Raw genomic sequence first — 72,089 nt, forward strand, 5'->3', positions numbered from 1 at the left:
TTTTAAGCAGCCCAGCCTAGTTTGAATGCACATTCCCCCAGTGCATAGCTTTCTCCACCCCTGCACGTTTTCTCTTCCAGTTAATCATGCAATTACTGAATCTCTCCTTCATTAAGTAATGTGTAACAGCAGCATCTTCCCCTCCTTTTGGAGTGTCCTTTTATTTTACCAAAAACATTTTTTTTTCCAGGAAGATTTCTCTGAGCTGAAATTAGCTCAAGCAACTTGTAACACATGGTGTGTTATACATGGTTGTACGCTTGTGTTTAAAAAATCTGCGTAGTTGTTTCTACAAATTTATGGGCGTAACAGGTGTCCAGGCATGCATGTGTTTTTCAGAGCTATTGCTGTTGTAAGAGTGGATGTAAGTCATCTTCTTTCAGGATAACAGCATGGCTAACATAGCTATTCATTTCAATTTATGTTTACCGAAATGAAGTAGGAATTTGGCAACTAGACTTGGAGCGACCAATGGTAGTATGCTCGTGGGCCTCTGAAATATATGAAGGAGAAACATTTCTTATCCAATCGTTGACATTCTGTGTTGTGAAGGTTTTTACTTTAGCCCCGGTCTTAATTGCCCTTCAGTATCAAAATTAATTGTGTTTTCCGCTAAAAGGCCAGTGCAGCTTAAGGTTATTCCAGGGTCCCAGAAGCCAATGCATCTTCAGTAAATGGCTTGATTGCCGTCTGCAGAGAGGAGTGCTGGGAAAGATGTGCTTGACCGAGGCTATACATTACCGTCCAATTAGTGTGAGGATCACTACATGAGTCTTTAGCTTTATATAGTAACTGCCAGAATCTCTAATGGAGACTACAGAGAGAGTGGAGGGGAATTTAGAGTTCACTTTTTCTGCCAGGCAGATGTGGAATGACTTAGGATATGTACAAGGGGCCCCCAGGACAACTTTTCTCAATTTTTCCATCTCCCAGACTCTGCTTTCCTCCCATAACCTACTATAATAATGAGAAACAGAAGCACGAAAGCCAGAACCCTCAAGCTACATGTTGGCATGGACAGTGCAAAGTATGACTGTGGTTTCTAACAAGGACCTCTGGAGTCAGAGATTTTGGTTGGAATTTTGGGACATCTGACTCTGGATTGCTAAGATTTGCTCACATCAGTGATTCAGGGAAGGTAACGGCATCCACTTCACAGGACCGTTAGAAAAGGATTAAATGGGATCTCAATTTCAAGAACCATAACTGGTGTGTACCAAGCAATTAGTACTGGTTTGCTTTTATCACGTTATTGAATATTAAAGGAAAATAAAACTTTAAATGGCTTTGAAACTCAGGATATCCAAACAACTTTAAATGGCTATCAAACTCAGGATATCCAAATTAAGTCATCATAATTGTTCACTTTGTTGTTTTATCAAGCCAGCTTCCCCGTCATTTTCTTCACTCCTCTTCTTTTTATGTGGTTATTGGCACTTTCTAGCACCACTTGAGATCAACTTTTTCTTCATGGTAAATGTTTGTAAGAGTTCTCTGACCTCCATCATAGGCAGAGCGGTCTCATCCAACCCATCTTCTGTATTACTTATCAGTGTTGCCTACAACTAACGATTCCTCTCTCTTCCTTTTCCTAAAGTCTTACTTTCTAAGTTTGAAGTCCCCATTTCCATTCCAGACCCTCATACTGAAAGACTTAGTGAATTTCCTTTCTTGATCACTGTCCCTTTGAAAACAGGCCCTTCCCTTCTCTCAATCCTCTCAAGTCAAAGTCACAGTAAAATAGTTGAATGAGCTTTCCCCTAAAGAATAACTCAATATCACATCCTCTTCACTCTTTCACTACAGCACAGACACACACTTGTAGGCCTGGGTAGAGGAGAATTTTCAATGGCCACCTCAATTCTGCTTAAAGATATTATTACTGAATATCATGCTGACCAACCAAGAGGGAGTTGTGTTCATTACCGATATATTTATGCCAAATTTATTATTATTGCAAGTATATACTTTAATTCATGATTATATAAACAGATTAAATGTAAGTGTGAGTGTTGTTGCCATTATAATAACTACATCGATCATTTTGGAGAAACAAGATGAAAGAGAATCACAAAAAACAGTTTTGGAGACTTAAGTATAGATGTTGAAGCTATTAGGGAATAGGCATAAAAACCATGAAAAGACCATGGATCAATTTGCTTAGGAAGGGCTGTACGTTGCTGGACCATTTTATAGAACCTAGAACTGAAAACCATAGATGATATGTTATAAATGTGCTTTCTATTCTTATGCATTGGGTAATTCCTACGGTTTCATACAAAATGACATATTTTAAAATATGTGTCTTTTTATGATTCCTTGTTTTAAATAACTTAAAAAAAATCTAACCAGCAAACACTCATCCCAGTTAAGTCAGAGAAGAGGCTTCTACTATGGTTTAGAAGCTGGGGGGTCATTCAAGAGCATGGCCTGGGGCCCACAAGAGGATATATATATATATATATCCTGTCCTCTTTCTTCTGCTTTGCCCACTGAGCCAAGAGGCCACATCAGGGAAGAAAGTTTTGAGTCATTATCCGGAATAGAAACTCAAGAAATGAAAGCAAAAGGAGTCAGGAGTGAAACACTGAGTGGGGCCAGGAGAAACAAACTAATTTTCAGTGGGGAAATAACACTATTAACTATACATATGTGCATTTATAAACTCACACATAAAAAATTTTAAAGCTAACATTTATCAGGAGTGTGCTATATGCTAAGTGCTCTTGTACTGCCTTGTTATAATATTCTTTTCGTGAATGAAAAAAGAGTCTGCTTTCAATCCATAATTCCCTGAAAGTCCATATCACAAATGACTGGCAGTACTCTTATGTTAATTATGTTAACTAAGAAAGACAGTTTCATACATTGTAAAAGAAAATAAAACATAAGGAAGCATCAAGCTGATCTTTAGTTCTCAGTGAAATCATTTAAAATATTATAGAGGTCCTTTTCTCAAACTTCAGAGAATCACTTTCTCCTGTCCTCAAGCCCCAACTCATAAGGCAAAGAAAGGCCATTTCCTATACAATCTTAATGATTTTTAGTTTTAGTTCTTTGCTTGAATGGCAAAATGGAGAACAATGATATAACACATTTCAAATTTCTTGCTCATTCTCTAATGCAACTTGAATTTATAAAAACATACTTATAATGCTAAAAAGAAAATTAAGAATAATACACACCCCCTACAATGAAAAATTACAAATACAAATAACTTAGTCCATATGGATTGGTGGATATGTCTATAAATTGTCTGGTATATAGGGCAGAGGGTGTTCTCTAATGTTAAATATCATTAATGCCAGAATGGTGTGAGCTTTGTTTTACTGTCCTGGAAGACTTACGAGTAGCTTTCATATTATTTACATAGAAAATATTTTGCCAGTTCCAAGTGCCCAAATTGTAAATGAGTTTCTGCAACAACGCATTCAGACACTGAACATTTTCTGCACTAACAGAAAACTATAAATGCTGTCTTAGTTTCCCAGTTACAAATACCGTACAATGGATTGGCTTAGCCACAGGAATTCAGTGTCTCATAGATTCCGAAGCTGAAAGACGTGCTTTTCCCAAGGTTTGTAGAACTGAGGCAGTCTGGCAATCCTTGGGGCTCCTCAGCTTTCCCATCACACGGTGATGTGTTCTCCTTTCTTTTCCGAGATCTGTTAGCTTCCAGCTTCTTCTCCACAGGACTCTTCAAAACGCCCCTGTAACAGGATTAAGGTCCAATATTATTCAGTTATTTAACTAGAAATAATACCTTAAAAACTCCCTATTTACAGGGGGTGCAAGGGTAATTCAGTGGTAGATTTCTCTCCTGTGATGTAGGAGACCTGGGTTCAATTCCCAACCCATGCACTTCCCTAACAAACAAACAAGCAAAACGAACAAACGAAAAGCCAAACAAAAAACAAAAATTCAACAAATGGTGCTTCAATAAGGGGATACTCACATGGAAAAAGAAAGAAATGTGACCCCCACCATACAGCATACAAAGAAAAATTAAAAAAAAAACTTTCTATTTACAATGGGTTGATATTCACAGGAATGGACTAAGATTAAGAATTCCCCCCACCCCGGGGTACTTTACTTAACCTACCACAGGTAACCTGGAAACAGCAGGAGAACAAGCAGTGCCAACATCTCTTTATTTACATCATCCCTTCCTTTCTGCCTGCTTCCAAAGTGGCCCAAGTTTGAATATTGGCAGAAATCTTTCCAAGTTCAAGTTGCCCAAAATTAAAAAAAAAATCCTTTCAAGCCATTTCATTTAAAAGATTTCCAGACATTATGTGGGCACATGAGAGAACTCAGTAGAAAAAAAAGAAAAAAAATGACCCAAGCTTTCTTATATTTATAATTGAAATGTTTAACCAGACGAATGTCCAAAGATGAAAGCACAATAATATACATATATATATATATCGCAATTAAAAAAAATAGCAAAGCTTATTTCAATGCACAAATCTAGGGGATGATAAAACTAATGATTGTGCAGGGATACAATGGAATACTCTGCAGCTGATGAAGACAATGGCAGGACATAGTTATGCTTGTTGCTTTCAATTACAACATTCTCATGTCATATTATAATCTGGGGGTGTGTGTTTGTCTAGAAAGCCATACGCAAAATATTCACAGAGGTTACTTCCAAGTATAGAGATATTTGTTCCTCTCAAAATAAGATCTTTTCCTTTAGAGATGTTTTCTAATTATTGTCTACGCTGAACATATACTGATTTCCTAATTGCCAAAAGAGATATGCTTTATCTCTAGTTGTCCATGGGTTTTGTTTCTCTTAGGTTATGCTTTATCCCCAGTTGTCTGTAGGTTTTCTTTCTCTTGGGAGACACAGAAACATAAGTCTGGGAAAAGATTCACCAAAACAGTGAAGCCTGACTCAGTTGCATAATTGAGCTCTTCAGTGCCTAGCAAAAGCCATTCTTCTCTTACCACATTAACTAGCAGCAAATCAAACTCTCTATAGATGATAATGGGTTGAATAAATTAAATTGCAACAACTATAACATAAAGATGGCTTTCTAATGGATTTTATTTTTTTCCAGATCATTTCTGCCTTTTCCTCTGAATTTCTTGAACCTCAAGTGCCTGGCCTAAGTTCAGCATCCCTCCTTCCTGGGAGACTGCAACCTGATCTCGTCTGCCCAAGGAACTGCAGGCCACCTGACGCAGTGCTGAGCTGCCCAGAAACTCCAGGAATGCAAATGGGACTCTGATCCAGACAGGTGCAACCCCTTGTCCTGGGGCTCTGGGCCTTCTCACTTGCCTCCAGAATAGTGTGTGAAAAGTCTCCTTGCCCTCTGCTCCAGCTCAGTATGCCATCTGCCCTCAGCCCAGACTTGGTGGCCCCAACCAAATTTAGATGCGTGGATCCATGAACGTTAAGGGATGGTGCCAAAAGGGCGCACGGCTCCCATCGCCCCCAGCTCTGCTTTGTTACCTCTGACAACTGCTCCAGGCTGGGAGGAGACCTGTGTCGTTTCCACTCAGCTCCAGCCCAGCAACTAAGCACATTCGTACCAGGGACATCAATCTCGGATGCCAAAGTCTGGCCATTTGCATTGCAAATAGCCAACCATGGTGACATTTCACCACTGGGAGCAGAATCTGCGGCATCCTCCTTGGTTAGAGCTAACGGGGAAGAAATCCACTTTGTAGTCAAATTGAGTGCCCAGGAAAGGCGAGGAGGAGGCGGGTAGAAATTGGATAGCTCTGATTTTGCACGATATAAAGAAGAGTGATTTTTTAAATATTGGAGCCGTGGTCATTTTCTAATTGGTGAACTAACTAACTGTTTCCTCTAGTCTTGGGATCGAACCTTATGCATTCTTAAACCCATAGTTCATGGCTGATCTACGTATGGCCTTTTCCTGACCCATGTATTCAATAAATCTTTTTTCTTCCAGTTTTTATATGCTATTCAAATCTTTTACTTCTTTGGTTCTCTATTTGACAGGAACTCCTGTACAAACTGGGGCTAAAAATAGACAACTTTTCTATGAGATGAGTTGTTGCATAGAAGGAGCTTTGTATATAATGCATTGTCACTGTTATGGTGTTATATTTTCAGAATAATGATTTTCCTTAGAAGCAGTTTCGTAGTGAAGAACCTGGTTTGGTCATCAGAAAGAACTGGGTACTGTGCTAGCTCCATCACTCTCTCACTTTATGACTTGAACAATTTACTCAATTTGTATAACAGCTATATATGGGCGAATGAACATAATAGTCTTACCTTCATGTATTGTCATAGAGATTAAAATTAATAATGATTTTGGACATTAGGGGCCTAACCCAGTGACTCGTAAATAGAAAGTACTGATTAAGAATTGGAGACGTTTATCATTTATCATTTACCCCTTATTTGCTATGGTGGTAATGGATTTGGAATAAGACAGACAGACCTGGTTTGGATTCCAGACTTGCCACTAACTCGTTGTGTATCTCTGAATAGTTTGGTGGGTTTAACAACAGAAATTTATTGTCTCACTTTTTTCAAAGGCTAGGAGTCCAAAATCAAGGTGTGGGCAAGACTGTTTTATCCTCAACATCCTGCAGTGTTCTGGTGCTGGCTTGCTGCAATTTTGGGGCTTCCCTGGCTTGCATCTCTTCCTTGCCCAGCATGCTGATCTTCCTCTCCTTGCATGAGCTTTTCTGGTTTCTGCTGACTCTGCCTTCTGGGTTCTTTGGTTGCTTCCACTTTTCTTCTCTAAAGAAGGGCCTCCAGTGATACAGATTAAGGCCTGACCTTATTCAGTTTGGCCACAACTAACTAGGATCTTAGAAGATCCTGTCAACAAATGGGTCTACACCTTCACGAATGATATCCTCAAAGGCCCTACTAACAATTGGTTTCACACCACAGGAAGTTGGATTAAGACTAAGAACATGTCTTTGTTGAGACACATGATTCATTCAATCTACCACACCCATGGGCTCCTCAGGTCTCAGTCTCATCCTGGTTGGAGCCAGAGCTCTGCTTCTTCTGGACCCAGCCACAGGACAGAACAGAACAGGATCTTTTCAGCATCAACAGATTCTGTGCCTTGTTGCAGCATTCCAAAAATGCTCATGGGAGTATTAGGACTCCGTTATTCCTTACTTCTTCAGCCTTTTTTTCCCTGCTATTCCCCAGCCTTCCCAATTCCTGGAGCCCTTGTTTACAAATGCCCTCTGGCACTTCTGGGTTTTTTGTTCGTGGTGTCTACTCCTAATATATCCTAGTGCTTGCTTTCACCTCTCAAAATCCACCTCTCTTTCAAGGTTGTAATTAACTTTCCCATTTCTATGAAGCCAGTAAGCATGAATTGCCCTTTCTTGGATTTCCACACTATTCATCACACTCATCAGATAAAACCGACTGTTGTGAACACGTCTACTTTTCCCAGTATGCTGTAAGCTCCTTAAGGGAAGAGATTATTTCTTATCCATTGCTATCAGATACAGTACATGGATTTTAATAGGAGTCCACTCAAAGTCCACGTATCTCTTTTATTTGAACTTGACGCACACCTTAAGTATTTTTCCATGGCATTGGAGTCATCCCTTTTGAAAACCACAGGAAAAGAAAATCTTATTATACATAGGTTCTATGAAAGCAAATCAGGGACTATGAAACAGTTTTAATCCAGCCCTATGAAACAAGGGCTGAATATTTGGATTTCCTTTGTATGTTTGACAATGAGCCTGGAAATTCTGTGGGTACATAAAAGCCCTTTGAATATTTGCTGATTGGGAAGATCTGTGCTAGGTGCAGGTGATGCGATAGTTCTAGAACTAACCTGCCCACCCCGGGAGACACGTTTTAGTTAAAGCACAGAAGTAAACACTCAGAGTTGAGAATGGCTGGCTCAAGAGGAAGATGTTCGGAAAAGAGGAGAAAAAAGAAGGAAGAAATCCTAGGCTATGAGTTCGATTCTTCCTAGGCAAACTGATTTGAGTATATTGTTCCCATCTCTAAATTTTCCCAAATTAATAGAACAATTTGATATTGACGTCTTTCTGGAGTGTATCATGACCCCTCGGAACCACAAAATTAAGCAGGAAGTAACCCGCAGGCAAGTAGTGTCTGGCATGCATTCCAGACTCTGCAAGAGAATCTCAAACACTTTTATTTCTCAGGGAAATATACTACTTCCCCCTCAGAGCAAAGTTAGTTCTTTATCTTCAAGTAACTATAAACAAATACAGTTTTGGCAGTCACCCCTGGGAAGGATAATGCTGATGCGGTTGTTGAAAATTCCGCTTTTTACTCAGCCTCCTTTTTTCCCAGCATTTCCCAGCTGTTTCACGTTCCCTTGTGTTCTTCACTCGCACTACATTTTGTTCAGATCTAAATGGGCAATGCAGAGACTCTGCTTTCTTTGGAACGTGACTTTCTGTCTCTGAACCATAAAAGTTCTGTTTTAGACATTAAGACTCTTGGTTCCCAGTTTACCAGTTGCTCTCCATTTACAGCAGCGACAGCACCCCAGGGCAATTCAGTAAATGAGGTTATATGCTCTACAATTAATGAAACACATTAATATCATTACACTTCCCCCCACTTCTTTCCCAAAATTTTAAATAAGGTTTCCAGGCATCTGTGTTTTATTCTGCAAAGCCAGGGGAAGACAGTGAATAAAAAGAGATGTAAATGAGCAATATTTTAAACTAAAGGGGGGGGGGATCTTTTTTAGCATTTTTTCCCCTGTATGCCCTTTCTTGATGCATTGCATTGACCCAAGACTAAATTGGTTTAGTAGACTTTCTTTAAAGTTATAACATTCTAATTTGCTTTTATGTTAAACATCTAATATAATTTAATATATTTGTTTGATGCCAAATCTTGAGTTACTCTGGAGAATATTTCCCCTATTTATCAATAAGAGTAGGTTCCACATTTAGTAGCATCAAGATGTAACAAAATAGCTAGTGTAATCAATGAGAACATTCTAATACTGCTACAAATGCATGTGTGATTTAAATTTACATAGATGCATAGACAACAGGAAATCCTCTGATGTTATCACTGGATAAACACATTTCTAATAGTTACTAAGTCAACTGATTATGAGACTTCTAAAAAAAATTTTTCTACTGAGAGTTTATTTTTAAAGTCATAACAAGAAATACATAATGATTAAAAAGTTCAAAATATATATGTAATTTGAAAATAATTACTTATAACTTGCCTTGATCCAAAACTTATTACAAGTAATTTTAGAGGTATTGCTCTAAAATTCATTTATTAATCTTGGACATTAGAGGAGACTATTTTGCACATTCATTAAATGTTTGTGGTGAATCTTGCCCTAAGCAGTGTGCCTGAGGAATGGAATAATCTAGAATATCTGGTAAAACCACCACACACATACACACACACATATACACACACACACAGGGAAGATAATAATTTGATTGTTCCCTCAGCAGATTTACCTTTCCAATTATGTTTTTCTTCAGCCAATATTAAAATTAGTCAGCAGTCCCTAAGCACAATTTCACAAATGATGGGGAAGTGGCTTAGTAGTAAAAGTAAGTTCAAGGCATTAGCAATGCTGCCTCTCCAGATTCTGTCTTTTCTAGACCAAAAGGACTAAAACAAGCCCTCCCACTGCCAGAAAGTGTTGCAATGATTTACCATCCTGCTAATTCCTCCTGAGTGGTCCTGTAAGAGGCAGCCCGATGGCTGTCACAGATGACGTCTCTCGGATAGGAAGTTCAGATGGTCACTAAACGGCCCGTGGTGTGTTCCCCCAGTGCAGGATAATTGTTAATGACAATGATCCTGGCCGTGTTCCAAGCTGGGAAGCCATGTGCTACCTCTATCGAACAGTTCCCTGAAATTTCAGTTGAAGAAAAGTGAAGTGGCTTTTCACTTACCTTCCCCAACTCTTTGTAGTGCTTCAGACAGCTGCTAGGCAGATGCCCTATCATCCTCCAAACGTGACTGATTTCAATAATAGGCATCATAATGTCATTGGAACCATTATTTTGGATTTAGGGTTCAAACAAGCTCATCTCAATGGGAATTAGAACTGTGGCAGTACTAATATTGCTAAGTGTAATGGTTGGCCTATGATGGACGTTAAACTAGTTTGGAAATGGCTTTTCCAGTAGTTTTCTTGAATTTGATTTAACTTGACATAAGTAAGTGTTACTGATAATGTTTTCCTTTTGCCCAGTGCTTTAAAGCTTTAAAGGGTTATCATCTGATGGTTTTGGTAGGTATTGTCGTCTTTTTGAGAGCTAGGCAGGTTGGTGCTCAGAGGGTTTAAGCAATTATTTGTTCAAGGTCACATGGTAAGTGACAGGGTCTAATTTCTCCTCCATTACACTGTAGACTACCTCCATTAAATTGTGAGTTCCAGGAAGACTTGGGACAAATCTGCTCTATTTCATTCATTCAACACCTAGAACCCTTCCTGGGACATAAAAGGCACTCAACTTAAAAAAAAATGGAATTAATGACTAAGGAAATGAGTTGAGTTTTAAACTCATGTTTTCCATGACACTAGCCTTTTTCAAACTGAGGCATATTCTGCAAATACACTTTCTGGATCTACAAATCATCTACTATTACTTTGTAATCTGGAAATTGAGTTCTGTCACTCAGTTTCAGCGGTGGGATTTACATTTGTGCTTTTAATTGTTTTAAACAGATCTGAAGGCCAAACGACATCAGAATTCATTATTTAAACATAAGTCTTGTAAGGATGAACATCACCATATTCACCCTGGAGACAGATGAATTGACTGAAGTATGTTTTTATGTATAAGAGGGTGTCTTTTTCATGAACAGTAGGTAGAATACTAAAATGAATATAACATTTTTTTCTTCCTCTGTCAGTAATAATTGAATTAGATGGCTATTTGATTCAGATATCAATAATGCAGTAACACTAACGTTATTATCACATGAATGAGGACACTTCACACATATATCAAGTGGTTCATTAAAGCCATCTTTTGGGGATTTCCGACTTGCAGAGCTTGGATAAAGTTTGAGGTACAATAATCCTAGAGCAGCAAATGAAATCTTAGCGCAATTGTTATACGTATAATACACATATTGTTATACACACGCAAAATCTGCATTAATACTGTTGAACTTCAAGTGCTGAGAAAAATTTAATGCAGAGCTATATCTGAGGATTCATGTTTCTACTAGGAACCTCAAGTTTTTAGTTTAACAAAATAAAATCATTTTCCACGTAGAAAAGAAGGGTGTTGATTGAGTTTTATTGACTTTATGGTTTTACACACTTTTAATTTATAAATTTGTTTGGAATTTTAGTTATAAAAGAATTATAATCATAAAAGTTTTGTGCCTAGTTTTTATTTGTATGGATTCAAGTAACATTTTAAGAATGTGAGTCATATCAGTGTTATGTCCTCTGAGGATCATTTCTTTAAAAAAGGCTACATGATTGTCAAATTGCCCCATTGACTTTATCACATTATTAACATCTGTGCCAGTTTGAAAGGATTTATGTACCCTAGAAAAGCCGTGTTTTAATCCTAATTAATCTCGTGGGGGCAACGGTTTCTTCTAATCCCTATTCAGTACTATAGTTAGAAACTTGGTGAGGTTATCTCCATGGAGATATGACTCAATCAATTGTGGGTATTAATCTTGAAAAGATGGAGATGTTCCTACATGGGTCTTGATTAGTTTGCTGGAATCCTTTAAAAAAGGAGACATTTTAAAGAGAGTGCCTCTTTGAGAATGAAGAGAGAGCCACAGAACCATGATAGAAGGACGAAAGACCCTTAGAGTCCACCAGCCAGCGACCTTTGGAGATGAAGAAGGAAAACACGTCCCAGGGAGCTTCACGAAGCAAATAGCCTGGAGAGAAAGCTCGCAGATGCCACTATGCTTGCATATGCCCTTTCAGCTGAGAGAGAAACACTGAATGCCATCAGTCTTCTTGAACTAAGGTATGTTTCCTTGGATGCCTTAGATTGGAATTCCTATAGACATGTTTTAATTTGGACAATTTCACAGCCTTAGAACTGTAAACTAGCAATTTATTAAATCTCCCTCTCTAAAAGGCATTGCATTTCTAGTATATTGCATTCTGGCAGCTAGCAAACTAGAACACCATCTTTCACAAAACCTGTGGAATTTATTGAGAACTTACAATATAAAAGGCCTTGTGAGATATATACATGAGTGAGACTTGGATGTCCTGTTGAAGTTCCCAGACCAGTGGAAGAAAATATGTAAACATAATAATATAAGGATATTCTAGGATATTTTTAAATGAAGTTAACTCAAAAATCATCACCTTTTGTTTCCACATGAACTCAAGATGTAAAAGCCAGTCCAAAGAAACCCTCACTCATTTTAGTAGTGGTTTTACAGAACATTTGTGGATTTCAAGGGAAAAATATTTCAGATATTTCTCAGTACAGCCCCCATCACACCCATGTTGAAAATGAGTTAGACCATGAAAGGTGCTTTAGTGAAAAAGTGAACCTCTGGAGGGCAGGGATAGCACATTTGCCTTGGGTTTTCAAAACTCATCTAGGTTCTGCTGTGCCAAGATTTAGCAGATGCAATTAAGGTGCAAATCAGTTAAGCCTTAAAATAATCCTGGTGGGCCTGACCTAATCATGTGAGCCTTTCAAAAATACAGTCTCCAGCTGATCATGGAAAGGTAAGTCAGAGACAGGAAGCACGAGAAGGCTTTGCTTTGTCTTTGCTGACTTGAAGATGGAGATGGCCATGTGGCAGGGAATGTGGGTGGTTTCTAGGACCTAAGATTGGCTCTTGGCAGATAGCCAGCAAGGAAACAGGATCTCAGTCTTACAAACACAAAGAACTGAATTCTGCCAACACCTGAGTGAACTCAGAGGAGGACTGTGGACAGTGTCTCTGCCTGACACCTTGACTTCAAGGAGAGAACCCAGCAAAACCAAGCCCTGTCCTCTCACTACAGAAGCTGTAAGATAAATAATGTGTGTGGTTTAAATCTGCTAATTTTGTTGTAGCTTATTTTTTGCAGTGATACAAAATTCATACAAGACCTATATGCTCATGACTTTGATTCTTTAAGTAATGATTTACTCTATTTTACTTATCAGATAACTACCCATCTATTCTTCCTTCTCTAGTCATCAACCCATCTTCATCTTGTTTTCTTTAATGTATTCCAAGATAAATTGCAGGCATCAGTATATTTCACCTCTAAACACTTCAGTGTGCATGTAATTAAGTAGTTTTTAATATTTGTGCAGGCTTTTTAAGACAAAATTTACATATCATAAAGTCCACAGTTATTATTTATATTGTTTGATGACTTTGGACAAATACGTAGGATTAGAATTGCTGGGTCTTAGAGTAAATGTAGATTCAGTTTGACAAATGTACATCTTTTCCCTAAATCACGATATCATTTTGCTCTCTCACCAAAAGTGAATGAGGGTTCCAGTTACCTTACATCATTGTCAACATATAGTATTGTCAGTCTTTTTAATTTTAGCCTTTCTAGTAAACGTGTAATGGTAACTTATAGTGATTTTTATCTTCATTTTCCTCATAACTAATGATGGTGAGCACTTCTATTGAGGTTATTGCCCATCTGTACATTCTCTTGTGAAATGTGTGTGCAAATCTCCAATTCGCTGGAGTTCTTTATATATCTAGGAGCCTAGTGAATATTATTTCTTTTTTTTAAGTGTCAGTTTTTCTGTGCCTTTTCTGGATCTTTTTTAAAAGTTTGTTTCATTTGAATTAAATTTTACTTCCTTTTTTTGTAAATTGTCACAAAAATGAAAAGATTTGCTATTGCCTGATTAGTAGTGGAGTGGGTAACTGTTTAGGATAAGACAATTTAGTGGAACATAATACAGAGGAGAAAGCAAAAACCTAATAATCAAATATTTAGACTTCGAAGTTTTAGGTTTGAAACAACTAATCCATTGTTTGACCTATGATGGAGGCAGTGTTACTACTTATGTTTAGGTGCAATGTTGCCATGTTTTTACTGAACTACAGAATTAGAATAAGAGATTGAGACCATCAGTTTGATACAAGAAAGTATTAATGGTACCTTCTGATTCTGATCTAAATAAGATATGGCAGACACCAAAATCCGTTTTTCTTCTCCCATCATAATAAATTTGCAATTGAGCTCATGGCTGATCATGTAGACCCTATTTCTCAATCTCCTTTAATTTAAATTTGCCCATGAGACTAAATTCTCTCTAATAGCATTTGAGCTGATATATGACACTTCAGCATCTGAAACTCAGTACATCGAATGCGCCTCATCTATGCGCTTCTCTTCCTATTAGCTAAAACCTGGATGCCATGGTGACCTCATTTCAAACATATGGAAAATGACAACGCCCTAAGGGATGGCCAGTTACATTGCTCTTTTGGGCCACAGAGGTAGAGCCACCCTATTCACCCTCAAGTGCTAAATAAGGGAGAAATTAGCATGCAACGTAATTTGGGCCACTGAATTGTGCAAGCCTAGATTACAGGAACTAAACCTTCACTTAATGCACAAGAAATAAATGTTGATTCTGTCCAGTTGAATTTCCCTGGTGTGTGTCTGGGAATAGTACAAAATAGGTAAAGGGGACATTGACAAAACAGACTTAAGCATGAATATGATTTTATGGTTTTTGTTTAATTTTTCAAATTGCAGTTGAAAAATAGTGGAAAGAATCATCTGGATCCTAGAATTAAGAATTAAGTATCTTATAATGCATGGTTGTTTATTTATTTATTTTTTACATGGGCAGGCACTGGGAATCGAACCCAGGTCCTCTGGCATGGTAGGCAAGCATTCTTGCCTGCTGAGCCACCATGGCCCACCCAACACATGGTTATTTGATATTTGTAATTATTTTCACCTTGAAAGAAATTAGATAAAGAAAAACAATTTTATTTGTAAGTGTGTTGTATATTTAAATGTAGCAATTAACTTCAATGAAGGGAAATTATAGGCTTGCAAAAGAATTTTTAAAATGAAAAGTAGGATGTCAAATTAAAAAAAAACATAATGGAAAATGGCAACATTCTTCTTTTTTCCTATATGTTCTAATATTTTTAATCAAATAGCAATTTTGAAAATTTAAATACAAACATAGGAATAAAATATTTCAACATGTTTTATTGTTATATTCAAGCATAATATTTTAAATATTGGGTAACGTATTTCACTTTGAAGGTATATTTGAGAAACTGCATGTATATCGATTATTGATAGCAATTTTTAAACGTTATCCACTGATAATGTATCAATAGGTACATTTAAAGAACCTATAAACATTTTGGGGGAAATAATGATGCATGGTTATTGTAAAAATAACTCAAACCACAGAAAAGCATAAAGGAAAAGTTTCAAAAGAAGTTATGGATTCCCACTACTCAGAGACAGCTGCTGTAACTCTTTTAGAGAACATTCTTTAAGACCTCTCCTTATACATTTACATACATTTATAACATATATCTTTTAACTTGCAGCCATTTTTCACTTAAGACTAGACACATGCAGAGAGTGATTCAAGGAAGTGAATCAATTTTAAAAGTCCCATAACATCAATCTATTGAAGAAAATTAGGTAGAACACATAGATTATGTAATTGATTAGTGTAATGAAAATTATCAGTAAAGAAACAATTATTATGGGAGAAAGGAATTAGCAAAACATTTAAACAAAGGGACTGTAACGAAAGTTTCCCCATTGGTTCTATCTATTGCTGAAAAATTATTATGCTCTGCTTTAAGAAAGCCTGGATTGAGAATAAAGTAAGTAGAAGGGAGAAAGTTGTTTTTTAGATTCTTGTTTTAGGAGCCACAATGAGCTACATTATTTGATATTATCTCAAAATTAATTAAGAATTCTATTAGGGGTATCCTTAATAAAGCTGGCCAATTTTTAATTCAGGTTGACACTGCTGAAGATACAGGCATAATTGCTCTTGGCTCAGAATCTGGAGATGATCTGATATCAGTCCTCAGCATATGCTCAAGCATAGTAAAGCTTCATTCACTTAGACTTCTTCATTTGAATTTCATGATAATTTGAACAAGGTGCACTGATCTTTATCTTGAAAGAAAAGTTCCCAAAAGGGAAAAAATAATGCTGGTAAATCTCAGTGGTATAATATATAAGGTACGGAATGGAATAAATAAATTTTAAAATATTGAGCATTATCCATGTGTGCAGATATATAGTAACAATGACAATGCGGAGAGACTGGTTTTTTAAAGGACATTCAGCAAAACTTCTGCTTGGAAATTCTCAGTGAATTCTGGTTTTCTATGCATCTCTCTGTCTTTCTATGTCTATCATCTGTCTATCTGTTCTGTATCTATATCTGTATCATCATCTATATCTTTATCTATATCCATATCTTTATCTTATATATGTCCATATCTATCCTATCTATATATCTTTCTACCTCAATTATCTAAAACCTAGTTTATATCTTCACTAAATCAGAATAACATCCCTCCATTTTTTTTCAAAATATGGTATTCAGTGTATTGGGGAAAACATGTCACAGAAGTTGGTAGAATAAACACTATTTATATAAACTGTCTCATATTAAATGTAGCAATATAGAATATCAGTTAAAGATCATTAAATTATGACTTATAAAGTAATTACCTTGGGAATTTTATGGCCATCTAAGCTACCAAACTGTACAGACTACTGGTTCTCAAGCAAGAGTGAATCTGGGGCGGGCCGCGGTGGCTCAGCGGGCAAAGTGCTTGCCTGCTATGCCGGAGGACCTCGGTTCGATTCCCGGCCCCAGCCCATGTAACAAAAACGGAGAAACAGAATACAATAAAACAAGAAAATGTTTAAAAAATGTTTCCCTTTCTTCCTTCCTTCCTTCCTTCTCTCTGTCTTTCCTTTAAAAAAAAAAAAAAAAAAAGAGTGAATCTGTCCCCCAGGACATTTTTGGCTGTCGCTGTTGGGGTACAATACTACAGACATCAAGTGGAAATGGCCCAGGGATAATAATACTAAACATGCTTCAATAAGTAGGACAGCCCTCTCCACACCAAAAAAGAAATATCCAGCCTAACATGTTAGTAGTACCAAGGTAATATTTTGCTTTAAATAATGATTGACTCAAGCATTGGAATCATTGAATCAATTCACCGCCAAGTCAAATATGAAATTAACCAAAAATATTTGTTTGGGCATACTGAGGCCCACTGGAGGTCACCCAGTGTGGGCAGGAACCTTCTCTGATTCCACATTGCATCAGGAATATTAAGGTTGATCAGAGTTCTTTATTGATACCATTATACAGTAGAACCTGAAGCAGATTTCATAGGTGGCCCAGCCCAGGTTCTTGAGTAAAAGGAGCACAAAACAAAGATTAAAATGTCCATGCTTTATTTGGGAGGTGCAAGATCAGGTCAGTGAAAATGAGGCACTTGAGGGAAGGAAACATATGAGGCAAATCACAGTGATGCATTACAAGGCTGCCTGCTGCTTCACAGAGAGCCACTGAGAGATTCAGCAGGTTTGTCCGCTAAGCCCTCAGAGACTTTCCTAGAAATGCTGCAACGGAAAAGCTCAAAGCAGTCTTTGGGTAGGAAAGAGATAAACTTTATCTTTTCCATTGGTCAAAGTTAACCCTAAAGGGGGGTTGATCTCCAAATACATTTCTGGTTAGCCTTTCTGTCGTTTTCTGTAGCTTTAAGGATGCAAAGCCCCACTCTGCATTTCAACTAAGTCTGAATTAGGGGGAGGAGTCAGGCACTGCAGGTGTGTGGCAGTCTGACCTCTGGGAGAAGGGCCTGAACCTCCAAGAATAAGTGACTCTTTTGTTTCTTGGCAGAGGCAGTATGGTTCCTTAGGCAGGTGTGGCTCAAGGAATAAGCATAACATTTTGTATCTGATAAAGCAAGTATGGTGATCATTTGAGCTGTTTGCCAAATATTTCTACTTCTTTCTCTTCCAGGAACATAACCGGATCCTAGTTCTAGTAATTGCGTTGTTTCGATGGGACCATGTGACTAGTTCTAGCTAATGAATGGTGAGAGAAAGTTTGTAGTTCTAGATCATTTAATTACAAGTGCAAGACTCTCCAGGGTTCTTTCTTTCCCTTTGAGATGGTAATTGCAAAATTCAAGATGGTGGCTGCTCCAAAAGTTTAGGTCCCTATGTGATGACAATAAAGAATCATGCCACCTCATCATCCTATCCTCCAATGCGCATGTTGAGAACTAAACTGAGAAGTAAAGCCCTGTTACTTTTTAAACCATGGATATTTGAGTACTATTTGCTACTGCTGCATTGACTACCTTATTCTCACTGGTCATATTTGCTGTAGAAGTCCTAAATAGAAGAGCAGGATTAAACTAGGCTACATGGCCATAAAGTCCTATTCCTTGCTCCTGGATGATGGTCAGTAACTTAGCTTGTGATCTCCATTTTAGGGAAGTGAATATTAAGTTCAGAGAAGTTACAAAATGTTCCTAAGTCAGAGATTTATTAAGTCCCCAAAGCATCAAGAGAGTAACATTTTTAAGCCTCAAGAGAAGAGGTAGAGACTGTGCAACAGGACTAGATACAAAAACTCAAAAATGGACAGCACAATAATACCTAATTGTAATGTAACTATGTTAAAACACTGAATGAAGCTGCACCTGAACTATAGTTTTTTGTTTGTTTGTTTGTTTGTATCTTTTGTTGTTGTTTTTCTTTTTCCTTTTATATATATATATTTTTATTATTATTATTATTTTAATTCTCTTCTCTATATTAACATTCTATATCTTTTTCTGCTGTTTTGCTAGTTGTTTTCCTAAATCGATGCAAATGTACTAAGAAATGATGATCATACATCTATGTGATGATACTAAGAATTACTGAGTGCATATGTAGAATGGAATGATTTCTAAATGTTGTGTTAATTTCTTTTCTTTTTTTTTGATTAATAAAAAAAAAAAAAGAGAAGAGGTAGACTATAACCAGGAAGGCCTTCTCTACACCAAACAAATGGTATCATCTCATGTAATCCTAAATTCAACCCCTTAGGGTACATATTATTATCATCATTTGACAACTGAAAAAATTGAGACCTTGGAAAATTTTAATCTGCACAAAATCCCCTTTCTGGTAGGTAGCACAGCTAGGATTGAACCCTAGGTCTCTCTGATTGCATGGTCTACAGCTATCTACTTCACTCTTGCTAGTCAAGTCATGCTGCTTGAACAACCAGCATTGATTTAATTGGAGTTCTTAGAAATGCAGAATATCAAATCCAGTCTTAGATCTAGTGGTTTATAATCTAAATTTTCACAAGGTCCCTGGTGATGTATGAGAACCACTGTATTATACCATAAGGCTTTTCCACAAGCTTGTATGGGCCAATTATTCCTTGAAATTAGTGCAGAACTGATTTGGGTGCATATACCAAGAAACAACTGTATCCTCTTCACCTTATAATTTCTATCAAAGGCTTGGGGAAGGCGTCTGTTTACCATGGAGTTCAAATACTGTGGTCCACACTAAAGCAGTCTATGAGGTTTACTTAAACATGAAACAGAATTGAGGCTTTGAGCTTGAGTCCTCTTCAGACTCAATCTGAAGTCATTTAAAGGGTTGAGGTGAATTCTAGCAAGGACCTTCCAGAACTGGTCATCATGCTTGGAGCTGCTTCAAGTCCTGATACGTATGATTGAGGTTTTATTATACTATGGTCTAAGGGTTTAAAATATTCTCAGTATTCCAGATGCCATTTGCAATAGTTGTGAACAAATGGCAAAGCAATAAAATAAATACTGGTATTTTTTAGATTCAGGCATCATTGAACACTTTTTAAAAAAGCCTTCTTTGTATAGACAGCAAGCTAGGTATTGGGGGAGGCTAAACTGACTAAGATTCTCAAGAAGTTTATGATCTTTCTCAAGAAGCTCACAATCCTTTTGAAGATACTACTGAATACCAACAAATAAGTAAGTGACTCACAGTGGCCTTTAACTTATAGAAAAAAGAGCACAACATGACACCATAGAAAATAAGGTCATGCTCAGTGGAGCTGTTCCTGATAATTATCATCCAATATGCATCTTATGCAGGCGAATTGTAGTGCCTCATTTTTGTGGCTCTAATCAACAATCTGGTGTTGCAGATTATCTTTCCATGGGTGCACAGTTATCACAGTTTTATTTGCTCTACTTAAATATAGTAGACAATCTTGTCTTTGGGGGAGTCCTCAACCTGCCCTCCTATGGGTAAACTGGTAGACAGCATCTAGAGATGCTTACGGTATTGGAAATATTTGCCTATCATGTGTACACTATTTCAGTATTGGTAATTACATGGAAAAAATTATACAGAGATATCTTAGGGAAATTTAAATTTTTGTGTATTAAAATCATTCCCTTTACTATGGACGAGTGTGATCGTACTAGATGACGCCCTTTAATTTCTGATAAGGTTTGTCCCCAAGCAAAGCTACTGTGGATCTGTTTCTTGACAGGAGCAAACCCTGGGGCAATCTAAACATCTTACAGGATTTATTTTTAACTCTGAAAACTCCTGTAAGAAAGGTATAGCCTGAAAAGGAAAGAAAACAAGTGAAGTGAAGACTTGCAACAATTGTAAAACTGACAATGATTGTGTTTTGAGGTTAAACACTAAAGGTGTCTTTGAATATTTCTGGAAATTTTCTGGTTCTTTAAAATTATGGTACGAGTTGATAAAAATTCTCATTTGGAGGATAAAACATCCTAAAACAGATTCTTCCTATAAAATCAAAACCTTTAAAGCTTTCAAAAATAGTCCTTTGGTCTCCTTCAACTTCCAACATTAGCATGGGGAATGGAAAAAAAAAGAGGTTGTTTGGCAGAAATCCAAAGATTGAAATACTTTCAGTTGACTTCATTTTTATTTCTGTTCAAAGTTTGACCATGTTTTCTTAAAACATAAAACTGTGCTGACCTTTGTTGAAAGGTGGTTGGAAAAAAATTTTAAATAGAATGAAAACTAATACCTAAAGTGTGCCTATAATATATGGTATAATCACATGAATAAAAAAATACAAGCAATAAATTAATAATGGTGTTCAGCACCACAGTTTTAGGAAACAGAGAGATGACACATTACAAAGAAAGAAAGAAAGACAAGATCGGTGGTGGGGGGTTCTCCAATGTGAGAGTATATAGGGAAAAAAATGCATTTGCCATAGCAGAGAGCACTCAGTACACCAAAAAAACACAGGAGCATCTACTCCTGTGACTACTACCTGTTCTATGTCTCTGAAATAAGTAGAATGAGCCAGTTGCCAAAAGGCTGAAGGCCAAGCGTTCTTATCTTCTGAATAGAATGTTAACAACTCCATTTGGTGTGGATGCCATATGAGGATTCATTAATTAGTGTTTGCAAATTGCATCAAGGATGAAAAGCACTAAACATTAATGACCAATTTCACTTTCTCCAGCAATGCCTGCAGTAATTTCTGCATGTAGAGAAACAATAGAAATGAGCTTTCATCAACACATAACTTAATAGGTGACTCTTCAGTGGATTAAACAGAATTCTAAATTGGAACTGGGAGACAAAGGGAGTTTACAATGGTATTAATTATATACATGGGCATTAATTACATACATACATGGGGCATTTTAATGATTGGCAAATGAACGAGAGAAGCACACAATTTAGTTTGTTTGGTCACGATAATTTAAGAACTAAGATGTTAAGCCATTTGACCTAAAAGACTTCAGATAATCACAGTTTTTTTTTTTTTTTTCACCATACTGGGACCTCAATACTGTCTTAATTTTTTCCACATTTTCATAAAGAGGATAGGTTGATACTATATAGTTGTTAAAAAATACTTTTTCTTTGGCAAAATAATTAGTATTGGATTTGCTTTGTTTGACTTAATAAGTTTTCAGTTCAAAGGCAACAATTATAGATACTGTTTTTCTTTTATTTTGTTTACAGATTGGATTTTGGCATGAAAGTAGTACTCTTACTTCTGGTACTCCAAGCATGGACATACTTCATATTATCCTTCAATGCTTTTGAGCAATTTTTCAGATTTCAACCACACAATCCAACCAAGAAGAATCTACAGAAAGAGGTACAACACTTACTGTGGTACTTTTACATTCTCATGGCTTTCTTTATTTTGTAACGCAAACAGAAAGTTTGCTTTTGTTTTTCAATCAAACGTGCTTCCTAGTGTTTCTAGTTTTGGTGAAATAGAGCTTTTCTGTCTCTGTGCCAGTTTGAAACTGTTGTGTACCCCAGAAAAGCCATGTTCTTTAATCTTCCTTTAATATTGTTGGGTGAAATCTTTTTGATTAAGTTGTTTCCAGGGAGATGTGACCCACCAGTTGTACTGTCAGGGGGCTGAAAGTAAAGGACCCCATTTCTAAATAAAATCAAGTCCTGGGGCCAGACAAGACGTCAGCATGCACACCTCACCTGGAGTATGTCCCAAGCTTCAGCAGCTTAGTGAGTAAAAAAAAAAAAGTCAGCTCATTGTCCACTTTCACAGGCTTACAAAACAAATATATAGAGCTGTTAATGTGATAGATTTACGCAAAAATCACCCACTTGACATAGAAGGAAGAGAAAAGAAATTGGTGCAAAGGAAAGTCAGGTCTGAAATTCATGCCCAATTGTGCAGCTTAGAAAATACCCAAGTAAAATTGTATATATACACATACATACACACACACACACACACACACACACACACACACCCATCACCGTGCTGAGCCACAAAATGGTAGCTGTCATAATGTGCCAGTTAACATGTCCAATACGAACTGATCGTTGACTGTCCCCTGGGAAAAGAAGACAGAAACATGACAAAGAACAAAGAACTTGGATCAATAATGCTTGGGGAAATAAGACAGAGAAGGTTATTTACTTGCATTGATCCGCTGCTGCCATCGCGTAAACTTGGCCTGTTTTTCTTTTGTTAACCTTTAAGCCTGAGTATACTCAGAGGCAACCAGGGAACCGACTAACAGGTGTAGATTAAGGATCGAAGGAGGTCACCGTACCTCTGTCACCACCAGGCACCCATGTAACAACATCCCTGAAGAAATTTAAACATCAATAGCCATAATAAGGGTAAATTTATCAAGCCCAGCCAGCTCTGGCTGGGAGCCTGCCTGCGTCCAGCTGGTTTGCCCTTGCTACAGCTCAATTGATTCAGACATTCTTTTACTGGAGTTGATTATCAATTGTGACATAGCAAATTTGTTACCTTCCAAGTGCTGTGCGCACTGTGGCCATTGAGTCTCTGAAGTGGAAACACCTGGACTTGCTTAGTTACCCCTCAGTGGATAAAGGAGAGAAGGAGGGTGACAGACGTGTTCTCAGAAGCAAAGGCCAAAGGAGCTGCCCTTGGCTACAGCCCAGGCTTCTCCTGGAGAAGGAGCAGATGAGGAAGGTTTTCTCAGATGACTAAGAAGGCTGGTTAAGCAGAGAGGATTAGATGTCCAATTGAAGGCCTGTTGGGAAGCCTGGTCATGTTCAACTCTTTTTTATGCGGTTTCCACCTTTACCCATCCATCAATTACCAAAACCATTACTACAACACACACCAAGCAGGCTACTTCTTCTGAAGTCCTCAGTGTAAGTTTTGTTCCTCTCTGTCATGCTGCCCTTTGACACAGTTATTTTTCTAATTTGTCTTTTCTTATTAAACAATAAACTTTTCAAAGACAAAAGGTTTGTTTTCATATTTAGGTTGCTTCTAGAGCACTACCACAATGCTGCAAATATAATATATATTAAATAATCCTTGGGGATAGAAGATTGGGTAAATGAATGAAGAAATGCAATAATCAAAATGCAAATAATTCCAACCCTGGAGGCTAAAGAGTTCACATCAGGGCCTTTTAGAGGCAAAACTGTACACTAGCTGGATGATATTCTCTGGCTGGATTTTCCTTTCTGGAACTATTTTCCCACACCTGGTACCTCTCTTTTTCTTTTCCTAGCTGCACCCTGGCCTCTCTTCTGAGTACATGGGGCTCCCTTACCTGCCACTTATAGTCATTCTTAGGCATCAGTTATTTACACTTTTGTATGACTCAGTTCTCAAGGCTAAGTATACTGGCTAAAATTTTGTTAAGGATTTTTGCATCTGTGTTCATGGGAGACATTTGTCTGTAGTTTTCATTTTGGGGCAGTCTTTTGGTTTTAGTATCTGGGTATGGCTGGCCTCCTCCAGTGGTCCGGTTTGGGAATAAACTTTTCAGAAACAAAGTAACCGACCATCCCTTTTTTTTAGCCTTAAAGAGAAATTTCACACATGATTCCTTGCTAGTTCACAACAGCCATGTGCTATAAGCAGAGCAGGTATTGCTATCTCTGCTTCACTGCTAGAGAGGCTCACGTGATGGCTGATGTGCCCAAGGTCACCTAGCTGGGTACGAGTGGTTGGAACTGACACCCTACTCCTGTGCTCTTTGGATGTTGCTGGTTTTCAACCTTTCTCCATTTTCTACAACTTTGGGCAAAAGAGAAATTATACAAGAAAAAGTGGGATGCATCCTCCAAAAGACTATAGATGGAAGAAGCAGGGGATCAGGTATTCATTCAAGAAAGCACAATTGCCTGTTATTCCAGAACAGTGCTTCTCACCTACTTTTCCAGAAGATCCATAAAGCACATGGGACACTATTCAGGAAACTTACTTCAAAATCCCTGTTCCCACAGTGCTGGGAAAAATTAAGCAATTTAACAATTTGTAACCATCCCAGCTTTACAGTGTGATGACTACTTACCACAGGCTATGTGGAACATTTTTCCCTTTGAAGTGACAATGATCTATTCCAGGATGAGCCCCTTTGCCAGTGTGCCAGGACTCCCAGGTACAAAGCCAGTTTTCAGCCTCGCTACCCTTTCATTTGGGAAGAGGGTCTGTGCAGTGGAGGCCTCATTAAGACCAGCAGGCTAATCTCCCTGTGCAGTGCCTGGAAAGCAGCTGTCTCCCCAGCAAATGTGTCTTTTCCTGAAACACATTCGTTTTTCAGTCCACTCTTTACAGGTCTGGTATCCACATCAGGAAAACTAAATAAAGACCCCAAACACCTAACTAATGAGGACTAATTGGTGCGTCTGCTGATGGGATCTGCAGAAAGGCCATGGTTTGGAAGGGGCTGTAGAGAACAGGCTTCTTTTCCTGCTAACTGTGATCCCCCAAGACGGCAGTAAGTGGTGGTACCTAGGGACAGGGTGCATTCCGGTTACCAGTGCCGTGTGCCTCCTGCAGACAAAAGCTACAGTGTCTTGCGTTGCAATGGGGTTTCCGGAAATGTCATTGACCTAAAGATGGCGAAACGCAAACTGAACTCTTCCTTGTTAATTTGGATTTGGTAACCCAAAGCAAGTAAGCAAGCAGACAGGGTCTGCACAATATATACATGCCACTCTGCTAAAGCTGGGGAGGAAAGGGTTTTCGAGGAACATGGAATAAACTCCCCAAGCAAACTCCGGAGTTGGGCCCTTAACAAGACCATTTCTTCATCTGCACATTTATTGCATCCTTGCAGCATCTGCAGTGACAGGACTAGGGGAGATGCTCAGGTGAAACAGAGCTCACAACTGGTGAAACGATCTGCCAGGAAGCAGGAGATGTTAAACATAATCACCAAATTCGTGTGGTTTTTCCATTTACAATAGATGGTAATGAGGAAGTACAGAGATTATTATTGGCATGAGAATGGGAAAGGTGATTTTACGAGAGGGTTCAAGAAAGTTCCCTGGGAGGAAATGACATTTAAACCTTAGACCTGGAGAGGAAGTAAGAAGCAGCCAAGGTGAAAATGGGGAAGGCAGCAAAGAGAACATTTAAAGGCTTTGAGATGGCAAAAATAGAGTGTGGTGGATTTGAAAAGCCAAGGAAAATTCACTATGGTTTGAGAGACTAGCGTGGGGCAGAGGATGGAGAGACTGTTGATCTACATCAGATAAAAAGCATGGATTTTATCCCTTGTGCAACAGGAAGTCACTGAAATATTAGAAACAGTTTAGTGACATGCTCTAATGAACATTTCTGAAACTCACCCTGGACATGTTTTGGAAATTGTAGGTTGGGAAGAGAGAAAGTAGGCAGTTAGAATAGGAGACTGTTGAATTGAAATAATATAGGAAGGAGATTATGATAGCTAAGGGTACAGGATATGCAGGATGTATATGATTTCATTATACGTAAACTTTATGTATGTATATACATATGTGTGTACAGATACACACATACCCATATACGATTTCTTATCTTTAGAAAGGTAAGAGACAGTGTCACTTTAAATAAAAATAGGTTGTATATACAGTTATGTATAACTTTTTGGAAAAGAAAAAAATAGGGTTGTCAAAATGAAGGAATTAAACCTGACTAATGTGATGCTTAAAATGGATGGGAGAAACAGAATAAACTCAGCTGAAGAGAAATTGTCAGCTGGAAGAAAACCAAAGGAATTCATCCAGAACACAGGTCAAAAGGACAAGAAAGAAATGAAACAAAAGGAATAACATGGAAGAGCTTGATGACCCTCTTCTCACTTCCCTTCTAGGAAGGATCAGATGATAATGGGTTATATTATGTGAAGGGAGAGGAAAAATATGTAGCAAGCCGGTGCAGTTGCTCTTCATCCAAGCAACTCACATGGGTGACAAAAAGAATCAAGAGAATGACCTATTTTTTAGTCATGTTGGGGTACTTTCCAGATAGAACTGCTAATAGATACAGGAAGCAAGGCAATATAGACATGCAACCTCATGATCAATAATATACACTGGCTTTGGCTAAAGTCGGGAGGAGAAAACACAGGTATGCGACTGGATGTTCCCCACCCATGTTTGATTTGACTATTTTATGCCTGAAGCAAGTTCTTTCCCTCATGACTTCATTTTGCCTGTGGAACCAACCCAATTCAGACACCTCCCAAGAGTGTTTCCAAATGTGCAGCAAGAAAAGAAACAAATGGCTCTTTCTTCAATTATTTCTTACTTATTTTGCATGCTCTATTTTCTAATGATAGTGCCATGAGCACATGGAGGAATCTCCACTACAAAAGCAATGAAGGATTACACACACACAATTCAACCTTGACTGAAAACTAAATCTCGTGTGGTCACATTCCACTGTTTGTAAATGGTGGAGCCCAGTTTCCAACCCAGGCTGCCTGTCTCTGCAATCCAATGCTTTATGGACTGAGCTATACCTGGGACTAGGACAGGGCTTCTCAACCTTGACACTATTGACATTTTGGCACAAATACTTGAGTGAGTATTTCCTGTGCATTGGAGGATACTTAGCAGTGCTTCTGACTTCTACCTGGCCAGTAGCACCTCTGCCCAAATATTGCCAAGTTTGCATGGGGTGGAGGGATGGCAAAACTGGCAACCCAGGGTTGAGACCCCTGGGTTTTGGTGTCCACTAGAAGCCTAGAGAAAACATGACACTTAGGTGGAATAGTAAGACGTCTCCATTAACATCTGTACACTTGGACTTCTACAATTCACCATTGTAATAGATGTCTTAATCAACCTTCTTTATATCTATAAATTTGGTGGCAAAGAGCGAGCTCCTTTTTATGGCTTCTATTTTTTGGTAAGGTTTAATAGATGTCATTCATTGAAGTAAAGGAGAAGGAAGAGTCAAGGATGAAAGGTCTGAAGAAAGAGAAGAATAAGAAATTGTTCTGAGAGAGAAGGGGAGAACATGCTGACAAGACAACCCAACATGATTATGGGGGATATCAGCTCCAGCTGAGATGGCTGATCCTGAAACTTGTATAATTTTATTTCCTAAAAAATCTCAACAGAGATTTCTCCAGCTTCTTTTCTATGGCCTCACCAATAACCTCCAAATGAGCACCTCATCCCATTCGTTAGCAAGTACCTTTATTCCATTACCTGAAGACTACAGCTGCTCTCTTTCCCCAGCTTGCATATAAAAATTGACAAATATTATATTATAAAGTTTTCTGGAATTCCATGTCGTCAGTGATTTATGAATCACTAAAATATTTCTTTTGGAAATTTTAATTATACGTATTCAAGAGCAATATGCTCCTACCATTGACTCAATAGTCTCGCTTCTAGGAACTTTTCCTAAAGCAATAACTGCACAAGTACAAAAAGGTGTTCCCAGCAGCATAACTATAACTTAGAAGATTGGAAACAAACCAAACATCCACCCCTAGGAGACTGCTTAGGTAAATATTTGGCCACAAATAAAATAATCTCTGATGACACATTTGAAAAATAATTTTCATGATGCATTATTGGATAAAAAAATGCAAATTATGGAAGAGCATGCATTGCATGATCGCAATTCATAAAGATACTATAGACATGAATAGAGAGAGTTCTTTAAAACTATTCTTCAGAGATTTGACAATGGTTATCACTGGTTATTGCATTTGAATGATCTTTATATTCTTCTTTGTGTGTTTGGATCATTTGGCTTTTCTATGTTGAGCATATATCTTTTCCATAAAAACAACAGAGTGGTTTCTGGAAGCATCAACATGGACAGATGACTGATGATGAGAGTGAGTGCTGAAGGTAAAATGTTCTGATAAAATGGGTAGCAAAAACTTGTTAGACCCACCTCTTCAAGACAGCTAAGTCCATTTTATACCTGGCAGGACCAATTCATGGGGTGCTTGCCTAAAGCTGAAGTCAACATTCTCTACATGGATATAATAGAAAAAGTACTATTTCCTTTGAAAAACTCTGCAGCCACACCAGCTAAACAAATAACAGCATTCAGTTTTGCAGCCAAATTCAGGACCTGAGTGTGTGTGTATTTTCCCAGCATACAGCCTCAGTGAAGTTGGATACTAGCAGGTCTCCCTCACTCAGAGGCCTGGCACATTCTGACCTGCTCACTAGCATTGACCAGTTGGCTGCTTGGCTCCTTTCCCAGGAGTCAGTGCTCTCCAAGCATGACGTCTATCATTGCTCCAGTCAGCAAAATGGCACCTACCTGATGGGTGGGCAGAAGCGTCTTCTCTTACCATATGCTGGGAATTGTCAGGAGCTGTTCACGCCAAGGCTGGCTACTTTTAGTGCCAGGAAACAGGCCTTTCCCAAAGCCTGCCAGAAAAATAAAAATAAAAATAAAAAATGAACCAATTTTCACATCTCAAATTTCATATTGAGTTTTATAACAAGCTATGCAGTGCACAGAAGTATGGACATGTTTCTGGCTTAGACACTCTGATCACAGAAAAGAAGAGCAATTCTCATCTGTGAAAAGAAAGGGGGAGGGTGATTCTGACCTACATAAATATTAGGTTTAGACCTAGCCCCAAGCAGAGACAGAGTGGGTGGCCCATCTATCTGGTGTAATTTAATGAATAATGAAAGGCCCACCTGTGGTGGAAGCTGCAGCTCTCATCATTTGAGTCCTTCTTTGGAGTTAAGTCATTATCTGATGAAAGGTCCTGTTGAATCCCTGTCTGTTCCCTGGGAGACTAGGACAAGGCTAAGCCATTGTTTCCAATTATCATACTTGTGCAGATAGCTGATGGGATTCCACATAGTTGTGTTTTAAGGAAATTGACACAGGATCAGGAAATATTTGGAGCATCAGGTGGCACTGAAGAGAGAAAGCTAATGTTTGCTGCTCAGTTGAGACTTTTGTACAATTATGAAATAGGGAAAGACCTGAACCTGTGCCATGGAGATGTGCAAAGAAGGCTTCAGCAGGGAAAAGGAGTTGCCATCCTGCCAGGAGCAAGTGGGGGGCACCATCAGGACACAGTTTAGGAGTCCAAGCTGGCAAGATCCCCTGAGCTAGGCTTGACTACATTGTCAGATTAGAAGGGAAGACTCAACTGAGTGGGCCTAAGGTAGTGGCTGAGAAAAAGACAGAATGAACCTCAAATCCTAGGGACAAAAGATGGGAATGAGAGAAGCTGCCATATGAGCAGAAAGTTCATTAACCAGAAGAGAAAGGAAGAAGATGTCAGAGGTGTAGGTGGATGGGACAGACAGACAGACAGAAGCAAGTCCAGTGAGCCCAGGGAATTCCTCTTGAGCAAGTGTTCTGGGGGCAGATAGAACTGCTTAAACATACTTGTCTATCCTACAGGCTACAGCGCAATGACCGTCTCCTACTATCTTAGATCAGGGCCCATCTGATCTGCAATAGCAGGCTGAGGTTTCTGCACCTGAAGGTTATGTTTGCTTTGAGTTCCCACCTCACCGTGTTCATTCACCCTTGCCATCTTTTTACAGAAGACTGTATAAGTGCATGGGAAGGCAAGTTTGTGTATGTGCATTTAGAAAACATGTTATTAATTGTTCCCATGACAAGTTTATGCTCTTAAGACATCCTTTGAATCTCTCATCTATGCATTCTTAGTAATTGAGCCATTGTCAAAGGAAGAACAAACCAGAGCTATAGCAAAAGGGCAACAAACTCTACAGCTAACATTTTAGTCCTAATATATATGAAAATTATGGGAATTGAGGAGCATTCCAAAGCTTCTTCTCTTCTTCTGGAAAGATGAGAATTCAATAATTCTGGTAACCTAGCTTTAAAATATTTCTTCAACTCAGGAGCCATTAAGTGGAAAAAACAATTGAGCAGAGATGGCATATACTGTAGTAGCTCTAGCATCAGAATATTTAAGCTCCAATCCTAGCTGAGTGATTTGCTAGCTGGGTGGTCTTTATGAGCCTCAGTTTTCTCATCCATAAAATGGGGACAATGATAGTATCCACCTCATTCATAAAGTGCTTTCTGGGGCATCACCTATGATTTGACTACCCTTTTTTGATCTAATTATGTTGTATGTTGTAAAACACATTTCAACAGAATTTAAAAACAAATAATGGAGAGATTGACAAAGCATTAATACCTATATTATATAACTGGTTCCTATAAATCAATTTAAAAAAGAAGAAAATGAAGAAAGGATATGAACATATTCTCAAAAAAGCATAAATACAAAAAAAAAACCTCTCGGAAATGGCACTGAGCACAAAAATAAAAACATAGCCACATTTTTCCCTACAAAACTGGTCAAATCTTACATCTTTTGTATTTATTAAGAATGGTAGAATAAGTCTATGTTAGGTTTTGTTCACCAAAGCTCTTCAAATTTGTGATTAATATCTAATTATACAAGTGATATATGAATATACTCTTTTAAAACAAATTAAAGGTCAGTGAACACTTTGGTCATTTCTTCTAAGATCAATATTTATCATCTGGTAGATTTCCTTCCTGACTGTATGTCTTTATTAGCATACTCTTTTATACAGAAAGATCAGAGAAACATTTGTTTCTCCAAGCTGACGTTCCCCAAAACTTTATGGGACACAAAGTATGGATGACTGTGCTATTTGTCAATAAGACATCAGGACCTTTAGCTGTCTGCAGATCGGGATTAAAAATTCAGCTTTGCAAATCCCAGGTTATATGAAATTTGGGTAACTTTAGAGATTTCAACCTTTTCTATTTCCTAATTCGCCATCTTGTCATAAGAATTAAGTAAAATAATATTTAAAAATAATCTAATACAGGGCGGGCCACAGTGGCTCAGCAGGCAGAGTTCTCGCCTGCCATACTGGAGACCCGGGTTCGATTCCCGGTGCCTGTCCATGCCAAAAAAAAAAAAAAAAAAAAAAATCTAATACAGAATATACTCTCAACAAATGCCAATGTCATTTTTATGTATCAAAATGTATATTTATCCCTAACAAAGTTTCAGAGAGCACACAATAAAAAGAAGTTTCTTTGCTTTTGCAGGAATAACAATCATTATTGCTAATGCCAATTTAGGATATGCTAATTAAAAGCTCTAATAGTCAGCTTCTTGGTTTAATCATTTGGGAAGGAAATCATCTATTACTTAATAGAAATGGTTGGTCTTTCAAAACTTTGAGCTTTAGGGGAACTGAGCAAAGAGGCCTATGTGGATAGCCACAAGTTTTGCTCAACTGGATGCATTGTGGTGTCTCTGCTGGTGCCTCAGTGGGACAGAATTGGACAAGAGGGGAGAAATCACGTCGCAAATCTAGGGGCAAAAATGCCTTCTTGAGTTTTTAATCAAACTCAAATAAATGATTTTTTTTCCTCCAGGAGGAAGGCAATGTTGCAATGTTAGGAACCTATACAGAAATCCTCAATAATGAGAAAAATCTATTTTGTATTATTCAGTAGGTTATTTTGTTCATGTAGAAAGCTCTCCTTCCTTACCCCCATCATCTTTCCCCTGCCCCACCTAACATGTTTATTCTCTGCCTTGTTATTTACTCACAAATACACACACACACCACATCCCAGAAAATATTCTTTGATTTGTAAATAAAAGGACAATTCTGCCAAAGCGCGGAGATTTTGGTAAAGTGAGTTTAAAGTCAGTTTTCAGGGTCTTTAGGTTTTTATATGCAATCTAGCCACAGTTTCTTTTCTGATTTGCTTGCTTAACTTATTTGAAACTTGGGCACAATTTTGCTGGCGTTGGCAGTTTTAAGGTGTGGATTTGAGCAAGCTATTTACAAGATGCCAAGCGATGTCAAATCTGGAACATGTGTTTTTGTCCCACAGTCTTTCTTTGACAGCAGAAATACCCGGCAGATTATCAGATCCATTTGCTGATATTTAACATTTTTTTTTTAATCTACTATGGGCTTCTGGTGAGATTAATTTTAATGTTTCCGCATGCTGAAACTGACCAAAAATCCTTTAAACATTTAGAGAGAGGAAATGGAAGCTTTACATTTCAATGCAAAAAGAGCCCGTTTCATTTGCTTAAACATTTCACAATTGTTTTACTGCCAAGGAACTTCAGTTTCTTATAAAAAAGAACATTCTCTGGACATTATAAACACTGAGCAGAACTAATGAAGGCGAGCTTAGGCCATTCTGAATTGCTTTGCTCAAGTTATCGTGATGGTGCTGTGGGCTGATTCAGGATTCTCTTGTCCCATAAAATGTTATTCTTTTCTAACTAAAAGATATTAAACTGGACACCATTTTTAGTGAATATGCATGTTCATCAAATGTGAGCAAAGATTAGAAGAAAGGGGCTCTACCGTTCCTATAATCTTTTTCATTTTGCTCAGTTTTTGGTTTTCCTCTCTTTATCTGGGCTTCTTTGCTTAGAGATGCTATGCCATGCCATCCATCTTCTTTCTTTCCATTCTCACTCCAGTTTCACTAAAGCTGTATAAAACCACTATAATGAGCTATGCCAAACTTCTCCCCTTTTCTATCAACCCATCAGGAATTACAGCACCAGCCTTCCAATTTGGAAGAACCCCAAAGTATGTGACCATCATGACAGTAAAATCAGCCAGGGCTTCAAGTCCCCATGCATTGAAGTCACAGGTAGCCCATGTCCCATGGTGCAGGGTCACTGACACATGCTCCCTGCCTGCCCTCATGTCCTATCTCTAGTCTCTCACTTGGTGGCCTCAGAGTGCAGCTGCTGCTCTTTTTGGTCCTCACCTCTGAGGGTTTGGGACCTTAACACTGCAAGTTCCAACTTGCAGGTTGCCAATAAGTATTTGAATGAATGAGCTACTGCCAATGTCCCCCTACCACTATTAATTGTGTGTCCATTACAGTCACTGAGGGCAAGCTCCCCACCAGCTCTACCCCAAACATAGCACCACCAAGCAGTGGTCTTGCCCATTCACTTAAACGTCCTGAGTAGGACAACCCTTTAAAATGAGGTCCTCTCTGCTTTTTACTGAGCCCTCTGACAGTTAGCTGCTGACTTACCACCATCTCCCTACTCAACACAAACAGTCCAACAGAGTGAATAGTAATCATCAGATGAGCTCCTTTCTTGACCATCATGAATGAGACAAAAACAAGAGCACTCTGCAACCCTGGCTGAAAATAGACATAAATAAGGCCACTATGCCACCACATAAATGACCAAACATCTTTCGCTCTATCGCTATTTTACCAATAACAACTCTAACCTTGCTTTTCTCCTCCTAGACAAAAATTTAAAATACCCAACCACCAAATTGCTCCTGCTTCCTGACAGCACCCAATCTGGACAGATTCCTGTTGCCTTGAATCTTTACCCAAAGTCACCTAACACAATCCCACATTCTCTAAGACCTTCCCTACTAGATTTTACTGGAACCCATGGTTAATCAAAGTTAATCAGCATAACTTTGATGACAGGTGTGTTGCTGGTGGTTCTTGGGCTTTACCACCACTTAGAGGAACCTAGCACAGAAGCCACATGTCATTTACAAGATTCACCAGGAAAGGTCCCCTTAACCATCACCTAAGATGCCTTGATAGATAGAGTCCAGATACCTGTGCAGGTACCTTCAGGGTGAATCCCCCAGCCAAGCTGAGGTAGTCCTCAGGGCTCAGGGAGTTTAACAACCCCTCCTGGTTTAAAGCTTTGGTGCCAGGGACCAGGTGCCTGTTTTCATCTGTCTATTCACTGTTTCTCCCTGGAGACCCATGGGTCACTGACAATATCTCCCTGACAGCCCAGTCTTGTACATTAGAATCCCCCCAGCAAACGTTTAGGGGCAACTCTGGGACTTTTGCTACTTAACATACAGTATAGCAGTGTATATACATGTGTTTATGTGCCTGTGTATAATTTCTGTGTGGGGAGGGATTTTACACTACTGGAACAATATTTGCTTCATAGATATACCTTTGGACTTTCAAGTTTCGAGTGAGGAAGAGGAAATCTAATGCCTCATGATTTCTGATATGCCAGCGGCACCTTGATATTTAAGCTAAAGATTTTGTTTTTGATTTTTAATGGGTTCTAATATATTGAGAATTTAAGTTTTCATTTGACAATGATTTTAATAACATTTGTTTAAGATGTTAATCTCTTAGCAGTACAAAATTGCCTCCATTTTAGGACTTTTCACAGAGACATGCAATTATTTGGTATATCTCCCTCCCTGATGGAAGGAAGCTTTCTAAGAAAGAAAGTACCCTCTCCATCATTTATGTATCCCCAAATCTGGTACAGCACCAGGGAAATAGTAAGTGCTAAACAAACAATTGAATATATATAAAAAAAAAACAAAAAACAAAATACATGTGAAGCAGCCTTGACTGTCATCACTCAAACCTTTTAGATTTCTGCTTTTAAGAAGAACATATTGGTCCTTAGAAAAATTTGCAATGTTCTCTTTTGTTCACATGGTTTAATGGTGAGATGATACTTTGAAATGTTAACCAGTGATGTGGTTTCCCTCTATTTCCTTCTGTCGTTTGGCCCATTCTATTTGGTAAGTCAGGACTTTATTGCTCAGGATAGAAATAAGGCACAGATTTTGGTTGATAATAGTAAAGAATTTATATTTTCTTCCTAATTCTTATACATTTGAAGAACTAATCCTATTGATATCTCCTTCCAGCTCCAGTAAATGCTCTTTGATATTTCAAGGCAATAGAGCCTCCCATATCCTCTAACTCCCCTTGAATGAGGAAAGAATGCATGTGCTGGGATTCTGACTCTCTGCCCATCAAAGGGGGAGAAATGTCTATACCACCACATCAGGTCTTAAGCTTCAGTAGCTCCTCAGGACCTGTTGTAATCTAAGTGCTCAACCAGCCTCATATTAATACAATGCTACTTCAACAATAAAGGAAGATTATAAAAGTAGATCCTGAGGTCCACGAGAATCCTGAGGCTTCCACAAGTGTTATTGCTTCATACCTTAGGGACTCCGTAAAGAGAAAGTGGAAATGATTCCATCCATTTTGGGGGGCCATGATCTGACTCCTGTCCTCTCACCTTCGGAGATTGACCTTGTTGTCATCACCAAGTGTAAGATCATAACTGTGGAAGACATTGATTTTGAGATTGTGTTTGGTAGAAAGCAGATTCACCGAAAACTGTAAAACTGAAAAGATAGATAGATGACTAAGAATTATGGGAATGTACTTTGCAAACTCTAAATGATAAATATCAAATATCATCATTTTACATATAATTTGTTAAGTTTTATCTCTATAGCTCTCCAATAGATATGTAAGGTAACTTATATTAAACGATACGTTCAATAAGACAATGTAAGTTAAAAAGAACACAAATAGAGAGAAAAGAAAGAAATGTTCCCTCCTTATGCATTAATATTTGCCATAAATAAAAATCAAGAGTCTGATTTTCTTAGGAATGAGGGAAAATTTTGACATGATAATTTACATTCCTCTCACCATCAAACTGAAAAAAAAGCACTTTGGAATTCTTAGGGAAACAAAGATTTTCCTGGCAAGAAATTCTCAAAGAAATTTCTCACTTCAGACCTGCTATAAATAAAGAGAAGCATTTTTGCTCCTCAACTGGAAACAGTCCCATCCTAAAAATCTGGGTCTTTTAATCAAATGTTACACTCTCAACTGAGGAAAAAGGCAAACTAAAGAATTACCATGAACATTAAATGAAGAGTTCTTAAAATAATGACAATGTTACTAATAGCTATAATAATAATAATAATAATAATAATAATAATAGGAAATCTGGTTCGAAATCTGGGCAAAAAGGTAGGGGAAAGAAAATAGAGCATTGTAAGTAATGTAAACAATAATAAAAATTATGAAACTGGCCTGGAGGGTAGGTCCAATACACACTAATTGAACCAATTAAATTAAACAAGGTTAGGGGTATGAATGGCATAAATGAATGAGTCCCTATAAACCATTCAAAAACCATTTTCCATTTAAATGATTTAAAATAAATCTTTCTAAAACAACAGCAGAGCTTGTGTCTGAGAAATGGCAACTAGTAGAGTGGCAAATGAATACTACATGAATATTTCCATATGGTTGTCTGAAGCACTTTTAGTCTCTGCATCAAATCTCAAGTCTGCTTATTTATACAATATGATATTATTGTGTTAACAAACCATTCCAGAACAACCAAGATTTTGCATCTTTGCAGAGTGACCCATTTGCAACAAGTATGATTAGGAACTTTGTTTTCATTCTGAAGCTGAAATATCAAGTTGAGTTCACCTTGGCCTGCTCTCATTCAAAGTGCTCTGACCACCCAATGTTTCTCTTTGATGACCCATGAATTCATATGATCCTCAACAGAGACTCAGGACCACACCATAGTGATTGAAAAATATGGTATGCAGATGTGAGGTTTGAGGCATGCTGGGAGCCCCAGCCAGAAGGACAGAGAGTATTAAGGTTAGTGAAGGAGGGCAGCTGACCCTCGAATTAATTGTATTTGACATGGCACATTATTTTCTTAAGTTAGCATTGGATTCTGTGTGTTCATATTTTACATAGTGTTTTTGCTTTCATGTTCCTGTGAAATATTGATCTTGATTTTCTTTTTTCTGTTACTGCTTTTATGAGGTTTAAATATAAGTGTTGTGATTGTTTCAGAGAAGGAATTAAGGATGTCTCCTTCCTTTTCAATGCTTTAAACTAATTTATAGAGCCTTGTAATTCTCTGATCTTTGAAGATGTGGTAGAATCTCCTGTAAAGCCATCTGGGTCTGGTGCTTTTTTATAGGGTGCTTTCTTAGTAGCATTTTCTATGTCTTCAATGGAGATTGATCTTTTTAAGCTTTCTTTCTAGAATTGGCCAACTTAGTATGTATTTCTTTAGGTGATTCCTCATTTCCTGATTTAGTTTTCATATTTATTTATAGAGGTCTACAAGGTAATCTCTTATGATTTTTAAACATTTCCTTCTGTTCCATTGGTTACTTCCCCCTTGTTATTTCTTATTTTGTAGTTCCCTTTTTTCTTGTTAACTTAGCTAGTGGCTTGTCTATTTTGCTCATTTTTGTAAAAACATTATTTAGATTTATTCATTAGATCTTTCATCCTTTACTTCATAAATTTCAGCTTTACCTTGGTTATTTTCCATCTGCTTTGTTATTTTTTAAAAATAATTTTCCTAATATTTTTGAGCTGGTGATTAGTGATGGTTATATTCATGTATCAACTTAGCCAGGTCCTGGTGTCCAGTTGTTTCATCAAGCAAGTACTGACCTGATTGTTACTGTGAGGACCTTTCATCAACTTAAATCATCAGTAAGTTGGTTGCTTTTATGGCTGATTTACATCTATAATCATCTGAGTAGATTGCCTTCAACAATGAGAGAAATCTCATCCAATCTGTTACAGGCTTTAAAAAGAAAGGGATGATTTCAGCAGTCAGAAGAGAGAATTTCCATCTCTACTTCAGCTAGACAGTTTCTCTTGGGGAATTTGTCAAAAACCTTCATCAGAGTTCCCAGCTTGCAGCCTGCCCTATGGAATTTGGACTTGCCTATCCCGAACGGTCACATAAGGCAATTCTTATAAAAATCTCATAATATTTACAAATACCTCCCATCAGTTTTTTCTTTAAAGAACCCTGGCTAATATAGAATTAAATTCATTTCATTTTATTCTTTCATTAATACTTATGAAAGTCTTTAGTATTATGAATTTTGCTATAATCACTGCTTTAAATTACCCCATAGATTCAACTATGTGATGTTTTCATTACTTGTTAAGAAAAATCTGTAATCTCAATTCGTATTTCTCCTTTCACTTATGAGGTTTTTAATTTAATTTCTTATTAGAAAGACCTTTATGATTTTAGTTTCTGTTGATATTTTCTAGTTTTATTTCATTAAAATCATATATTGTAATATTTCTACTTTAGGGAAATTACTGCTGTTTTCTTGTTATCTAATTGGCAGTCAATTTTTGTGAATGACTTTTCTAAACCAACTCTGTTGGAGTGTAGAGTTTGATATATGTCTGTAAAATCTATCTTCTTGGTTATATTGATTAAATATTCATAAATGATATAACTTCATTGTGAATCATGACTTTTAGGATAAAATGTGTCATTTGTTACCTTTAATATTCTGGATTCTCATTCTATTTTGTCTGATATCAATATCATTAATCCTGCTTTCTTTTGTTTCCATTTGCCTGGTATATAATTGTCCGTTCACTTATTCTTAACTTTTTGATATCTCTTTGCTTTCAATTTGTCTCTTGTATATAGGATATAGGTGGGACTAGTTTTATGAGCAAATTGAAAATATTTTTCTCTGAATAAATGATTAAGCTCATATTTATTATATGATATCTTTGATTTCCACCCTATCATATTTTATAATTATGTTCACTGTGTTGTATTTGCTATGTTTCTTTCTTTACAGGCTGTGCGTTTTTTGCTCTTTACTCATTAAAAATGTTTTTCAATATTTAAGATGGTTTGAATTTTATTCTAAGGGTTAACTTTACTTTACATGTTTTAATACTTGTAATCCTGTTTTCTTTTGTAATTATTTACTCTCTGATTATTGGTTTTTATTCAGTATCCTTTAATTTTCATTTAGTGGCTATACAATGAGTTTATGTTATATTTAAAATATTTTTCTTTTCCTCTCCCTTCTTCTGTTTGCCCACATTGTGGCATTTGTACATTCATTTTCTACCCTCATGTTCATCTTTGTTTTAAACCTATATATATGGTTATATATTTTACAATTCTCTCCATCATTTCCCAGGTATTATTTAGTTGTATGAAGCACATATTCTAGTAGATAATTCTGAAGGGCTTATGGTTGCAGAATTTCATAAGCTTCTGCGAGATGATAATTCATTGTTACAGCCTTGATATTTGAGGGACTGATTGATTTTATATAAAAATACTTGATTCACATTTATTTTTCATTGAAATTTATTTTCAATGCTATCCCATTATTGCCTTACTTTACATACTGGTTTAGAAAAGTCTGATACCAGTCAAATTCTTTTGTCTAGCTATTTGATTTTTTTCTTTTTTTTTTTTTTTTTTACTAGAGTACTTGATGATTTTATCTCTGTCTTTGAAATTTATTTGTTTTACTAGTATATGGCTTGGAGTTGATGATTTTGGATTACTTTTCCCACATAGTCAGTGAGTCCTTTCAGTAATTATCAAGTATTTTTCTATTCTGAAGTTTTCTTGTATTACAGTTTTAAATAGAGGCTCTGTTCCGCTGTTTTGATTTTCTTTTTCAGAGATGTCAAATATTATTTTTTCTTTGCTTCTCTTCAATTTTAAGAACTTGGTCTCTGCCCCTTTTAATTTCATTATTTTGTTTGTTTTCCTGTATTTCTTCAATGTCTCTTATTAAATTATCATTTGAGTCTATTCTTACTGGTGTTTCTTGCAATCTATATTCCTTTATGAAATATTTTTGTCTTTTTTTTCCATTTACTTCCTGAATTCAATCACCCGGTTTTTATTTACCCCTCTTTTTGTCCATTTCTATTTTAACTTTTACAATTTGTGATGCAAGTTCAATTTTCATATATTTATAAACTTGAGAAACGAGTATATTTAACTTGTAAAGTAAGTTAAAGGTTCTTTTTTATAGTTGTTTTCAGGTGAATTTTCCTCTGTTAATAGTTATGAGATTTTGCTTCCTGATTTTCTGCAATAGCTTGTTTGGATTTGACTTTTCATTTATTCAGTTTTATGGAATTGAGCTGTTTTTCATGATTCCTAGCATAATAGCTCCCTTATCTAATAGTACAGCAAAGTTCGAGATATTTTGTTTGATCTTTCTGTTTGTTTTTGTGGTGACTGTGGAAGGGTTTGTAAGTGCTTCAATTTTATGGTTCTCTTGTCATTTTCAAGACTTTAAATTTTGTCTTTTTTTTTTTAATGCTGTATGGTGGGGGTCACATTCCATTCTTTTTCCATGTGAGTATCCCATTATTGCAACACCATTTGTTGAATTTTTATTTGGTTGAGTTTTGTTTGTTTGGAGGGATGTGTGTGGACTGAGAATCAAATAGTCTTTTTTTTTTTTAACCTCTTAATTATCCATTGCTAAATAGCACTTTTCCCACTTATTTTTTTCTTTTTTGGCCTTTTATCCCCTACTGAATCTATGAGTTTTGAAGATTGTCCCTTTAAAATCATGTCATCACTTTAATTTACATATACTTTCTAAAGCCTTCTCTAAAGTCCGTGCTAGCCCCACATGGATAATTCCAGATGTGGTCCAGATTTGTTTTTTCCCAAAATTGTTTAAGATCAAGTTTAGGCCCCTTCACCCCTTTTTACCTACTGTTTTTCCCCACAGCTTCTCTTGGTCTGTCTTTAGTCACCACAGAGCCTTCCATGGAAATGGAGCAGGGGGGAGAATGAGAGATCTAAAGTAGGATTTGTTGACTTTTCTTTTGTACTTACAATGATTTTGAAGTTTAGGTATTCTCTTGCTTCAAATTATGCTGAGGGTGTGGAGTCCATGTAGGGTCTTTTGTCTTTCTGTGATTTATATTGTTTGGTACAGGGATGCAGGTGGCTAGGCTGACAACACTGTTTTCATACCCATGTGCCTAATTTCCTTTTATTTAAGTTGCATTTTCATCATTTCACCAGTTGGTGCTTGTCCTTTAATTGTGTTTCTAATGATAGTTCTGTGGCAGCGATGACTTTTATGACCTTTTGTATGGTAAAATTAATAATTAAATAGAAAGGAGATTTTGGGAGGGAAATAAATTTCTGTCCTCAATCTATCTCGTGGTGTGCCATCCTTTTGCACATCAAAAATAAATTCTTCTACGACATTGTAGCAAAAACTTTTAATAAAATATAAATATATTTTAGCTCAGCTGATCTTCACATAACCACTGTGAAGTCTTTACCATTTCCACAGTACAGATGGAAAAGAAAAAAATAGTTAAAAGGCTGAGTGTCTTGTTCAAGTTCATACAATAAATGTCAATGTCAAGAATTCAATGTCACTTCACTGGTGAGTTATGAGAAAAAAATAAAAGAAACATCTTAAAACAAACATGCCATTACTGCAGAAACATTTTGAAGGCATCGTGGTTTTTAGTGTCTTTATAGGGTTTAGTTAATTAGTAAATAAATATTTACTTATTAAGCCATGACTCAATGGTAACTTTGGGTGTAGAGTCAACTCCTGCCATACTATGCTAAATGAGGGCACTCCCCTTGATACAATTGGGCCATCCAGCTTTTAAAGTACAAAATATGAGATAAAATGCTTGATCTAACACAGATAGTTGAGGGTTGACAATTCCTTTAGTGACTGATACAACTTCTCTGAGATGAGCAATTCAATTTGAGGTGAAAAGGAAACCCATGCTGTCCTGATCAGCCTTTAGAGCTCATAGCTGTTTAGATAAATGCTTTGTATAGAACGAGGTGACTGAAATGTATTTAACCAACTTAGGACTGCTGAGTTTTGGAAAAATTAGAAAATTGCATATCACTTGTCAAGTGGTAAAGTCATCCCCTTCTTGCTTTAAATTTAATTGTTTAGAAAACTCTTTGGGAAACAATTTAGTGATCATTACCTCTGTTGTCTAAGAGTTCCTTTCCCTGCACATGCTTTCACACGTAAAGACTCATAATCTTAATAACACTTCAATAACTTTTTTCCATAGCAAAACACTATTCGGTTTATATTGGAGGAGAGAGTACAATCCAACATAATTCAGGATTCCCCATCATCATTGTTTAGGGAATTGTGCATAAGAATCTTTCATTAGCAAAACCATGCCAATTCTCCATAGCAGGGGGCATTAGAGGATTGACCTATGGCAGAAATCTAATCAGTTAATGGCTCCTATTTAAACATCTTTTTTCTTTATGTGCCTCAAAGAAAACATGAGAGAAAATAAAGAGGGTGTTTTGTTAAGAACATAAATGCTGGCCGAAAGTTCAAGTTAATACATTTTTATATTGGCTTCTTGTAGCAATTCTAATTTTCCTTCTTTAGGGTCAGATGTCAGCCTAAGTCCAAAAAGACAAAAACAGAAAGAGGATCAGAATTTCTTGGTTTTTCTCCTCCCTCTCATTTCTGAACATGACAGCAAATGCTTTGAAATGAGTGACGATGCTAATAGAATTCTGTGTGTCAATATAAAATAGAGGTGTAAGCATTTGCACACACATTGTCCTTCTCTTTAGTAAACTACGCTCTCTAATAGAACATCTTCTTATGTGTCTTTAATTAGAAAAATATCAGGAAACATCAAAGTGATCATATGAACTGGGCAGGCACATATACACAGTGTACACGAGCCCATAACCTTCGTTTAGAATATATCTCCCTCAGGCAAAGCAAGGACCTGTAAGTACTACTATTTTTCCTATCAGCCCTGGAGACTACAGAGGCAGCCCGGTGTGTTATTAATGGATAAAATCTGAACAGCAGCCAACCCCAAGGTGAACCCTATGCATTTAAAACATTTCATCAGACAGCTAAGTTTTTTGGGGGGGGGAGGGGTTTTATTTATTTATTTATTTATTTATTTATTTATTTTTTGAGCTATGGATATCTCTCCAGCCGCCACTCAACAGATCCCAATGGAAGAGAGCAATAGCTGAGATTACTAATGTGCAAATAGATAGAATGAGCTCTCCACCAAAATATAAACAACCCTGTGTTTCTTAAGTGTCACTATGACAGGCTGGGCTTGTATGAGGGAAGGCAGGAGATTAACCCTAGAATTATCTGCGAAAGGGAAGTAGTAGATGTGAAATCTCTGCCCAATCAGCTGGCTGCCTGGTCTCGTTCCTGGGATATTGGGATGCTTTGCTGAATCCTAGCAGCTGGCAGTGAGATAATATTCACAGTGTATGGACTTCGATTGTTCATTTGGGTTAAGGGGGAAGTTGGTGATTCGTCGAGTCGAGGTAGAATAAACATAATTAGTATTTAGTTTATTAATTTGCTCTTTGTTATGTTATTTGTTTAATTCCCAAAGTGATTTATATTGTGTGATGGTTATTTCCCATTTGCCGCCCTTCCCTGGGATCCATTCTCTGGCCAGTTCTGGGCTGGGGGAGTGGACCTCTATGGACTGCATCACCCTTGCTCCCTGGCCAAGTCTGAGTTTTTTAATATAGAACACTACACCTTGGAGGATCCAACAGAACAGTCTATGGGTGGAAATTAAGGCCATAGAGAACAGCTATGAGTACTGGGGGACTCACCCTCGGGCCTGCAGAGGAGACCAGAGTGGGCAATCAATGTCCAGTCATCTTTGACCTGTCTCCATCCGGTCAGTCACTAAAGTGCCTCTTGACTGTTCCAATTTCTGGTTGGTAACTGTTGCCTTCCAAGTACGCATTTAAACACACACGCACACATGCACACACCCCACAATCACATACATCTCCCTGGGCACACATTCCTTCTACTCTAATCCCATAAAGAAGAAAAGAAGTATTTTCCTAAGTGCATCATTCTTTGCAAGGCTGCCTCTCTCATAACAGATTTCAAACGTACCTCTCCCGGCCCAATGCTAATAAGAAAACACATTGCTAGGAAAAATACCACGATTGTTGGAGCATTGCAGGGGTATCTTGATGTGCTAGATCTTCATTGTTACAGCCTCTTTTCTACCCCTAATCTCTGGCATCTACACAGATGTGTACATTAAATGCAAATAGGATCATATTATAACTACTACTCTGCAACTTAAGTTTTTCACTTAGCAGAATGTCCTGGATACTATTTTAAATCAATACATGTATGGGCACAGTTAATTTTTTAATGAAAGAATATTTTCCATCATCATTTCTTTAACTACTCATATATACATGTACATGTACAAAAGCATCTTTTTCAGTTGATATTTCAAATAAGACTGCGATAAATCTATTTATATATATACAATCTTATAAGACAAAAATGCTATGTGATTTCATTTTTTTGTAATTATCCAAAATGAACAAAGGGGGTGGGTGTCTTTTTATTTTCTTGGATAAATATATCTTTCCATTTACAGTTGATGATCATACTTGGAAAGGCCTTCCCTTTCAGTTTATACTAAAACTCATCAACATTTTCTTCATTTTGAGGTTTTAATCATTAAATCTTTCTTAGGTTGCATGTTTTATGATCTGAGGAGTGAGGAAGAGATTGAACTTGATTATTTTTCTCAAAAAGCAATCCAGGGCGGGCCGCGGTGGCTCAGCGGGCAAAGTGCTTGCCTGCTATGCCGGAGGACCTCGGTTCGATTCCCGGCCCCAGCCCATGTAAAAAACAAACAAACAAACAAAATACAATAAAACAAGAAAATGTTTAAAGATGTTTCCCTTTCTTCCTCCCTTCCTTCCTTCCATCCTTCCTTCCTTCTCTCTGTCTTTCCTTCCCTTCCTCCCTCTTTAAAAAAAAAAAAAAAAGCAATCCAGTTGATCCAAAGTATTCTAAGGAATATAGTTTCCCCCACTGATTTGAAATGCTAGTTTTGTCAACGACTCTACTCAATTTCCACACTCAAATAGATCCATTTCTGAACTCTGTATTTTATTCTTTTAATTTATGTATCCTTTAGCTCCAATACAAAAATGCTTTCTCATATCTTTATAAAGTGTTTTATTATATGCTAACACTTGTCAAGCCCCATATTACATCCTCTTTTCAGAAATAACCTGGCTATTCTCCAATATGTGTTTTCTTGTGAACTTTACAAAAATAGCCAAACAGAAAGTATAATGGATGCAGTCAACTAGCACAACAAAAATAAACTAACAGTGACTAGGACCTAAAATTTGCGTATATATGTATATATTTATGTATTTATTTATTTGCATTTAAGTAAACTCTACATCTCTTTGAAGGGCCACAAAAGAACAATAACTAGAAAACAATGGTGTGGTCCTAACTAGGTCAGTGTATCAAATCTCCCCAACGGATTAAATAATTGCGATTTAACCCTAATCAAAGAGCAAAACGGAATTTTCTCTTTTATTTCGCGAAATGCTACTAGCATTCATCTTTTAAAACTGTATGCGTCTTATTAACCGTTTTCTTAACAACACAAATAACTAGCTGCAGCCTTGAATTAAGGGCATAATTAACTTTTTAAGTAATGTTCTTTTAAGTAATGTCCCAGTTTTTGTGGGTGTGGTTCTACTCTTCCCATTTTAGAGAAGTAAATGTCTTTAGATGCAATGTGAACCTATGCCTGTATTATATGTTGACAAGCTAGGAAGAAAATAGAACCTTCTCCCTTTTCATGATAGCTGTATTTTTCCTGATCTAGTGCTACAGGAAATATATCTATATTTTAAAGCCCATAATGGCATATCTCACCATGCAAATAAAATGAAAACTCTACTTTTTTAATTTAAAATGTAAGCTTCTCAAAGGCAAGAGCATTAATTTTATCCTAAACCACATTCCTATTTGAAATGGATAAGAAATATTTAAATATTGATCTAATGTAAGGCTTGTGCATGTTCCTGAACACTATTCTTCTCTTCTTCTATTTCCTTTCCTCTCTCCTTTTTATTTCTTCATATTTTTTTCTTTTGCTTTTGAATCAGAGAATGAAATACTCTAATTCTAACGTAGGCCTGTCACAGTGAAATGAATTTAGGCACCATTAAGATTCCAGGGAATCAGGGATGTCACACATTGTGCCACATGTTGATAAAGTGACTTTTGTAGAGAGTTTTCTATAATGCGGTCTCTGCTATGAACATACTTTGAAACCCCGAGCTGCCTGGTGAAAATCCTAGATCTGCTTGTTAACTGTTTTTCTTTCTGCTTGTACAGGCTTAAGAACCCTTTTACTGTGATTCGGTCAGGGAACATCAGAAGTATGTTGGGGGCTCTTGTCTAAGTTGAGAGTCCTTCACCACTGGCAGGCTGACAAAACATCCTATAAACATATATGAGAGGATTCCAGATGAAAAAAGACATGCTAAACTAGAAATAGGGTTTACAGTGAAGCAGGGAAAGAGAGAGTTGTACTGAGCATTGCAGTGTGCTATTTAATTGTGAACATTTTTCTAGAGACTTAATGGATTATGGTCAAGGAATAAGCAATAGAAACATTAATGAAACATCACGCACACATCTTTCTATGGCTACACCAAAGCTCATGCACACACACACACACACACACACACACACACACACAGTTTTACTAAGTTCATTTACTTTTTTTTGCATGGGCAGGCACCAGGAATCAAACCTGGGTATGTGGCATGGCAGGCGAGAATTCTGCCACTGAGCCATCACACCAGCCCTCATTTACTTTTTTAATGAAGTTCCACCCAGTAACTAAACTCTAAATCTCTAATTATTAGGATTAAAAAAAGTTCTCCTTTTTAAATGTCACAATTAACTAATAACCACTTCTCTTCAGTTGGAAAGACCAGATCTACAATGGGCCTGATTTCATTTCAGCAAACAGTAATTGTATATCCAATGAATACAAATGAGGAAAACCTACCAGTGACAAGGGGCCATCAGGCAGGTAGTGTGGCTGGTTAGATCACTGTCATGGAATAACTTATTATAATATTAGTCTTCCGGTAACTTAGAAGTTTAATGTAACATTCAAAACTGATTTATTTTAAAACCAAAATATATTTTAAAAATTCCTTAAATAAGACTTGCAAACCATAACAGAAGAAATGGATAAATTTGTCTACATGAAAATTAAGAACTTCTGTTCACCAAGCAAAAGATCTTGAGAAACTCTGTCTGGAAAAACAGTTTGGAAATGGAGAAGTAGCCTACTACATGGCCATAATTAAGGCAAAGATGTGGAAAGAAAAGCAAAACGGAACATTCAAATCATGTATTTTTTTTTTCAAAGAGCTGTTTATTTTTCTGGGTGTGGGTGTAATTTTAAATTTATCAGATGGCTCCATTTCACTCATTTTTGCATTCTTATGCTATAATCCCCCTTCTTTAAGCCACTGTTTCACACAGGTATGCAAGAAAATAGATAAATGTGAAGGGAAAAAACAGAAAAAAGAAAGAAATGCCATTTTTCATTGCTAATTTTTGGAGAGACAGGAAAGAAAAACAGAGACAGAGAGAGAGAAAGAATTTGACATAATTTATATGTTTCCACGGAAGGGCTATGTGCTGCAGCGCATGTCTTGTTCTCCCTGTGAGGGTCTCAGTTAAAATGCGAATACTAATTATTTAAACGGACATGTGTCAGTGTTGGTCCATGAAGTAAAAATTGTCAGTATCTTGTACTGACACATGTCATCCCAATTAAAGCTCTTTCTTGTTTTTACATATCTGCCTTCTCTCAATAGTGGACTTTATTTCTTAGTATTTCTTAGTTTAGATCCCCCAAAGCCTACAGGGCGTATCTATTTAATTTCCGTTAGAGCTTGGTGTCTAGCAGACTAAAATGCCAAATGGATTTCTTCCACCACTCAGTGCTACCCACTTATTGCGCTCGGATACTTTGAATGTCATGTGACTTTGCTGCCCTCCTGTGGCTGCTCCTGGGGTGCCCAGGTCTTCGTTTATGCTTGTGGGTCCCAATGGCCCTTTAACTAGATTCCTGTCCTGCTCTTGGCTACCCAGGCATGACCTACCTCCCATATCACAACAATCAACGGAGTGGAAATAGAAATGCTCTCCAACAAAGTTCTGAGCGAACGATCCTCCTTCTATGTTGTATGGGTCCAAGAGCTGGAAGTAATGGGGCAATAGCACATCAGTTTTCTAAATAAATCATGCCCATTTCCCTTTGATTTTCCTGTTTTCAACTCACTCCAGAGTAAAGACTTTCTGATGTCTACTGCAGAGACCTGCAAACTCGTTCTGTAGAGGAGCATATAGCAAATATTTTGAAGTCCTTGGCCAGACAACCTCCATTGCAACTATTCAATTCTGACACTGTAGGATGAAAGCAGCAATAAACACTATGTGAACAAATGTGTGTGGCTGGGTGCTGTTAAATGTTATTTAATAAAACTTTATTTATAAAGAAATAAGTGGGGAGGGAAGGACACTGGATGTGGCCCACGGGCTGCCATTTACCAACCCCTCTTCTATGGGTATTTCCTAGTATATTGATGCTAAATTAACTTTCTTAATATGTTAAGGGATGAATAAATACATTTAAATGAATTTATAGATGTCTATTTGAAACCAAGTCCAGTATTATGGAATACTCCACCCATAATGGAATTTATACAAATATTGACACTGGCTAGCCCAACTTTATAACCCATTTTTAATTGCTGAATAACTTCTTCAGAGGTGACTTCTTCAAATAGCAAGCCTTAATTCATTACAATTTGCTTTGGAAAATGCTTCTCTACACAGCAACATATCGATATCTACAAAGGAGTAGAGGGTATGTTACATTTTCTTTAACATTGCCAACATCCCATATTCAAATTGATGCCACATTCTGCTGATTTTGTCTTCTGATTGTCTTTCTAATCCATCACAGTCCTTAGTTCAGACGCCTGGAAAAGTACGTATCATTGAATTACTCTGCTCTGCCTCTATTTCTATACCCTCATATAAATCCTTCACTGAATAAACATTTTATGGCATGTATCTGACTTCATATAGCCTCTGATCCAGGTGCTTCTTGAGGATCCAGTCCAAGTTCTTCAATGTGAAATAAAATCCTGCCATGGACAGTCCCTTTCTTTCTCTGCAAACCTCGACCATATTCAACTTCTCTCAGCTATCAGTTTCACCACTTCCTTTTACTAAGCATTTTTCCCACTCTTTCCCTAGAATGCCCAGTCTTCCCTTATCTTGCTTTCCTAATGCTCATTTCTCTCTTCAGCCATTCATCCATCCATTCAGCTAGCAATATTCATTTAACAAATTTAGTGAGCAGATTCCTGGTACCATGAATATTCTTTCCTAACCCCCTTCCTCCATTCCAAGCACAGTCAGTCCTACCCTGATTCCCTCTGCACTTTGTACATGCCACTATAGCACTTATCACATTCTATAGTAATTCTCTTTTTTTCTGCTTCTGTCTTTCATCCACCAGACCATCAACTCCTGAGAGGCAGAAACAGTGCCTTAGTAATCTTCATATTCCTAGTACCAAGTATGTCATGTAGTACAGAGTCAATAAACATTAAATGAGCAAGTGAATAGATTAATGAATGGGTCTCATAGTTCCTGATGAACAGAACATGTTATACTCCATTTAATGATACCCAGATAACAATTTCTGCAGTTCACATTAGATGAACATCAGAAAAGACTGAAGAATGTTGATCTATGACACTGAACTGACCTCCACAAAGCCATCCCCTCAGCTAGTCCAGTTTTAAACAACAAAGATACGTTTGATGGCTTAATTTCAATTAAGTTACAACTGCTCTTACCCATGGTGGGATAAGTACGGACCTCAAAATCAACCACGATGCCACATCTGGGTGAGGAGCTTGGCAAAAGTCTAATGCAAGGTGACCCAAAGATCAGGTAGCCTGTTAGACTTAACATGCCCAAGCAAAGGGTCATTTTAAAAAGCAGCTCTGTCCTCACCAAGGACAAATGCAGTTAGCTGCACTTTTACAGCAGAGAAGTGTTTGCAGTTCCCCCTTCTAACAAGTCTTTAAAAATGCTGATCTGAAAGACTGAAGCTACCCACTTGAGACTCATTCTCAGTATGGCAAAAGTTCTGAAACCCAGACTGCAAAATCTCAGGAAGCAGCTGGGTTCCTAATTAAAACAAATCGTTAATAGATTTAGCAGTCTAAATTTATGCTTTTCAATTAGAGATGCTATTGCAGTTGGTGTAGCTACACAAGAGTATATGTGTTTGGGTGTGTGCGTGAATATATGAGTGCGTGTGTGTGCATGTGCAAACAAACACGCCTACACTCTGGGCTCGGGGTGGTCTAGAGTTTAAGAGGCTGTTATAAAAGCTGGGTCAAAACTAAAATACAAAGGTTAATTGAATCAATTGCTAATTGTTTTGGTAACTTCCTTGAGTCTCTACACCCGTTTCAGAAATAGTTGTGTACAGGCAAATAGAACTTTTCTATCACATTTTTTTTAAGGAGGTATTTCTTAGCTTTTTTGTAAATGTTAGCTATTTTTTGAGAAAGTATAATTTTCAGGTTAAAGGAAGAAGACATTGTGAGGTGTAACATTTTTTCCCAAGGCCACACAGCAAGTCAGTAGGAAACACCCTAATTCCAGGACCAACTTATACACACAAAGCAGAACGCCATGTCTCTGGGTGAACAGGGCAAATTTTATCAATGAGATGGACATCCTTTTCTTGGCCACAGGTTATCAGAAAATCTACTAAAGTAATAATTTATGGTGCCCATAAACACAGCAATTAACTCTCTCCTCACCTGGAGAATGAGTCAATTTGTCTTCATTCTATTCAGCAGTTGCTCTCCTTATATTACCTGGGTCCTCTCCCAGTACCAAATGCTTAGGATAGGAGACAAATTCTGGGAACCCGCTTGTGGTGAGACATACCTCCCAGTCAGCCTTAAGGAGAAATAATTTTACCACTTATACCACACCAAAGGGGCTCTGTATTATATTTATACCATTATAATCTATGTTTTCCTGAACAATAGTAAATGTTTTTAGGCAACAAATTGATAGAAATTCATCAGTCCATCTGGAATATGAGAATATGCTTAGCAGCAGGCATCTGCACATGCCCTGTGTAATTGTAGATAGATTAGTTCAAATCTCTGGGAGTCAGTTTGTTCAATTTTTGAATTCCTCAAACTTATAAATGAATGTGCATAGGCTGTTAAGAGATTTAAAGACAATCTTACAAAGCACCTGTTGTTATTATTTTCACTTTTCAATAGGATGTAAAGTATTGGCACGTATATGACTGACTCGTGGTAAGAGCATGATCATGGGTTGATAAAAAAATATCAAAAATCAAATTTTAGTAATTCTTACGTTACACTTTTCCTTCCCTTTGCTTTGATCTTCATCCTCTTTTAACCCTCTTTCTCTGATGACACTCCGCTCTTCCTGATTTGTTTCTCATGTATTTTTTTTCTAAGTCTGCTTCAGACTCCAGATGAAAGCTGGCTGAAAAAGGTAGAATTCGTCTTACTCAAGGAGTTCATGAACTGAGTCTCTGTGTGAGTAAAAACTCCTGAAGTTGCATGAACGTTGTGTTATTGTATGAGTGCCAATGTATGGATGAGGAACCAGAGCTTTGCTTCTCAAAACATTCCATGGCTCAAAATAAGGATTATAAACTGCTGTGCTAAAGATTTGTATGTGATATCCTAGAAAAATATGTGTTTGTTCAAAGCCAAGCCAAATAATAATATGATAAGGTTTTGAGGCTATGCATTAAGTAGCATAATGTGATTTGAATGTAAACATAATAACTTATAGTTGATGATATTACTCTCTAGAGTAAGCATTAAAAAGAGATGAAGAGCCAAAAAGTCAACACAGAAGATAAAATGGAATATGAAAACATATGAGATCCACTCAGAAGAAGGCAAGAAAGGAAGCACCAAGAACAAAGATCAAATGGGATAAAATAAAACAAATATGAAAAATGGGAGAGTTAAAAACAACCATACCAATTATTATGTTAAATGCAAATGAGCTAAACACAAAATTAAAAGACAGAGATTATCAAACTGGATGAAAAAGCAAGATCCAAAGATATGCTGATTGCAAGAAAAAGTTGTTGGAAATTTAAACAACTCTCTCTACATAATAGAAAAAAATAGAACAAAAGAAAATCAGACCCATCCTCTCTTTATCTGGTTATATAAATTTCCATCTTTCTTGTGCATTTAAGGAGATAAGATGTCTTTTAGAAATGGACTATATTACATACTGGTTCCTTCTTGTATATATTGTTTTAAGGGCACATTTTGGGAAAAAGGACAAGATATATTTGCGTGGAAATGAGAAAGGTGTGTATCAGGGGTCATCTTTGTTAGCAATTTTGATTTTTTTAAAAGTATACAATGCCCATTTTTGCTCCATTTAGTTGTCTCTTCTTTACTATAGCTCCTCAGTTCCCATCCTTTGGAACACATGAGATTGAGTAACTTTTTCCTGCTTCAGAAAACCCAGTTCTCAATCAGAAAGACAGAAGACTAACAAAGAAGGAAGCAGCCACATGGGGTCGACTTCTGTTGTAGTTTCACAGAGACCTAGGGTGTGTGCACTAGTTTCTGTACACAGCTCATTCCAAAATGGGGCTGTCTGGCCACTCAATGACAGTGGCTCATTTACTCAACTCTTCCATGCCAGGAGCTTGAGACTCCAGGGAAGCAGACCAGTCGGTGTGCTCTGTGCATGACACTGGGTGCAAGTCAGGAAAGACTGACCCCAGGAGGATCTAAACTTAAAAACAACCATATTGCGGTATCACTGAATCTCAGGTCTAGAAGTTTTCTTGGAGCTCAGCAAATTCAGAGCCTCGTTTCATTTTATAGGGAAGCAATGACAATCAGATGGGGAGAGATTAGTTCAAATACTTTCTCTGGGTTTACAGATGATCTAATTTTACCATTCAGTTGTGCTGAACCCCAAGGTAAAGCTCTGGCTATTGGGCATCCACATATGGAAGTGAGCTGTGCTTCTGTAGGAGAAGGGAGTGGTGCAGAGGAGGTAGGGGGAGTGCATACTGCCGTCTAGGCCCTTATGATAATTTCCCAAGGAAGATTTTCTTAATATGCCACAGTCCACCCTTCCCAGAAATGGTTTTATTGTACATCCTGGTTCCCACTTCCTCTTCTACAGCTACAAAGGACAGAACCATTGCAATAACCCTTTGCCTGGGAACTCTGTGGACCATTCCAACCTCAATACTTACTCTTCCCTTCCTCATATTCTCAAAATGCTGACCCATTTCCATGACAGTTGTATTTAATAAAAGAAAAAGCAGCAACAGTTACAGACCTTCTGGGGTGAATTAATTTGTCATATTACCTTTAATAGTAAGATTAATTTCCATTTCCACTACATCATTCTCATAGTAATTTCTGCTTACAATTTATTTCTGGAAGTTACTAAATTAGCTTTTTCTAAGAAGTATGTCAGGATTGTGCATTTTTTTAAAAAGAGAGGATACAAAGTCTTACAAGATCTGACTTTCCCAGGTTTGAATTTAGACTTCCTGGCTCCCTGTGTTCAGGATGGAAACTCTTGGAATTTATTAACGGTGGCTCAGAAATATCTGGGACCATCTTACCAAGGACAGATTCTGGGTGTGATGAATCCATTGTAATGAACTCATTTAGAAACTTCTGGTGAAGTTGTTTCCTCGTGCCTTCACCTTCAGTGATGGCACTGCCCTTTAATTTCTTTAAGAAAATGGCCTTTTTTTCTTGATACTATAAATATTGATGGGGGAGGGGGGCTGCACAGGACAGAGCCAAATATTCCAATGCAAAATATATTCTCACCTGTATCTCAATAAAATGGAAGCTGGCATGCTATAGTGGAAGTGTGCTTTACAGTGACACCAAGGCACAAATCCTAAATCAACTGCTTAAGGGGCTTGTGACTCTGGCCTATCTACGTAAGCTCTTTGAAAATATATTCCCACCTTAGACTGCTTGTTCTGTGGATTAGAGACAATAAATGTGAAGTGCCTGGTACTTCACCATGTGTGTGCTCAACAAATAGAATCATTTAGCATTATCCACAGTTCAAATTTCGGTGGAGCAGTAGCTGAGCATAAATGACTGCTGAGCCTCCTTGCAAAGTCACTTGGTACAAAGTATATTTAACTCATTGCTCTAGAGGGATGTTGAGCATCATCTGCATGAGATAAACAAATATATTTATTCCTGTAGTGGTCTGAATCGATGCACTCGCTACCCAGAGGGGTTTAGTAGACACATTAGGAAATTGTTGGGGTGAGGTATAAACAATGCACAACAGATTCCTCGGGGCACTACCTAGTGATTCTGAGCAAACCACAAAAAATAGCCTGAAAGCAGGGAGGGAAATGGAGTGGGGGACAGGGGGGCTCTGAGATTCTACTGCTGACCGTAGGGGTCACGTGACCCCAACACATCACTTCTACTGAGTTGACTATATCTCACTTCTTTTAAGTGCCTGTCCCTCATGCTACTTTCAAGGACTTGGCCAATCTCTTTTTGTAACTAGAACAATGCTTTATATTTCTCTATTACTCTGGAGTGACTCTATCAATAATGCAGGAAACGCATCTGTCCAGCACAATGAGATTATTTTTCTGATTTCAGTTGACAGTTATGGTAATAGTTTGGCAAACAATCTACTCCACCATCAATGGCCGCAGATTACAGCTGTTTTTAAAAATCTCAGCCCCTTCTGGAAACTGGGAAGATTGATTGCACATTGAGAGGGAGATGGAAAGACATGCCATAAGCCTTTATGGTAGAGAAATCCTTAACTCTTTCTGCACATAAACAGCTAAGAAAATATGAGGGGAAAGCACAATGTGTTGTCTATGGATCTACGATAATGAGAACCAGGTGAGAAATGACAACACACTGAGACAGGCAGGGAGGAAGCTTTCTGGCATATTCTCACATCGCCCAGAGGGCCACAAGGCCTGAGTAAGAGCCTGAAGTATTTCAGAGAACTGCTTTTCACATTGATACATTTTCCCAAGTCACCCAAGACTTATTGCAACTCTATTCACAGGAGAGAAAAGTGAGGATGCATATGATTATCTCTTGCATATCGGTCTGGATAAGCACAGCCACTAGCTGGTCAATAATAATGACCTAAGCCTAGGATTTTTATATGTTTGTTTTTTAAATGCATGGTTTAATTCTACTTCTGTTAACAGCAACCGATATTAAACTGATAAACCGATATTTTTTTTCTTTTTACATTGTAACTTCTTAAGTCATGACAAAGCATGTAGTTTCCCTGAGAGTTCTGAACAGCTCTGAAAGAGGCCTTATTTCCAATAAAAATTTTTTCTCCTTTGGGATTTTTTTCATTCCTTTCGTTTCATAAGAAGCAGAATGCTGATCGTGTTAGTGGCCTGTGACCCTGGCATTTGGCCAGTCATTGTCACCCCAGGACCAGAGGGCAGACTGCTGGCTGCACAGCCTCCCCGAGTGTTAGAGGGTAAAACCGTTAGGGAAGCAGGGGAGGGGGTGCTCTGAGCTGTGCTCACTCCTCATAGCCAGGTGAGTTCATTTTTCCTGTGAACTCTTCACCTAGGCCCCAATTAGTATCCTATTAACCTCCTTAAATATGGAATTGCTAGGATCTTAGAACACTCCAAAATGGACTATTAGCCAGCCCATTTCCTGGCTCCATCAGATGAAAATGCCAAAGTAGGTCATACAACAGAATTACCTTGATTAATTTTTGGCTCTCTTACATGGGCCCTGATGTCATGCAAGCTAAAGGAGTTTCAAATTTGATGCATCGTTCACAGACTGATAAAAAATGGGATCTTTATTCACATTGACAATTCCAGGTTTCTGAGGATTTTTCCTTTTTTTGTAAGACACACATTTCAAAATGCTTAATTGATTAATTATACACATGATGACTCCCCTTTGAGGTCTAATTTGGAAAAGAGGTTTATTTTCCCCAGAAACTAGTATGTCAGATCCAAAGCATGATGTCCCATTCACATCCATACATGTAAGCTGTTTTTCAAACACTCTATGAAGATGCCACTTCCACTCCAGAGCCTACTCAGAATGGCATTTGCAAATATAAATGGCTTTGCTAAAGCTAAAAAAAGCAACTAGATTCACATTCTTTATCACACATTCCTAAAGGCCTGCCTTAAAAAAGTACTTAAAAAGAAGCATTGCATGTTTTAACATCTCATATATTGGTACAATTTCTTTACAATAGGCATATTTTGTTTGTGTTCATGTATAAAACAGCTTTAGAAACTTATTAGCCATTTCAAATATTACAGCACAGTATGTCAAACAAATCTAAATTTTGTTATCAAAACTAAACTTGTTTGGGGAGATTATGTGCTTTTTAAAATTTATATTACAACTCATTCTTTAAAAGGCTGCTTGTTTTCCATTGAATTGTTTTATTTAGAAATAACAAAACCTTTGAAAGTCACAGTTATGTTAAAAATCATGATTATGAAACTGGTGTGTTTGTAAGCAGTATGGTTATACGTACTTCTCAAGAAAACATTGGACCTGGCTTGAGACATTCCAGTCCTTTCCAAACTAAATTGCAACTTGTCCCCATTTCAGCTATTAAACTTAAATCAAAAGGTATTTCAATATTCAGGTAATCCTTCCCATAATAACTTGAGATATATGCACACTTTTCACAATTTTGCAAGCAAATGTTGGAAAATCTGATGGCCCTACTAAATACGTTTGAAATTTGGAAGTTGTACATTTTGGACTCAGGACTTTATGGGCCCCCAGTTACCATCAGCTGAGCTGTGATATCACCCATTAGGAAAGACCTCCTAGAAGGATCCTGGCTAATCCTCCCCACTTCCTGCCAGATCAGGCCATCACAAAACATCAAACAAATTGTGTGCCATTAAAAGGAATTCCTGGCTAAGAAACTAGTGTTCACTTTAAAGTTAAACATATACGTTAAAAAATAGCCTACCATCATTAAAGAAATTGAAAGCTGCAGATGGATATTTACGCTACTGAGCAAAATACAATGTTCATGAAGATAATGGAGCCTCAGGAGCCCACACCTCCACTTTGAAGCTTTTGGGTAGACATAGACAACCTCTCTCCGAGATTCACAACTGAGAAATTCAACTCTTTAGGATCTGAGGATCAAAAGACTCTTAGCTGTCACCATCAAACTCTGCCATTGTATTCTATCAGATTCCTCTAACCCTGTCCCATCCACCAGTTAACCAAGTTCGCAAATTAGGGAGACACCTGACCCATGATGCTGCCACATCAGGAAAACAAGGTGGTTCTGTGAGAGTAGCTAGGTAAACATCATCCCCAGGAATTTTATCTTTTCTTCTCCTTGCTCATCAGACATTTATATGGATCCCCAACTCATTTATTGTATTCTCAACAACCCAATCTATTCATGTACTTTCAAAGTAATGAGATTTATGTTTTGTATGAGCAAACTACATGAATTTGAACTCAGAGATTTAAAACCTCACATTGGGCCCTTCTGTCCCCTAGCCTCACCCCACACTTACTTTCTATTGGTGTTTTTTCTTTCTTTTTTTAAATTTTGTTTTGTTTTGTTATGCTGTGATTCCTTACAATTGCAAATGAAGTACATATTAATTTACACAAATCAAAGAAAAGCCTAGAGCTGCATGGTTCAACAGGGTAGTTTCTAGCCAAGTATGGCTATTTAAATTTAAATTTAAGAAAATAAAATACAATAAAATCCACCCCCTCAGTTGCACTAGCCACATTTCAAGTGCTTATCACCATGGAAAATCCTATTAGAAAGTTCTGGTTTACAGTGGAAATCTTTTATCTCAAGTCGTCAAATCCCTATCCCCCTCCCAGTTGAAGACACTGAAACATTCTTCAGATGTTTCCCTGTGCATTTATAAAAAGATCCTATTTGTATTATACTGTACATTCTGATCAGTAGTTTGCCCTTTTCACTGCACAACATATCTCAGTTTCAGTTCCTCACAACATTCTTTTAAACAGCTGTGTGGTGTTCAACTGAATAGGTATACCATGCTTTATTGAAGCATTTGGCTTTGGAGAAGTGGCTCACTTGCTCTCAATTTTTCACTATTTCACTAGTGATAAAATGAGCATCCTTACTCAGATATTAGTGAACATTTATATACATTTTCTATAGACTAGACTCCTAGAAGTGGAGCTTTTTGGAATACCCAAATTAGTTCCTTTCCTTCCTCCCTTGTGCCCCAGGAATGGGGAATTTTGATGATAGCATCTGGACCTTAACAATATGTATCATCCTGTTACGAGGCAAAGGCAGTGGATTCTTTCACCCATTGCATTCAAAGGACCAGTTCGTGAGACAGCAGGGTTTCAAAGAGAGAAAAAGTGTATTGCTAGGTGCAACGCAAGAGGTCAGATGGCCTATTGGCCTCCAAATTGCTACAGTCTCCCAGAACTGCAGTGACTCCAATAGTTTACAACATTAAAAGATAGGCAGGTTTTAGGATAATGAGCACAATGGCCCCAGATGATGTAGTTAGAGGTGATTTAATTATTGAGCATGTACAGATTGAGTACACGCTTAGTCACAAAATGTATGTAAGAAAATGACAGCCTTAATATGATGATGGGTGTGTTTTTTTAGTATTATAATGAGGAATAGGTGACTTATAAGTTAAAGTCTAAGCTACTGCGCATGTCAGGTGGGCCCACATTGGTTAGATCCAGTCTCGGTTATCAAAATAACTGTAGACTTGGGGTGGGTTAGTTCTGGGCTGACACATGACCCGTCATCAATAAATATTAGGGGCTGTCTTTAGAAATCACAAGACTCTAAAGTCCAAAAACTGGATAAATGGGTACAAGTGAATAGTCACAAGGTTTTTACAATCACAGGGGCATAAGATAAAGGTTATACAATCATGAAATATCAAGACAACTGGAGTACAGTTTGACAGTTTCAGGCATTTCCTTCAGGCTATTTTAATACACCTAGAAAGTAAAAGGAAATATCTAAATAATGATTGAATAACCATAATCATTTGTTAATTCCTAATTTCTTGGTTATAATCCTTTCTCAGGTAAGGGCCTTCATATATCTCTTGGCTTTTAGTGGGAGCTGAAAGTGTATTCATGTCATAGAACTACATCATTCAATTGTAATTGCTCACTCAAAGCAAACAACGGCTTGTCCTTGGATGGTGCACATTTGAATGTACTTCACCTGTGAATTAGATCATATCTTCCAAATAATAAAACAAAATCTCTAAGTTGAATGTGGATCCTTTATGCCCCCAACACTGGTTACTTAAGTGTCCAGTCCAGATCCCTTCCCTCTGCAGCCCATGTGAACCTTTTACCAATAATAAAGGTGCCACCTTGAGTCAGTGTAGTCTATCGATTTAAAAAAAAGTGCCCTACACATGCTGATTTTTGTTAGGCAAGGCATCCACTCCATGACAAATGTCTTTTCTGGGTATGCCCTAACCTTTTGTTTCTGTTTGCACCCACTTGTTCATCCTTTTAGCATAATCACAGTCTTTAGTTCTGCCCCTCATGAAGTCTCTCCTGGACCACCACAATAGACAACTAATTAGAATCCCTGGGCTCCGACACCTCCTCACCTTCCATTTTACCACCACACTGTGATCTCATGGATGGACCGAAAACATCGATCTGTCCAAGTTAGCCTGTTCCCCACCCCTCGGCATGGCATTTATAGCTTTTCACCCGCTTCAATATCAACTTCCACCATGCCCATCCCCCTGCTATGCCAAATTCCTTATAGTTTCCTGACAGCACCATGCTTGTCCTTCTCTCTGGGATTGATCCTCCAAAACTCCACTCAAGCCACCACCTTCATGGGAAACTCCCTGATACCTCCCTTTACCTTAGGAGATCATCAGCCTCATTTTTCTTTTTCCTCTCCCACCCCTTCATTCTCCAAAAAATCACACATAACACTGTAAGGAATTGCAATTTGGGGATAATCTGCTTGAATGTTCTTTCCTAATAGTCAATGAACCAAAACAATGAGACCATGATGCATCCCTTAATTTTTTGCAGTGCTTGCTACATAGTAGATGCTAAATGAATATTTGCTAAATAAAACAGTCCTGAGCAATAGAATATCCTGTGTTCCCTGTCAATCAGGCCCAGAGTGAACAAGTGGCAATGCCTACATCCCCAAGGTTGAATGCTATGAACAAACTCTCTAATACACTATCACAGGTTCTTGTCTTCAGCAAATATGACATATAACCAATCATATAACTCTTCTGGGCTTAGTGGGATACCTTATATCATTTTATTCAGTTGCTTCCCCAAACTTGCTCATGCATTTTTTCCTGGGTTGCTCTAGACCCCTCCCTTCCCAGTATCAGAGCTCACTTATCATAGGTTAGAACTGCCTCACCTTACTGTAACAACATTAAGAAAGATGAATTTTTCAAAATGAGGCTAGCCAGTGAACTGTGATGCCAGAGTAATTTCATTACTTTCAGAGGTGTCAAGTCTGTTATAATCACTCAAGTGTAGCAATGCTGTACTTTAAAAGGGAAAGGATATGGGAGTTGCTGGTAGGAAGTAGTTTTCTTCAAAGCAGAACCCCCAGTCTTGGAGGGCCAGTGTGCAAATGGAGGCAAAGCTTTTAGGGAGTTCATTGAGCTCATTAAAACAGTCACAAACATTTGTTAAAATGGGTTAAATAAATTGATACCAGTTTCGACTGCTTGGGATAAGGTTAACATAAATGGGCCACTGTTTCTAGGCAAATAAATTTCCCAGTTTGATCCTTCCTGTGTTAGCTCTAATCTGATATTGTTCCATATTTTTAAAGTTAAGATTCATGGGAAAGAGCAAGAAGAAAATTAGCGAAAGTGAGAAAGAATAACCTTTCAGAAAAGAAGAGAAAGAAGAATCCACACAAATCCAATTAACTATGTATTTCACTATTTAAAAAGTTGACTCTAAATGTGGATGAAATAGATGTGTACAGTAACACGTGTTCGGGTGTGATGATCAGTCTCTAAGGTATTTCTCAAAATTAAGCCTGTGGCCCAATGAAACTTCCTCCGAAGGGCGAAAAACTAATTGACATATTTGAAATTCATTCCGCACTGTTTCTGTGCAAAGGACATGACATTCCATTGGATAGTGATGGCTATTTAATGAGTTATGAAGAGTTATAACATGTGATATTGATAAGCTAAAATTAACATGCCAAGGGAGTTTACTTTAGACTTTAATCCAGTATGGTGCCAGGAAGTCTGGCTGCTACAAAAAGCTTAGCAATACTGTGAATCGCCTACTGTTCAGATACACAAGGAGGTGGTTGGAATTTCCATAATTTCCAGGAAGTATGCTTTTTTGTTCAGTATATCATTAGTGTCTTATTGAGTTGTCCTTGGTTTTTAATTGATACTATGCGTATATTAATATTTTACTTGTGCTGATTGTTAGGTTCTTGGGTAATTGCTTTGCTTTACCATTTTGATTGCTATTTCTTGGGTGGTGTCTGCCCCAGTGGCTTAGGAACCCAAAGCACAAGACATATGCATGTAAGATGGAGGCAAATGCTACTGTGTATTGAGACTCACTAGGACCAGAAAATTTTCTAAGCCTTCTAATTATCTAACTTATTTAATCATCAGTGCAACCTACCTAGAAGCTGTAGAGAAACTTAGTTTTTGATCTTCGAACCCTTCTACTACTTTTAGAACAATCCTCTACTTAGAAACACTGCATTATTTGAAATGGTTTACCAACATTTATTTTCAAAGCATGAAATTTATTAACAGAACAGCACCGTGAATGTACCTACATTATTCATTTGTATTAAACAATTGTTAACATTTTGTCACATTGCACATTTTTCTTCTTTGTTGAATTATTGAAAAGAAAGTTTCAGACACAGTAAAGGATCACTATTAAATAGTGCAGAATGCATCTCCAAAGAATCAAGGCATCCTTCTAACTAATCATAATGCTATTATGACATCTAAAAGCATATGTTAAAAAAGATTTCCAAGGTCTCAATCCATTACAGGATCAACATAAATTTTTAAAATCTCATCTGAATTCCATTCTCTTACAGGTCCCAAATTTCAGCACCAAAATCATCTAAAGCATGTAAGGGTGAAGCTCTGGATATAATCCTTCCTGAGTACATTTCCTCTCCATCTGTGAACCTATGAAGTTCAAGAAACAGTTTTCTCCCAAATATATTGGTGGGACAGGCATAGGATAACAGTTACAGACATACTCATCCAAGAAGGGAGCAAAAGGAAGGAAAAAAGGACTCATGGTCCTTGTCTTGTTTGGTTGCAAGGCCTGGGAGTAATCCTCTGTGATTCCCAGCCCCCCACTCTGGACCTGAGACTCTCTCCCTTTGCTCGAGGCTCTACCTTCTGAGTTCCTTGCTCTACTCTCTGGTGTATCCTTCATTTTTCATGAAAGATGGCATGTTTGCAGATAAATAGATTTATCAGACTGTTTCTGGCCTATAGAACTTGTGAGGTTTGACAGCCTTCTTTCATTTTGTCTTCTTTCTATCCTCTTCAGTCCAAACAGCACAGGCCGGTATGATATTTTCCAGAATCTTTTGGGTCCCCAGTGAATATCACAGGAATTTGCTTGTTTAAACAGTAGACTTCTCCACAGATCTTTCCTAGATGACTCTTTTTGAAAGAGACCATTGTGTGATTGAATACTCTGACTTCAGATGTTTCTGAGGTATTATAAAAGGTGGTCTAGACAATCCTATGTTTTTCCTCTAGAGCAGCCTTGTCTGAGAGTGAATTTCTTAACTTTAGCATCTTTTGCAAACTGGAAAGGAAAAGAATTGTCAAAGTCATGAAGCCTTGATTGCTTTTGGCTTAGCAGTTCTTCACTCAATTTCCCTCTTTCCTTTTGCATTTTATTATAAGGATCAAGAAAAAAACACAAGGCCACACCTTCAATACATTGCTTGGAAATCTCCTCAGCTAGATACCCACATTCATAACTTACACATTCTGCTTTCCAACTAACTACAAGACACAATTCTCCTAAGCATTCTGCCAGTTTATAACAAGGATCGTCTTTCCTCCAGTTTCCAACAATATTTTTCTCATTTCCGCTTGACACCTCACAAACATTATCTTTAACATTTATATTTCTATTAAAAGTTGGTTAATGACGATTTACATTATTCTTCAAGATGATATATTCTCTGCCATGCACCTCACTACTTTCTGAGTTCTCACTAGCTGGGCCATTAACTTTCTTATTTCTACCAACAGTCTTGTTCCAACCACCTTCCCAAAATTTGTCCAGTCTCTGCCCATGTCCCAATTCCAGTCACTTCCACATTATAAGATATTTAGGTATCAAAATCTGCGTCCATTTCCTATTGCTGCTATAGCAAATTATTATTAACCTAATGGCATAAAACAGCACAAGTTTGTTATCTAACAATTCTGTGGGTTCAACACTAGTTTCACTAGCCTGAAATCAATGTATCAGCTGGGCTACATTCTTGTCTGGAAATTTTAGGTGAGCATTTGCTTCCTTGCATTTTCCAGGGTCTAGAGGTTGTCCACATTCCTGGGCTTGTGGCCCTCTTCCTCCTTCTTCGTGGCAGCAACAGCTGGTTGAGTCTTTTACAAATTGCATCACTCTGACCTTCTTTTCGGCCTCCTTCTTCCACTTTTAAGAACATATATGATTACACTGGGCCCATACAGATAGTTCAGCACAATCTCTGTATCTTAAAATAAGATAATAATCAGTCCTAATTCCTTTTTGCCAGGTGACCTAACATAGTCACAAGGAATAAGATGTAGACATCTTGGAGGGGCATTATTCTGTCTACACTGTGGTACCTTGGCATGGTGCAAATAAACTATTCCCCAACAATCTCTCACTTTGTAATTTTAACTTACATTGACAAACCTTGCCTTTATCAGTAATTGGGGGAATGCAAATTCTGGGAGATGCAAATTGATGATCTTCCACTTCTTTTATTACTTCTACAGCTATCAGCTTGTTGTGTAAAGCATAACTGTATATATTTTATTCCATTTAAATATTACTATGGATTCTAGAATGTTTACTGGATTGTAGTAAATTGCAATAAATTATCATTTTTACTTTTGATGTACCAAGTTTGGCTAGTGAGGTACCCTTAAGTATGAACCCTAGGTTCTTTTCATGTGGCCTCATATGCCCTTGCTTTCTGTCACTACCACAAATTACTTTTATCTTCTCTGAAACAGATTTTAAGTCAACCATTTCTCTAAGAACACTCTCCCCCACCTTTTTATTTAAAGAATCTTATGGTACTTAGAAACCAAGATCTGAGTTTCAAGGGTGCTTATTGCTACTGGGATATCACTTCTTCTAGATTAGGAGTAGACAGATAGATAGAGATAGAGATAGATAGATAAAGATGCAAGCATAATTATATATAAATATCAGGTTAATATTGATCTTTTCTATTCAAATTTAACATTACAGGCATTTAATTTACTGTTTCTCTAAAAAATTTTAATTTTCCTCTCAGTGAAATTGTTGGTTCTTAATCCTATAATGTAGAGAAAAGAGATTCAAAATTACAATAAATGTGGCTAAAAATAATAAATTTGATATGCAAATATAAGATTTATTTGCAGCTCATTCTGGCCTTAGAACACATTCTGCTATAAGCATATACTCAGAATAGTGTTCAAAAGTTACTTGAAAAATTATTTTCTATGTTACCAAGTTAATATACATAGGTTTATTTCTTTCTAACTTAAGGTAGATTTTTTTTTCTTTTCAGTTTAATCTTAGTCTTTGATTATGTAAAATATTGCTTCACTATAATGACAAACCTGTAGAAAAAGTATTCCCACCTAAGTTTCTTTCTCATCCCTCTGCTCTCTTCCCTGTTCCTCATAGATTACACACTGAGAATCTTCTTAGTTTCAGATCATCCTTCAAATGATTCTTTTTGGAAAAATAAACACACGCATATAATTCTTACATAAAATGTACCATACTACATACACTATACTATATTCTGCCTTTTTTCACTCCTAAAATATCATGGAGTGGATTTTTTATTCTTGACTAGATACTGATGATATAATCCCTATGAGGTAGTTACTATTACTATCATCATTTTTCAGATAAGACAACTGTGGCACAGAAGAAATCAATAACTAGCTGCTAGTCACTTAGTTTGCAGTAACTAGGCTTGAAGGTAGACCAAACTATCCTCATTTCTGTATTCATTCTCTTAATAGCACTGTACCATCACCTAGGCATATAAATGCATCCTCTGACATTCATCCCCTAAAGCTATGTCAGTGATGTCACCAACATTTCTTTTTTCTTTTCCCTTTTTCCTTCCCTTCCCCTTTTTCTTCCTTCCTTCTTTCATTCTCTCCTTCCTTCCTTCCTTCCTCCATCCCTCTACTCTTCCTTCTCTCTTTCTTTCTTTTTTATTTCTTTCTCTCTTTTCCCCCTCTCCCCTCCCTATCTTCCACTCTCCTTTCTTCCCTCCCTATTTTCCTGACTCCCTCATTTTCTCTTTTCTTTCTTTCTTTCTCTCCCCCCTGCTTCCTCTATTCCTCTCTTCCTTTCTTTCTTTTTTTGGTGTTGTAAGTCAACAGCCTTGAATTTTAAGAATTGACTCTATAATGCCTAATTATTATGAGAAGTTTAAGATTATAGGTCCACTATTTTATTTCATTAATATATATACGTTAGAATGTTAACCACTGATAGAGCTGGAAGGTACATTTTAAATGATCTAGTCCAACACCCCTATTTCACACATTAAGACTATTGGACATAGAGGTTAAAAAGACTGTTCCAACATTCAACAGTTAGTGGCAGAGTGAATATACTGGCCTCCTAGATTGCTAGTTCTAGCCTCCTAAATAGTAATCCAAGATTATTTGTCACTATAATACAAGTTTTAATTTGTAAAACGTGGGTACAGATACCACAGTAATGCAGAGTTCAGGAAAAACAGGCACCACCACTTTTTGTTTAAAGCCTTACAACCATTAGTCAAACCACCTGAAAAGTTAACTCAGTCTCCCTCCTTTTCTTAGTTCAATATCAAACAGTTGACAACCTTCTATCAGGAGCAAACTGACATCTTCTGACATAATACCTACTTATCACATGTGAAAAACTTAAATACACCGAATTGTTAGAAAGCACATGACAACATGAGCTGAGACTTGGCAGCTACATCCCCAAAATAGAGTCAGGATAGATACACCTTCCTGAGAGGATGCCTCTGATGTGCTAGATCACAATGATTTGGAAAGAAACCTGTTTCTGCACTATTGTAGAGAAATTAAGCATGCATCTGGTTGCATATGGGTTCACAGTTCTCTCTTTTAAGTAGCTAAGGGAAAGTTTCTAACCTTTTTGCCTCACTCACCAACATCCCATTAACTGGGGGTTAATAGTAGCAGTTGATGTGCTTATACCAGCTGATGTGGTTTTCTTTCATCTCTGGGATGGTACCAAACAGTTACTGGAGGATTAGAATAAAGAATTTGACAACTGGTGAGTAATTACACATTACTTTTCCCACTGCAAGTTGAAAATGAATACCAGGTCAAGCATTATTATGAGGTGAAACCATTGTCTCAGTCCTCTATTACCGACCCAGCAGGCAATCCTCCTTTGGAGACTTTTCCTGCCATGGTAGGAAGTCAGGCTCTAATGGGTCTATGTTTTGTTTGTGTTTTTCCTATAGCCAGTAGTCTACCTTTTCCCTCAATTTTTTGTCTATCAAACAAACAAAAACAAGGGGGTAGGCAGATTCACAGCAGTTGTTGCTTGAATGTGCTGTTGGATTACTTTTACAAGTATTATCTGTTGATCTACTTTTGAAATGTTTAGAATAGCATGACAATGTTCCAGGAGTGGGATTAGATGTCTGCTATAAAAGGTCTTAGATTCAGGGGATATTCAAGTGGGCTACAAAGAAATCCCCCAAAATAGTAATATTAACTGTGCTCTCTACCCCTGGTCCTTCTTTCCCTCACTTCTGGCCCTTATACTGACTTGTGGCCACTAAGGTTCCCTGTGGCCACTGGTTCAAATCAGGGTACCAGCTATTTCATTTGGCTCCCTTTCTGATACCCAAACACTTGAAGTCCTAGATCTTATTATCAGAATAGGACTATGGCAAGCAAGCCTGAGAAAGCAGCTCTGTGGCCCATAGTGAGATTGTCCAGAAAAGAGGAGCCAAGGAAAAGGTGATGAGACTAGCCTTGATTCTTTGATTGATTGTTTGATTATGACTGATGAGCTTCTTTATAAAGAATAAATATAAACTCCTATGTCATTCTGGGTTTGGGAATCCCACACACCCAAGTTCTGAAGAAGCTGAAAGAGTCAAAAAGAAGATGACTCTCATCCTTGCCGAATGAATAGACTCACAGCCGATCACTTCATAAAACATAACAACAAAGCAAGAGCTGCCTTTGTACGATAGTAAAGCTTACTGCCATTATACAGTCTAATGAACAGGAATCATAACCAATTACTTCATAGAACATCATAATACCAGCAAGATTTGTTTGCCGTCATAGCCCCTGAGAGTTCTTAGGGGCCAGGAGATCATCAAGGATGAGTAAACTTAGTTTAGAGAAGAGATACAACATTCTAAAGCATTCTTAAGAATTTTAGAAATGTTTACCAAATTTAAGATGTTGAAATGTTTTCAATTGGATTAAAAAAATTTAAATCATGGTTCCAATTTCTGACAAAAAAAAAAATCAGTTAACTCCCTTGGGAATATTTCTTGGATATTCTCTGATGAACAATATAAATATATGTGTATAAAAATGTAAAATGCATGCATATATTTTTTGAAGGAAAAAAGGGATAACCTAAAAAACAATTCTACTCTCCTCCTTTACTCATCCATTCATTACTTGTTTGACAGATGCTTGCATAGCTTCTGCCTGGTGCTTGATACAGTTCTAAGTGTTTTACAAAAATGTGTTCATGTAATCCTCACCACGACTGTATGAGTTAGGTTCTGTTCTTACTCTAGACCTCAGAAAGCTGAGACACAGGGAGGCAAGTAACCTGCCCAAGATCACGAGCTAGTTAGTGATAGCTTGGTCCAAGAGAGTTTTGTTAAAATTTGACAAAAAGGAAAATTCACCAATTCCTTCTCCTTACCTAATTATATTTGCCAACATAATTTCTCCTGTCAACTCCTTTCATTTAGGCCTGGGGAAGAAGTTAGCATTTCCTACCACTCTACCTTCTTCCTCCAAGACAGATGGTTTCTAAATGCTCATATGTAACATGCAGCCTCATCTCATCGTAAATATTCTCATATGTTTTTCAGATTTGAAAACATACAGACAAGACTAGGAGGTTCACAGTTGCAGAACATCTCAGAAAACTTAGATGAAGCAGAAATAGGAAAGTAAAACAGGAATTAGCTGTAAGTCATTATCTCAGGGAGCAAAAAGTTAAGAGAATAGTTCATTCCCTTCTCTTTCTGACTCATAAGTTTTATGGAATCACTGGGCTCAATAATGCACTGCTTTTTGTATTCTGGAGGCCTCAACTCTATATCTCCAGGGTAACCAAGCCATAGAGAGTACTGAACTCTGCTCACATCTGCCCCAACCCTCTGCCCCACTCCCTATCACACAAGCACACAGACATTCTCACCTTCAAATGTAGTGTTAAGTCAACTTGGTTACTTCTATGCAGGAAAACTCCAGTGCATTCACTATGGAATACTGAATGACAAGCCAAAGTCTGCATGCCTTGATAACGGTAATGGATATGATAATGGCAATAATATTGCCAATTTATTGAGTGCTTACTATGTTCCAGGCACTGTGCCTTGAACTTACGTAGATTACCTCATTTAATTCCTACTGTAATCATACATTAAGTATTATGATCCCATTTAACTAATGAGGAAATCGAAGCTCAGAGATTTAAATGAACTTCCCCACATCATATAGCTGACACAGTATAGCTGTGTTCATTTTCCTTGGACATTAAGCTCTTATTGGCAACATCAAGGTTCTCAGACATTTGCTTGGTTTGCTATAGCCTGCATCTCAAAGGGATTTTTTTCAAAGGGATTTTAAGCCTTTTATCTCAGTACATCACTTTCAGAATCACTGGCTCATCATTTGTTTGAGCTCTTTTGGACATTTTCTGATTTTGCCTTCCTCTCTAAAAGTCATAACTCACCAACATCTACAGATCCAAAAGAAAGAGACCAGGATCCCATATTTCCCCCACAGGAGCATCTGGTTGACTGGTTATGTACACACACTTCATTCCAGCCAGGGGCAAAAATGTAAAGGTGGTGGTAAAGGCAGTTGAATTTTGAATTAGGAGAGAATTCAAAGTCTTTACTCCTGGCACATATTTTTTTCACTATACCCTGGTTTGCCCAGGTCATTTGTTGTTGTGAGCCAATAGAAGGGTAATGCAAAGGAAGGATGTGGTTATTATAAAATAATTATTCCCTTGATAACTAGAGGCACTTGACACTATGTTGTTCCTTCTGCCCTATGAAAGGGATGATTATATGTCTCCAATGGCATTGGAAACATACAGAAAAACCTAACACATCCCTTTCCAAGCTGGGACTGCATTCCAATAGAGGAGATTAATCTACGTGGCTTTCTGGCTAATCACCCTAGCATCTGCTTATTTGCATGGTGCTCAGGGACTTTTGGTGGAATAGGTAAAGTTGTGAAAATATATGTGCTCACTCAGAGGTAGGAGGATCTGCAGAGGGCAAACTGCAGAACTCTCACAGGGAACACTCAAAAAGATCAAAAGGTGTCCTTTGCTTTATTCAACTGGAGCTGATTTCAAGAGGCAACAGGAAAACAACATGGAACAGTATCCAGTATCCTTGGCAGGGTTGACTGCCAATTGGAATTAATGGAACACTGCCTGATATCCTGTTATTCACATCACTAGCATCGAGAATGTTTACTAGGCACGAAACTTACCTGGCAGTACGTTGATGTTACCTAATTTGTTACACAAATTAGCCATTACCCTTCGAGAGTTTATTCACATTTTGTACCAGGTACAACATCACAATGCCAGATAGTATAGATGAGCTCTTTTCATCTCAAAAATGTATATGCTATGCTGATAAGCAATAGTTGTCTCAGAAACTCTTCTTTAGGAAAACCAAACTGACTCTATCTAGAGGCCAGAAGCTTCACTGATTCAGCATTTTACATGAGAATTCATAGGAAATGTTCAGAGATAAGTATTCATTCCAGGAGACTCTAAGAAAACTCACTTCTACGGGGTAACGGAATGCATATAGAATCAATACCAATTTATAAATTCCAAACTGATTGGCTGAAAGAAACCAAAAATTACAAGTCAGGGACCGATAATGGCCAATCAAAACCCATAACAGAAGCAGCCACAGCTTTTATCTGCATGGTGATGAAGTGGCTGCATGCGCTACAAAAGCAAGCGACCTTCATTGTAAGAATGGCAGCATTTATTACTCACCAAAAAATGTGCAAGTATGCAAGCTCTGGGTATATTTGGTATGATCAGTTTTATATCACAGAAACAAGGGTCATACATCCATAGGGCACCTAGGAATCCATGTCACCAAAATGATCACACCCATGTGTCTGGGATCCTGCTGGACTGCTCATTCCTTCTTTCCCACCATGACACAGATGTCACCGTCAATCTTGGAAATAATTAAAGAAGGAAAAGTGTTTGCAAGGCACTCTTGACAAAGAGAAAGAAAGCTTTTGTTAGGGAGGTGGGGCAGAAGTGTGGGTGCAGGGGGTAATAGAGCTGGGTCAGAGTGGGTGTTGGTTTTGGGGTGCTCTGTCAAGGAGTTACTAGACCCAGAATAAAGTATATAACTTTGTGGAGGGCAGTTTGAGAGAAATTCCTGTAGTAGAGGCTGGATTCGCCTTAATCATGCCAAGTTATTTATGCATTTAGATGTAATCATCTTTTTTTTCCCTTATTTGAGATCATGAAGAAGATTCTGTTTCCAAAGTCACACTACAGTCTTCATAAAGCACATGTAAGTGATTCTCTCGATCCATTCCTGATGCCCTGCCCAGCCACCTTTCGCTTATGTTGGAATAAGCTGGGCATTCTAGAATGATGAAGCTGAAATGAGTAGGTCTGAACTGCCAGCAGATTCTGACTCCAGCTTTGGAAAAATGCCACCTTACTATTTATCTGTGCTCAGTGTGTTCATCAGGACACCAGCCCTGCCACTGATGTTTAGCATCCACAGTAGAAAGGAGACTGAATGTCACTACCTTCCCCCAATATAACATTCAAATAAAGATGACTCTCATTGGGGACCAAACCCTAAGAATCTCCAGAACTGCTCAGAGCCATCACTGATTGTTCCTATTTTTCATCTAGAGAGCCTGGCAGGTCTGTGACATTATAGCAAAAGTCTTCCCACTAGGACCTTGCCAATTTCAGATTTCATTCCATCAGTAAACAACTTTGACTGTGTTGGGAAAATTCCATTAATCATTCATGTTCTGTGAAAAATTATACACAAAGGCGCTGTCAGCACCAGGCAGCAACTTTCCATTTGTTTGGTAATTAAGAACGCCAGACCATCTAATGGTGCCGAGATGCAAATTCACTGCCTGATCGGAGGTTTTGGAATGAGCTGAAGGGATTCACTTGCACTTAAACCCTAATGTCAGATGATCTGATGGATATTTACTGCTCCTGTTAGGTGAGCAGCAAGCATATTGCTTAAAGCTGAAAGGATACACTTTGCAAAAGCCTTCTGCTTATTTAAGAAGATAACTTGTGTTAG

At 37.6% G+C, this 72,089-nt stretch overlaps 1 long non-coding RNA gene across 1 annotated transcript; it reads right to left on the reverse strand.

The window, feature by feature from the left end:
* Positions 1–2,436: 2,436 nt before the first annotated feature.
* Positions 2,437–35,769, reverse strand: LOC143651652 (uncharacterized). Its single transcript, XR_013160099.1, has 3 exons — positions 35,651–35,769; positions 28,963–29,072; positions 2,437–3,710 (listed from the first exon to the last, which is right to left on the reverse strand). It is a non-coding gene; the product is annotated as an uncharacterized LOC143651652 (long non-coding RNA).
* Between the last annotated feature and the right edge of the window lie 36,320 nt (positions 35,770–72,089).

The sequence above is a fragment of the Tamandua tetradactyla genome, chromosome 12 (assembly GCF_023851605.1).
Source record: "Tamandua tetradactyla isolate mTamTet1 chromosome 12, mTamTet1.pri, whole genome shotgun sequence".
Taxonomy (NCBI): Eukaryota; Metazoa; Chordata; class Mammalia; order Pilosa; family Myrmecophagidae; genus Tamandua; species Tamandua tetradactyla.